Genomic DNA, 72,089 nt, shown 5'->3' on the forward strand with positions numbered 1-72,089 from the left:
TTGACGCCAACCCAACACCCCATACTTCAAGGGCCAGGTGGACGGGAGTTGGAAGAGCGTGATCATTTCCCCAAACATTGAGAGAAATCATACAGGGTTGTGGGGAAGGAGAGGAGAAAGAACAGTTTTTTCTCTCCTTGCTATCCATGGGTAGAAGATAAGGAAGGGTTTGATCAGAAGGGGTTTACAGAGTATAGATGTCAAACAGGGTAGAGAAAACAGTAGAATCTACTGCCTTACCAACCTAGCTTGTCCCGGAGGGTCCTTGTTTGATCTTGCTCAGAGAGAAGAGCCCTGAGACAATGAGCCATCCTTTCAGAGTTTGAGTAATTTTGCTCTCACATCTACCTTAATGTTTCCCCACATTGCACCAATATATACCTCCTGACGCAGACCTCACTGTTCGTGATGAAACATAGAAAGTGCTTTCGTTGCCTTTGCTGCTGTGATCAGCCTGTACCAGAAAACACACAAAGTCCACAATGACAAAGAAAAGAAATGGTTGGTTAGGTGTTTTTCAAAAGTGATGGCAAAGGACTCCCAGGTTGAAAATCACAAAGTCTTCGTCGTGTAAATCCTTTTTCCCTACCTATCCTCATCTCCCCAAGAGAGAGGGTAGCTCCCATTTTTCATATCTCTACTTAAAGATATTTTCAGGAACTTGCAACAAATTTAATTGAGTGCACAGCAGGATTTTTTTCCCCTCCAAATTAGCTTCAATTCTACTTAAAAATTCTATTCCAAGACACTGTTGTGGACAACTTTGCGGTCTCTCTTAACTATGCTCCAAACAGGGAAATGAGTTGAAAGCTCAGAAGTTCTTAGACTATATTTCCTGCCACATTCCCTACTAGGGGTCCCTCCTTTCACCACCATCAAAAAAGAAAGAAAGACCATTTCTCTGCATTATTTTCCTGTCACAAGCCTTTTCTTTCCCTGACTTTAAAAAAGCAGCCTGGCTGCCAAAGGAAGATGCTTAAAGACTTCTATGAATGTCAGCCCGTGAAATATGCCTTGTCACACAAATGGCAAAGGATCAACTAAAAGATGTAGTTGCTGAGGGGAAAGGAATGAAGAGTGGGTTGCCTTCCCCTAATGGACCCTCACCCTGTCCTTTCTTTCATCTGCCTGCAGGTAGGCACTGAATCACTTATGTGAACATAAAAAGGAAGCAAGGAGGGAAGAAGGGAGGGAGAGAGGGAGATCGGGAGACAGGGGGGAAGGCAGGCTCCATTAGTGCATCTTCCCATGGGCAGGCTTGGTCCAAAGCCAGAAGAGCTTTTAAAGAGATTTCTAGGGGCACCTGGGTGGCTTAGCTGGCGAGGCACCTGCCTTGATCTCAGGTCAAGATCTCGGGGTCCTAGGATGGAACCCTGCGTCGGGCACCCTACTCAGCAGTGAGTTTGCTTCTCCCTCTCCCTCCCCCACCCCGCTCATGCCCTCTCTCAAATAAATAAAATCTTTTAAAAAGGGAGAGATATTTCCAGGCACCCTGAATCTGTGGGTGAGGCCAGCCCCCTCTTGCCTTTCAAGTCAGATTCTCAGCCCACATTTGAAGGAGGAGGAAATTTTCAATGTGAAGCCCCTTTCCCATACTCTGAAAATCAACTCCTCATCCAAATACAGGCTTTTATGCACATAGATGGCTTCCTGCAATTCTTACTCATTTTACTTTTCTATGGATTAATTCTATACCGGATAAAGAATCTCCAGAGAGGTTTATAAAGTGTATCCCAGGAACCCAAATGCTCACATACTTCTCCCTTCCACCCCCACTTTCAAGTGAAAACATTTGAGAGAAAAAAAAAATAGGGGAAGTTACATGAGTAAATTTGTTAGTGCATGAGATCAAATGAAAACAAGGAATTCCCCTCCTGGACTTTAGTGGCCTAATTTAAGCTCACAAACACAAATGAGTAAAACTGCTCCCATTGATTCGTGAAATAAGAAGCAGAAAAAGTCAACTGTGTATTTCAATATTGAGAGGGCCAAGTCTGGAAGACGTTACACTTTGCAGAATAAAAATGAGAAGACCATTTCTGAGACTTTCAGGTTCAGTCAGCTTTTATTCTGCTTTTCTGCCAGAAGTACTTAACCATCTATACTGGCGAGAGCTTATTTGGATTCAGATTCTGGGTCCACAGCTTATCAGGGGAATGAATGGACCTAAACATGTCCCTTAGCCCTGTGCTTCAGTGTCCTCATCTGTGAAATGGGCATACTTATTGCAGCAGTGGGTTGTTCAGAGGATTAAACAGGACAATGCGGGTGGAGTGCAAGAGTGCCTACCTAGAATACGGCGCTGAAGTGGGCGCTAAATGGTGGCCACCATTGCCATCACGATTTTCCTTCACCTGATACGATAGAGAGACCTAGAACTTGGAACGGATCTGCGGGTTTTGAGACTAAACTGAAGTCTGTTTCCAAAAGGATGTGGGAAGGGAACTCAAGTGTGTTACACTTGTGTTACACGTGCCTTACATGTGTTCTCTCATTTCACGCAACAGCCCTATGAGCTAGTTCAGACGGACACTCCACTCTCTAGGGCTTAGGGAAATAAATGGAGTAGTTTACTCAACCAGCAAGAGGCAGAACGAGCTGGAAGCATGGGTCTACTTGTTTCCAAAGCCTGGGCCTCTCAGGGAGCAAACAGTTCAATGGGAGCTGTGAAGAGGGCACCTTCTTGGGCTCATGATAACCACGGTCACATCCACGATACTCACTAGAAAATGCCTAGAAGTTCGAAGATTTTTTTTTTTCCCCAGGTAATCAGGACTTTGAAACACCCCGGAAAGTTTCGCTGGGTTCATACAAATTCAACTCAGTTTCTCTCATTGTTAAGAACTTCAGTCTCACTTTACATAGATGTCACACAAATCCTAACTGAGAAAAATTGATGGGCTTTCATTTAAAAAGTATCTGTCCGCTTTCAGGAGAGGCAAGAAAACTAAGGCATTCCTCCAACGCCACCACCAGCAAGGGGCTTTTAGTGGAATGGGTGCTTAAGGAGAATGAAAGTCTTCCAAGGTAGGAAAGGAAGATCCTTTAAGATAAAATCTTACTTTGCTTTTCATAATCAACGGCCTTACCTACTACCTTCAAGTAAGGGGGTTAAGCCTGTTTTACTCTATTAGGTTGATCACGTGAAGGAAAGCAACAAGAAACTATTTTACTATTAAAATATAACAAAGAAGAGCAAAATGTCCCAATATTATACTGCCTTACAAAAGCATATTGTAGGGGGTATAGCTCAGTGGTAGAGCATTTGACTGCAAAAGCATATTGTATTCAATTTTTTATGCACCTAATCTGTTCCCTTAAGAATTAAAGAAAGAAAATCAACCATGTAAGCCCTCTCATGATCTAGTTACATGACCACATTAGTTAATAATATACAGGTATTTTTCATTTTACATTGTAGAGTACACTAAATACTTTGAACTGTATAAGCCAGAATCTATATAGGATTGAAAGGCAATAAGCTACAGTTGAGAACTTAGGAATAAGCTAGGAAATGCCCAAGATTAGATCACTTACATTCTTTAATGTAATATTTTAGAACTGTTTTATATTGATTTTTTTTCTTAACTTTTCTATCCCCCGAAAAACCAGTACCAGGTAGGTGGCTTTAGTATGTTAACCCATGGAAAGGATGGTTGCCATGTTTTGATGGCATCGGTATTTGGCACAGCTCCCCAGTTCCCCTATCAAATTTGAAGGCAGTTCTCAAAATATGAAGGTATTTTACTTTGTACCTCCTCCCTGAAATTTAAAATATTCTTGATTTTTAAAAATAATCCATGATTATATTCAAATTTGGCTAGTTTCCTCTCCTGAATGAAGACATCAGTTCTCTAAATACTGATTGCATAATCAAAACTGTTTAAGAAATTCTCATGGCTGTGAATAAAAAAATGATAACTAATAAGTAAGAAAAACCCAAAGGGCAGAGAACCTTTCATTTCTGATAACAGTCTGAAATTAATGGGAAAGAGTAAGTTTGAAGATGGAGATCAAAGAGAAATAAATCAAGGATCCTGAAGTGAGTTCAAAAAAATAACATGTCTGTTAGTACTTGACTGAAGTGCCAAGCGAATACATAAGGAATACATCAGACAGAGCTAAGTGCGAAAAAGAAAAATCAAGCAGAGTCGAGGGAGAGTGAATGTGGGAAGTAGAATGGGAAGGCTGCTGTCAGCTTGGCGGAAAGGAAATTTTTTTAGCTCTAGAGATACATAGGTATTAGACGCCTTGTATACTTTTTTGAAAACTACTTTTGTGCATTCAGAGTCGTGCAGTTCGAGTTCCACAGGCTCCTGAATTCCCAAGGGGCCCCTGCTTTGTCCCAGTGTGGCTCCCAAGCCAGGGAGCTACTCCCTCCAAGGAGACCCAGGCCCTCCGCAGAACGCAGACTTCCCACTGGGTTAGGGGCTCCAAAAATGATCTTAAAAAAAAAAAGACTTGCCCACCTGCCACTCAAGATCATTTCCTTGGAGCTAAGAGTTGTTTCTTGTGTCTTAATTTTTCAAGATAAATAAGTCAGGCTGACAGCAGATGGAAAGCAATACTAGGAAGCCTGAAATGCGTCTCAGACCCCTGGATCTCCCATATCCCCACCCAGGAGAGCCTGGTGTAAAAACTGCACTGCAGGCCCCTGACCATGCCCACAGCGGTTAGGTCACCAGCTTCTGAGGACACCAGGGCACAGGGTGACTGGGAATCAGGTAAACAGCTGACCCATCCCCATGACTCAATCAAGAGTCCCAGGGCCCCATCTCCGGGCGTCTCTCCTACCTGCCGTGGGCTCATCGAGAGCAGACTGCAATGAGCCCACTTGCTTCCAACCCTGGGTTCTACTACACTTCCGGGTTCTGTCACTTTGGGCAAGCCGCTTCACCGTTCTGTGCCTCAGTTTCCCCACTGCCAATACTTAGTTTTTTTGAGGATTAAAGAAGTTAATAATGTAAAGCATTTTATACCTCTATGTGCCAGGCACTGCTCTAGAGCTCAGGAATTCACTTACAGCAGTGCCTAGTACAGAACACAAACTCAAGGTGTATGGGTAATGAGAGGTCCACAAACCCTTATCTGACACCCTGGTGATTATGATGATGATTTGATGAAGATGACAGGGTAACTATTCTACCTATAAAAAAACTCCGGGGGGTGGGGAGGAGAGAGAAGGGGTCATCACTATTTCTACAGTAAAACATACAAACATTGGTACTAAGTGGGATAAATAAAGACTATAAGCAGCCTTCCATCAGTTCAGGTCAGGATTCACCACCAAGCCTTTTACATGACAGTGTTTTGGTTTGCAGAGCTTTCTGGATTTCAGAAGAGACAGTGGACCTATATATATTAAGCAAGGGGCCAAAACCCACTGAAGTCTTCTCTTCCTTTCTGACTTCCGGACGTGGTTAATGACCAAATAAATAGTCAAAACCACTTAGGAGTGGAAAATAGGAAGCCCTTCAGGCATGGAAAATTCATGACTGCATAATTAATCTATGCCAAATATGATCTAAACAACCCCTCCCCCCAATACAGTGCACCATAAGCTACTCAGTCAACCAAGTCATCTCTCCAAAGAGGCCACAAGTAATCTCAAAGGGTTTTTAAAAGTCATTTTTGAATATAGGAGAAAATACTTAAGTTTTACCACGATTTTCACAGTACGCCCTCATCTTTCCCACAGGAAACAGACAAGCTACGAAATGACAAATAATTGACTTAAAAACGTGTTACCTTCAAAACCAACCATATCCTCTGCAGCCAGCCTAGAAGAGATGAGCCAACGTTATGCCAAAATGGTAAAGTCTCCTGCTACCAAAGGAATGTTGCTCCACGTTGCATTTTAAGGAAAGATCTTCAGCTCTTGAAGAGCTGCTCAGTAACTGTTTCAAGATGTTCTCACTGCTGGTCAGCACTGGCTAAAGGATTTGCACAAACCCATGGAAGCCAACTTCTCCTGCCTCTTTATTACCCCCATATGTTGTTATTTATCTTCCGCAACTTTTCTGACCCCTTTCTGTTTATTTGATACTGAAGTATTGCTTTGTTCACAACCTGTGTTTAGCACTCCCATGGCGATCTGTACACAAAGGCAAGTCAGGAAGACATGAAATGAACGAAGATACTGATGTTGCTTCATGGTTTTTTCCCCTTCTCATTATCCTCCTACTCAATGAGACTGTAGTGGGAGGTCTGAATGACATTTCCAAACCGAGAACTTAAAGCTACATTTCAACACCCAACCCCTCAGTTGTCATAGGAACAACACTAGGAGGCTTATCTAGGTTCTAACAAACAGCCACTTGTTTAGCTCGCAATTAAGGCTTCCCCCCTCTCCAGTCGAATATATACACACAGCCATATACTACCTCCCAAAAATGTAATTGGACCAAACTGTACACCACACCAAAAACTTAAGAAACAAGCCCAAAGGGAATGTGTTTAGATCGTTGAATATGCAAATATCAAATACCAAATACCATTTGAGACATTATTTTGACCAGACTCCCTTCAGTATGGAGTTTCACAGGCCCACAAAGACATGTGCATACCATTAATACCTTTTCAGGATAGATAAAAATATTAATACTCTCAATAACCCCAATTCAGGGCAACGTCTTTTATTGTACACGTATTTCTAAAAATTAAGAAACTGGTAGCAAAAGAATAGACAGAATTAAAAAACAGAAAGATCTATAGGAATTCTTCCGGAATCTACTTTCTTGCATTTATTGTTTCATTTATAATAGAAGCAGGTTTCTATTATATTTTTTTCATTCAAAACAATGGCTTCTAAATGGAGGAGTAAAACTCAAAATTTACTTACAGAGGCTTTTTTTCCATTAAACAAAGCAGTATTTAGCCAGATTATTAAATCATCATGATTTTGCCCAAGTATTTACATGAAATTCAGAGCTGAAAGTAATTGTGAATCACTGAACACAAGCTAACAGTCAGATGTAAGTTACCTGTAAATATCTTAAAGCTTTGTCACCAGTTTTCTGTCTTTAAGATTCTAAACCCCACAAATTCAGGGGCTTCATGGAACTAAGAAGCATTTTTCCCATCCTTGGCCACACCTTAATTAAGTAAAATAACTTGTAATATTCACACATTTGGATCACCAATCTGATTTATTAGAGGATCTGCCCTTAACGGCTCTGTTCACCTTGCTTATTATTTATTTCTTTGAAAATAAATCCTTATGCAAAAGTCTTGAGAATTACTAGTCTGACAATAATTAATCCAGAGTTTTCAAAGTGTGTAAGAAAAAAATAATTAATAGATCCTCTTAGATTTATCTCCCTCCCCTCCAACCTCACCCCACCCCAGTGTCAACAGAGAGAAACTGCAACACTGCTATCCTGCTTTTTATTATATATTTCTCCTTTTCAGGTTAAGGATTTTCAGATTTCGAAATTAACAGAATAGGAAGCAAAAGTCAGACATTCAGAGTCAACTTTCCATTTGGCTTAAGGTCATTAAAAAAACAAATAAATAACATTGTATCCTATATAAATAACCCCAAACTTACCATTCTGTCAATAACAGTTTCAAGTATATAGAGTCACATTCATAAAGGAACATCACCAAAACTATCTATATAATCTCTAGAAGTTAAATAACATTTTTTTAATCTGATTCTATGAGTAGACATCACATGATTGCTTCTTTTGACCAATAAGAACCAGTAAGATCAGGTAAGCCACCCACCCATCTAAGTATATTTTCTTATTCTATTCCACTTTCCCGGCACAACCATTCTTAAAAAGCCAAATCAAGAAATCAGATTACCTAAAACAAAATCATGGGGTTTTTTTATAGTTTACAAATAAGAACCTTTTGTGTATAACACGAGTATTCAAAGCTTTATTGTATTTTTCTGGAAATTTTAAATGTCGGGGCAGCTCAGATTCAAAGATTACAAAAGTGAATTTGTTTCAGAGGAAGACAGACAGACACATGTCTACCAGGAAGAACTACTAATCACAGTCTCTCGAAACATGATGGACCATTTAGAAATACCCACCCTTTTGCTGTACTAATTGTAATCAAATAGAGCAACCTTAAAACTCATGACACAAATGTAAAAAAGGCTATTACCAGATTAATCTGCCCTTCACAATCAGTAGGAAATGTTTCCAATGCATTACTTAAACTTTCCTTTTGTAGAGTTCTAACTAAATGCTTGACATCCTTGGGTAGAGAGAGAGACAGGAGGGTGAGCTGAGTGATTCTGAAAGCATTCCTTCAATTCAGACTAAATGGAAATCCACACCCATGCAATGTCAATGCCCCAACTCTACCAAACAACCCATTTTATTTGTCTCTCCCAACTAAAAAAAGGGGGGGGGGAAGCCATCTAGTCATATATTACATATATTTGTCTAACCGGTAGAGCCCAGCTCATCTTTGTTAAATAACCTGGCTTCTTCTCAGCCTTTATGCTATATTCTTGGGCTACTTCTTTCTAGAATTCCTCACTGTTTGTGTGTTCTCTGGTTCAACCTAGTTGTTAGGGGTCTGTAAACAATTTTACAATTCCCACATACAACATATGATATCTATTAGGGGGCGATGCCTCTTTTCACTTACCAATTCTGGATAAAGCAGTATTTCCTGGTGACAGAATGCTGCTGCTTCCGTTCGCTAAAACTCCCTCTTCGCAGCTTGATAAATCTGATTATAAAATGTCTTTGTTCCAGATCACACGAGGCACTTTTCTCCTGCGAAAGTTTTCTAAAGAGTTAACTGCATTTCATTCCTGTTACAAAACGAATAAGAAGAGGGGGTGGGGGGGAACAGGGAGTAAGTCCACACAAGTTCCTGGCAAAAAAAAAACAACATTTAGCTGCATTTTTCTGAGTTTAATCGGTAAGCTATATTAAAGTGACAGTTACCAGTTCAGGGAGCCAGAGTTTGATCAAGTCAGCCACAACCAGTGTGGTGTCTTCCACTGATGTGCGGACCCCAAGGAAGCAGTTACTTGGTCATGTATCACATGTGGCTGAATCACTGGACACCCGCCGCCACCCCCCCCCACCTCTGCCCCTGCTGAGCCACACTTCAGACAGGAGGAGAGTGGCTGGACAGCCGAAGCGGGACCTCTTATAGGGACCCGCCAACTAGGAGCTGACCAATCACAGGCAGCACCTAGTACCTAAGTCACGTGACAGGGCAGTCCCTATGACTGCAGGATTTCTGAATTACTGGGGTTACACAAAGGACACTCATTCAGGAAAAGGAAAAAAAAAAAGCCATAAGCCGAAACAGAAAACGCCCAGGCTGTGACAACTCCGGCTTTAGACCAGAGAACACCCGAGCTTCACAGACCGGGAGACAGAGCCACAACCAAGCCAGGATGGAAATCAGAAGAATGCCTGGCACATATTAAAAATTAATCCCAAAGCAGACGCTGAGTTTACAAACGCGCTTCAGCTATAAATATATTCCTCCTTCCTCTACAGTCTCCCCGACAATTTTGCATTCTAAACAGCTTTCTTTTAAAAGGCTCCAGGGAACCTCTGCAAAACTCCTGCAGGAAAACGTGTGGGGCACATTTAAGTCCCCTCTCTTCCCATCCCCTCAAAATATCCCTGAAGGAGATTCAAACTCTGCCACGGAAAAAAAGTTTCTTAACCAAAAGGCATTTCTTTCAAAATGGTTGGGTAACTGGCAAAATTCAACATGGTCATAACAACTTTGCAAATCTGAAATGGTAACTATCAAATTATATATATGTCTCCCCCCGGTCCCCGTGCTCACTCTCTTGTAATCATTTTAGACTGCTCACATCAAGAACGTTCTTATGAATGTACATGAGCCCCCCCATGAAGTAGCTACCAATCTATTTTTATTTTACTACCTCCAATCTATTTCTTAAATATTTCTGTCCTAGGGAAAAAATTCAATTGTGAAAACCCCCTACCCTTCCCCCTACCCTTTCTTTGCTGCCATTCCCCTCCCAACCCAAATGGTACTTACAAATGTTCTTTGTTTGGGTCTCTCGGTTTCTCTCCTTCCCTCGCCATCTGAAGCCCAAACATGGGCTCAGCTTCATCCTTCAAACCTAAGGGCCCGTTTTCGATCACGCAAGGAAGGCTGCAACAGCTCTTTCTCTGAGGCAAGCCCAGAACCCTGTGCTGCTTGCCATTCCCAATTTATGGAAGGAAGCGTATGTCAAACAAACCAGGTGATGACTCACACTGCCTCCCCCGGCCACATTTTCCCTAGAATGGGAGGGTAGCGTAAGTGCAGCCCATTTAGAAGTGACTCAGTTTTATTAGCCTGGTGACTACAGATAATCTGACAAGCTCACATTTTTCCTTTGTAACTTGTATATTATAGGATCCGAATGCACGTTCTAAATGATTTCAAAGGACACGATCGCATAAATGAGGAAGCTGCAAGACTATTTTTAAGGTATGGCAAAGCTCTGGCTCTGCTCCCAGATATTTCAAACTTCATAGTTACCCCCTGAAACTTTTTTTTTAAAGATTTTATTTATTTATTTGACAGACAGAGATCACAAGTAGGCAGAGAAGCCGGCAGAGAGAGAGGAGGAAGCAGGTTTCCTGCTGAGCAGAGAGCCCGATGCGAGGTTCGATCCCAGGACCCTGAGATCATGACCTGAGCCGAAGGCAGAGGTTTTAACCCACTGAGCCACCCAGGCTCTCCCTGAAACTTTTTCTTAAAACTGAGGCAACCAAACGTCTGAGTTCATATAACAGAAGTCAACAGATTTTATGCATTTAGGTCCACCAGAGGCTTTTCCCGTGGGGGGACTTGGGCTCTTTCTGTCCTGAGGACTCAAGTTCAAGTCCAAGTCTGGGGCCCACGTGGCAGGTTCTTCAGGAAGTGGTCGGGAGCATGAGAGCCACATTGAGGCTTTCACTTTTGCATTTACAGCGATTCACATTCTAACCTGAGCTACTCACTCAAACACACACGTACGATACAACCACATCACGCACGCACATTCGCACCGAACTATACAGTCCTTCAATCCCAACCTGCTATGAGCAGCACAAGAAAAACTTGAAAATCATCAAGTGTCATCTGTGAAAATTCCAATTAAATAAATGGGCAGGCCTAAAACTCTTCCTCTTCAGGAAAAAGTTTACTACCAAGATGGGAGTGGCAAGACATGGAATAAATTGTTCCCAGGTATTACGCAGACAGGAAGAACGCAGTAATAAGAAGTGCAATTCCCCACACAAAAAATCTGGAAGGCTCGGCCTGAGCAGTTTCACTACAGTTATCTCTTTTCAGCATACTTCCTTTAACCTTGAGCAAAGTCAGCAACTGCCTGGACTAAGGCTTGGCATTTACTGTTGATTATGCCTTGAGGGGGAACTAATTTTGTTACTATATAGAAAATACATTCTATTTCTAGAATATATAGAACTGTGCAAATATCTGCTTTTCAAATTGGTAGATGAAGCCAGAGAGAAGAGCACACACACTGAAACAGTGAAAAAGAGTTAATTCAGGAGCTGACTATTCGCTTTATAAAAGAATTCCCCGTAGGGTTTTCCTGGAATAAACCCTACATTAAATTTACATATAGAATTGACTTTCAGAAATTAAACTCACACACTACAATTAAGAAGTGTGTTTCCCAATTACACTTTTGAAGTCTTGGTATTTTAACTGTGCATACACAGTTCTTGTTCAGTTATTAAAACATATTCATACTTCAAAAGGGATGTATTAATCTAGCCACTGACTTTTTTGAGTAAAATTTTATTGGCTTAAGGAAAGTTACCTTCGTACAATACAGAGAACATAAAATCTATAATTACATGGCTTTCACTGGAAATAAAAACGGACTATGAAAACAGAACGTTAATAAAAATCAAACACCTAAAACTTTGGCATCTAAAAAAATCTATAACATTTTAAAAGCTTGCAGTCAGACTTGCTGTGATTTGATTCCTGGCTCTGCCATGCCTAGCTGTGGTACCTGGGTTAAAAATATAATACATCTAAGTGCTGAGGACAGTGTCTGCCCGACAGATAATAATCACTACATAAAGGTTGTCTTTTTTTTCTTTTTCCTTCCTTCCCTCCATCCTTCCTTCCCTTTTTTAGGGCACGGAGCCCAACACCGGGCCTGAACTCACAATCCTGAGATCAAGACCTGAGCTGAGTTCAAGAATCAGACACTTGGGTGTCTAGGTGGCTCAGCTGGTTGGGCAACTGCCTTTGGCTCAGGTCATGATCCTGGAGTCCTGGGATGGAGCCCCACAGCAGGCTCCCAGCTCCATGGGGAGACTGCTTCTCTCTCTGCCCTTCTCCCCTCTCATGCTCTCTCTCTCTCTAAAGAAAAAATAAGATCTTAAAAAAAAAAAAAAGAACCAGACACTTAACTGAGTAAGGCAGGCACCCCTAAAGGTTGGCTTTTCTATTATCATTATCATGTAACCTCTACCCTTTGGCGGCTCTTTGAGCCATCATTTTAGAGTAATACACACGTTAGTCATTCCCCAAACCACATTTCTGCATGAGAAAAATAAAGTTCCGTAACTTTTTTTTTTAAAGGATCACTTCTAACCTATTTTATCAAAGATGACAAACACCTAGCCAAGGCATATTTTGCCCCCAAAGTTTCAGTAGTTTACAATACTCCCCTGATTTTACACTTGACATCTGTTTGGGTCTTTCTGCCCAAACTTCTCAGAATTTCCAAAATCCCATACAGAACCAAGTCAGGGCCATCCAGGGAAGACATTCAAAATGAACTTTCATTCCAGTCGGCCCAGATGGGTCAAGACATGGAAACTCAGCCAGAAAAGGTGAATGGGTCAAAGACCAAGGTGAGCACGAGGGCTCTGTCCCGGAGGAGGGGGGCATGGGGTCTGCAAACAGAGGTGTGAGGAATTGGGTCCAGGCTCTGGAAAAAGTACCTGAGATCAAAAACTAATATTACAAGTTGGCTAACAGAATTTAAACAGAATTTAAATTTTTAAAAAAAGTACCCAAGACCCACTGTTTATTCTCTTTACAGGGTCACAGGACATAAAACTTTACGATAGCTACCCTAAGGGAAAAGCATGGAATGGAGGGTGCGAAGGGGTTACAAAACAGCAACAGCAAAACAAAAACAACCTCAGCATGCATTTTCTCCTATGTGGTCGGTCTTTCATTAAGAAATTTCATGTCTTAAAAGGAGAAAACTACATGGATTTCCATACGAAAACTATATGAAGAAATTCAAGCATCCCACAAACCCTAACAAAAGCTAATCGTTTCCAGCCATCATCTAACATATTTGAAGAATGATAAAAAGGACAGCAACCAGATATTTCAGAGGTTCAGGTGAACTTTATAGATATGGAACTCTCCAAAGCCAGTGTGCTCAACACTGCTCTGGGGGATACAAGAAGTAATTCCACGTTTTGTCCGAGGGCGAGCAACTGCTCCAACTTGTCTTTACCCAGGCAATGTTTGAGACAGATGGTAACGTAAGGGGGGCAGGGGAGGAGCCAGCAAAACAGAGAGAAGGTGGTTAGGATTACAAATGAAGAGTCTGGGGGGCGTAAAGGTTTGATGTTGTTCCCCTGTGTGTCGGTTCCAAGATGCACAGAGACCTGATTCAACAGTTCAGTGAAAGACCGGTTTGGAGCTCCATCAGAGAACTCCCTGTCGGCTACCACTCCTGTCCCCAGGCAATCGCTAAAATACCAAATGATCCAACTGGGTCAGGTTCCCACAAACCAGAACTACAGGTCAGGATGCAAACAACCTGGGTCCCAGGACAGGCTCTGGGACTATCACCTGTGGGGACGTGGGAAAGTCACCTCATTTCACACCAAGGCTTCTGTTTCATCTGGAGAATGGGAATAAATGAGAAAACCCCTGGGGAAATGAACAGATACTGCTGCCCCAATAATATTTGTCACCACAAAGGGTGAACGGCCATCCCCAGTTACCAATCTCACAACTCGCACGGGCAGGAAACCCCACAATCTGAGGCCTCCAAGTCACACTGGTCTTTTGGAGGTAGAAGGCTGCAAAGCAATGTTATCACCTATGCGTTACAATGATCCAAAATCTTTGAGCAGCTGCTAGATTCATTCTCTGATTAGAACAAAGTATCCTTTGAGATCAGAAGACTACCTTTGCATACAGCCTATCTGAGAATCCCAGTATTACAGAATAGAAACCTGCCTGAGTAGGACTGCCTGGGTGGCTCACTCGGTAGAGCATCTGCCTTCTTCCCAGGTCATGATCGTGAGGTCCTAGGATCGAGTCGCAGGTCCCGCTCCCTGCTCAGTGGGGAGCCTGGTTCTCCCTCCCTCTCTCTCTTCCAAATAAATAAAAAAGAAAGAAAGAAAGAAAGAAAAACCTGTCCACCTGGCTATCTATGTACGTACACACCTCTACAACACACACACAGACTCAACCTACACTTATATAAGACAATCTGAGCATTTCTCCAGGAGAGTTTGCTTCTCTGTTCCATGCTTTTCATGTTATATAAGCAGCCACTGTGCCCATCTCCCTGCAGAGATGTTCAGATCTAAGCCGTGTATACTTTGCTCCGAAAAGTTTTTTTTTATTAGTTGTCTTCTTTCCCCACCCATTGTAAAGAACGAACTGACTCAGTTTTCTGATGGCAACGCCACTGGGTGGGAGTGAGTACGGGGGTGGCAGGGTGGGAGAAAGCGAGGGTGAGGAGGAGGTGGAGGAGGGGGGCAGGAGCCAAGAGCTGAATCACAGCCATGTGAGTAATCGGAGGCTTGCTTTTTTTCTTCCTAAGGGTATGAATCAAATTAAGCTTGTTTTGCTGTGGATGAAGGAAGAGGAATATAATAGCGTGAATCAGAGCAATTATCAAATATGCGGTGCTCACTAAAAATTAATTACAACCCCTGCCTTCTCTCGCACGCCTGCCAGAAGATGCCGGGAGAGCTTTTGTTAATCAATAGAACTCTTTACAAAAATTCTTAAGAGTTTGAACTTGCGTCTCACCCTCTTCCCTTTAAAAATTTCCTTTTACACATGAATTTCAGAAACAGGAATTATTTCGGAGTTGCTGTCAGATAATCTTTGGCCCTTGGAGACAAGTGGGAAAACAACGAGGCTAATGCTGGGTAGCGACCAGGTTCCACACTATCTTGCCGTGAGTACTGGAAGCAAAACACTGAGTTTATGAAAACAACGGCTCAGAAATGAGTTTCACCTCTCCAGAGCGTTCCAAGGGGAATGCTGCGTACAACAACAAAGCCTCGGGGGGAAAAACATGGGCATTCTTTTAGAGTAGTCGTCGGCGAGAAGAAAGTTGCTGGACAAAATGTTTGAGCTTCCTTATGCTGAAATACGTAGATCCCCATCGTTTTAAGAATTTACAGGGAGTCTTATTGAGAACGATGGATTCAAAACCTATGAAGTCAGTTTTTTTGGAATGTACATAAAGAACAAGAAAACGGCTCACTTACTCGCAGTCAGGGTACAGCTCCCACCAGATTTCTATAGAAAGGCACTTCCTTTTGTGCCGTATTTTTAAATCCGATCTATTTAGCAATTCGTGGAATCTAAAGATTACCATGGGGACAAAATGGCTATCTAAAGAGAAAGGCACAATATGTCTATTTAGCTATAGATAGTCTATAGATAGGCAAGCAGCCCCCAACGATTTTAGTACCCCTACAGAATATTCCACACCCAGGAGCTCGAGGACTATAGTCTTCATCACAATGTCCCGTACTTCAAATTCATTTCTATTTAGGAGACCATGTCTTCTGTGCCAGCACAATCTTTATGGGGAGGGGTCTCCAAATAAATTATTTCAAGAGCACTCTGAACAAGCAAGAGCTTTTAACTTTTCCACGCCTCTCTGCTCCTCAATTTGACAACTGTAATCCATAACGACAGCTCTTCAGGGATGCCAAGTTTGTAGGCCCAGGCTTACACACTTCCAAATCTGCCATATGACGTTAACATTTTAGAGATTTTAGTCAAGATCTATTTACATAATCTAGAAAGATTTATCAATAGTAGGTTCACGTAAAATGAGCCAGATGTGAGGGGCACCTGAGGAAACTGCTTGAAGGGCGCCTGGGTGGCTCAGTGGGTTAAGCATCTGCCTTTGGCTCAGGTCATGATCCCAGGGTCCTGGGATCGAGCCTCGCATCAGGCTCCCTGCTCAACAGGGAGTCTGCTTTTCCCTCTCCCTTTCCCTCTCCCTCTGCCTCTGCCTCTGTCCCTCCCCACTGCTCCTGCTCTCTCGCTTACTCGCTCTCTCTCAAATAAATAAAAATCTAAAAAACAATGAGCCAGATGTGTTTTCAGACTAGGTAACTTGGCGATCTCCACCCCAGCTCTCCAGATCCCTGCTCCCTGAACACACATTAATGATACTGCTGTATCTGACTTCCCACATTTCAAGCCAGTATCTCCCTACTTAGACCATCTAGTTCCTCATGCAGTAGAAATCTTCCCAAACGTTATTTTGTCACATCCTGACCTGTCTTTATGACCAGGGGCTAGAAGGGACCAGAAATTTTCTATTCATATTTTAGTTCTTTCTCTTTTTTTAACCATTCTAAACACTATTTGCAGGGAAGACTCTGAAAAATAGGTCTTTTTTATTCCCAGAATTTGAGTCCCCTACAGAGTCCTTGGGAGTACTCTGTGTGGGGTTTTGCTGCCCCCCCAACAACATACCAAATATTTGGAGGTGGCAGTGGGGAGTGGGGTGGATACCATTTTGATGTTTTGACAAATGGGAAGAACCAGAATTTTCCAAGGCATATCTGATGCTTCATGCAGAAGCACTGAAGACCTGACAAATCAGTCACAAACTATGCTCAGGCGACCTGGTTCCCACTGAGCAATAGTGTGGAAGAACTAAAAATAGCAATATTTTAGAGGCCAGGCATCCAGGAAGATGTGGTGGTGTTGGTGGGGCAGAGGTACTGTGGAGGGGACTTGGCTGGAAGACAGGAGTAATGTAGACAATGTAGACCACACCACAGAAGTCTGGCTTATCAAAGGGAATAAATAATAGGAATGGGAAAGAGAAATAAGAAAAGGAAGGAATGATTTCATTAAAAAAAAATAGGATCTAGGGGCGCCTGGGTGGCTCAGTCACTTAAGCGTCTGCCTTGGGCTCAGGTCATAATCTCAGGGTCCTAGGATTGAGCCCCACATCGGGCTCTCTGCTCAGTGGGGAAGTTTGAGTGGGGAGAACTCTGTGCTCTCTCCCCACCCAAATAAAAAAATATTTAACAAAAAAAAAAGTAAAAAAAAAAATATGATCTTAATGGTGAGCTTTTTGTCCCAAGTCCTCTTTATTGTTATTTTTCCTATACTGTATCTCTCCATTTGCTCTCTAATGAATATACCTGATCCATCATTATCCTCTCTCCAGGATGTGGCCAAGCTACCAGAATCAACCTGTGGAGAATCAGCCTCCAGGGTAGTGAGGCGGGCTCAGGTACCCCGGGATTAAAGGGTCTGGATGTATTTAAGCAGAGGGAAGGCAGGAAAGCACAGAGATGCAGGACTATTGTCTGACATGTGGGTCAGAAAAGTCCCATCATGTGGAGAGTGGACCAAGGCCCTTAGGAAGAGCCGGACTAGGAACCTGGCGGGGTGATAAAGGGGACGTCACCCTAGCAAAGGAGTGGGGCTGACCTTCAGACCCTTCTGACTCTGTGAACTCGAGTTTTATAGAGCATTTTCAATCATTCTAAAACAATTTCCCTGAAAGAAAACCTGTGCCGCAGCAAAAACAGATCGATGCAGAGTTTCTCTGTTGGAGGAATAGATTGCAAATTAATTTAACCGGATTATTTCCTCTGTGATGGGACAGTCAATATGTGAATCCCCTGCGGCGTGTCTGCCTCTGATCTCACCTCCTGTGACCGGGAACCCTGTACCGTAAACCGGCTGGTTGTACCATATGACAAAATGACCATTCCTCTCAATTCCTACCCTAATGGGTCATCGGAAGAAAACAAGATGACCCATTAACAGCCGCATCTTACATAAGACGTCATCATGGGAGAGAGCCAGGTGATGGCTCCGCAAGCCCTCTCCATACGATTTGTGTGACTTCTTAGGAGCCTGTAATTATTTATTTTAAAGACTTTGTTTTTTTATTTGACAGAGAGAGAGACAGCGAGAGAGGGAACACAAGCAGGGGGAGTGGGAGAGGGAGAAGCAGGTTTCCCACTGATCAGGGAGCCCGAAGCAGGACTTGATCCCAGGACCCTAGGATCAGGACCCGAGCCGAAGGCAGCCCCTTAAACGACTGAGCCACCCAAGTGCCCCAACCTGTAATTATTTCAAGAGAAAGAGTTCAATAACAAAACCTGCAGCTGTCTGAAAAACGTATCTTCAACCCATCGTAGCAAACCAAAGTCCAAACTCATTTTTGGATAATTACTACCAATGGTGTTAGTCGCGCTCAATACCAGAGAAACATTCCATAAGAAAGCCAACACCGTCACTCAACTACAGTAGCCTATGCATTAAGTATGCACTGATTTAAGACACACTGGAATCTCAAAGACAAAAATAAACTAACTAACTTTAGAAATAACTAAGATTTACAAACTTAAGTTTTAGAATTCTAAGATGTAGAAAAGAGACCCACTCTATTTCACCCAACCTGAAACGCCATGGATTTTAAGACACTGCCTTCTTTTATGTACTGTTAGGAAAAGAAACAAACTTGGCCAATTAACCAGGACATGATGGCTCAAAGGCAGTCCTAGTGATGGTCAGATGAGATTCTCATTTGAATGGCCTGAGAGATGGGCTATTTCTCCTGCCTTCAGCTGTGTTACTTGGCACGGGACCGTCAAGTCCTTCTCAGTGGCAAATAAAACAGTTTCGACTCCTTGTATTTTCCTAGTCACTGCTTTAGAAGAAAACACGGGCTTTCGGTCATTTCTCCAACAATAACCCCCTAGCTCTAAGACGTATTCTATAGAATACATCCTAGGTCATAGATTCTTTATGTCCTCTTCCGGCCTCAGCAAATCCTCATTTCCTGCAGCTTACTTCTAACTACCTTGTCCAGGTAATTCCTCATTCATTCCAACATTTCTTTTTACTGAGTACATCTAACTTCCAGGTACCAAGCTGTTCAGGGGATCCAGCAATTAACAAGAGACAAAATATTTTCCCTCATGGAGTTTCCAGCCCAGAAGGGAAAGACACATCATCAAATAAATGCAAAGTAAGCTATCTGGTGATGAGGTCTCTGGCAGGATGGAGCAACCAAGCAATCCTGGGAGGCAGATGGGGGAAAATCGGGGGTGGCTGTTCTTTTGCTTGGAGTGATCAGGGAAGTAAGGCCCCTCTGATCAAGGAGGCATTTAAGCCAAGTCCTGAAGGAAGGCACAAAGCAGGCTCTGGAAAGATCTGGGCAACAGGTGAGAGGTGATGAGGCAGAGGCGCAGGGGCAAGGTAGGTAGGAGCATGCCTGATCAGTTACGGGGACAGCAAAGAGGCCACTGTCGCTATAGCAAGCAGAATGGGAAAGGGAGAAAAAGAAAGGACATGGCAACGATTAGGTTGAGCAGGGATGGAGGGAGCAGATCTCACAGGGCATCATCTCTCAAGGACTGTGGTCGGTATTCCAAGAGAAGTTAACAAACGGCTTGGAGTGGAAGTTAACAAACGCTATGGGGCTCCTGATCTGGAGAATGGAACCATATAAAAGGATAACTCCTGAGGCGAGGGAGGGAAAAAGCGCCTAGCTGATGAATCCAAATGAGAGGACAGTGACCTGGCCCAGGTGGTATCAGCAGAAACAAAGGTGACCAGTCAGATCGGGGATATATTATCAAGGTAGAGCAGACAAAACTTGCTGAGGTGGGGTAAGCCAAAGAGAAGACTCAGTGGGGACCCCAGGGTTTCTGGCCTGGGCAATGGGAAACATGAAGCTGCTCTTTCCCAAGTTGGGACAGGCTGGGTATGGCAGGGGTGGGGAGGTATGCAGAGGGGAATGAAGAGCTGGGTTTTCGACATGTTAGCCTGGAGATGCCAAAGAGACATCCAAGCGGAGATGAAGCTGAAATTGAGCAGAGGGTTGTGAGATGAAATCATCAGCGTTTAAGTGGTATTTAAAGCCAAGGGATTAATTTGACTTTGGGAGTGAGGACAGATAGAGAAAGGGCAGGAGGGCCGAGGCAGTTGAATATGAAGAGGTTGGGGCAATGCCAGGAGGAATCAGCAAAGGAGACTGGCAAGGAACAACCTCGGATAGGCAGAGCACCAAGTGTCCTGTAGAGGAAGCCAAGGGAAGAAAATGATTTCAAGGAAAAGAGTAGGAGTAGCTGGGTCAAATCCTGTCTGAAGGCTCAATAAGATAAGGACTAAGAACTCAGCACTGGATTTGGAATGCGGAGCTCTGGGGCATTTTTGACAGGAGTCCTTTTGGAGGCTAGGGGTGGGGGGCGTGGGAGGTGAAAACAATGGAATCAAACAGTGCAGTGAAAACAATGGAGCACGGGAGGAAATGTGTTTGAAATGTATTTGATGCCAAGACAAGGCACAGTAGCTGGAAGGGAATGTGGATGGGAGAAATGGATGATGCTGGGGAAGATACAGGTAACTGCAGGAGCTTCAGCTAGAAGACAGATGATAGGAACCCAGCTGGCCATGGAGACGTTGGCCTCTGGTGAGGCAGTAGAGGAAAACCACTCCATGAGCATCCATGGAGGTAATGCGCTTAGGTCCAGAGGCAGGAATGTGTGGAAGGTCTAATTTCTATGTTTTACGTCCTTTAAGTCCTTCTTTTTTATCTCTCTTAGTTGTTGCTGTTGCCACACTGGATATAGTAAATCTGAAGTCCTGATCCAGACATTTTTTAAAGTAACTGAAGAAACACAGGGCTCCTGGCTGGCTCAGTCACTGGAGTGTGCAACTCTTGCTCTCGGGATTGTGGGTTTGAGCCCCACATTGGGTGCAGAGATCACCAAAAAGAATTTTTGGTGGGGAGCGCCTGGGTGGCTTAGTCAAGCGAGCATCCAACTACTGATTCCGGCTCCAGTCCCGATCTCAGGGTTTTAAGATCAAGCCCAGCATTGATTGGGCTATGTGCTCAACAAGGAGTCTGCTTAGAGTCTGATCTCTCTCTCTCTCTCTCTCTCCCTGTCCCTCCCACCCCCCTCACTCACTGGTGCTCCCTCTGCCTCTCAAAATAAATAAATAAATCTTTTAAAAAGGTTTTAATTAAAAGTTAATAAAAAATTAAGAAAAAAATAAAGAAAAGTAACTAAAGAAATAGATTTTTAAAAAGAAATAAAGAAAGGAAGGAACAGAAAAGATTTTATTTGCCACCCAGAGTGATGTGTGGCTATATATTGAATTATCTGGCAAACGTTAAACCACAAGCATTAAAAAGAGCTGTGGGTAATGAATCACTTTGGCTTCTTGTTTACATAGCTAAGAAACACAATGAATGAAAAGTAAAGAGCATCACTACCAAATAATACTGCAAAGACACGGCAGCCAAGTTCAGTATCAGTGTCTTTTGTATCTTAGTCACATTGTTTGAAAACACTACAACTACAGCATGGGATCACGACACAAGCCTCAGCTCGAATATCTCTCTAGTCGGACGCTGGACACTCCAATCAGAGAGGTCACTCACTCTCTGTGGGGCATCTCTCAGAAGTGAATGAGTTGGGGGTCATTGGGCAGAGTCTATCCATGGCCACAGTCGTGAGGCTGGCCAAGTTCTTGCTAACTGAAGATATAAAACCCAACAACTGAGCCTCTTGCATTCTAGAGAAATACGTTACCTGGAACTGACATAAAAATTAGTCACGCGGTGGCTGTGAAAAGCAGCACCAAAATCCGAACCGTTATTAATGACACAAAACAAATCAATTGCCCTGGCTTAGTTTACTCCACAGGCAGACAGCAGAGTAAGGTCAAGAGCACAGGTTCAGGGTCAAATCCCAGCCTCACCATTTAGGAACCAACTTTAAGCAACTTACTGAACATCCCTGTGCTGGTTTTCTGTCTGTAAAATGGAGGAAGGTAACAGAATCTATTTCATAGAGTTACCAAGAGGATAAAGAAAATTGCTCTACGCAATAATTATTATAAAGTCATATTCTCCACCCTGGAATTTGAAACTAACCACCAAAAAAAAAAAAAATTTACACAGACTAGAAAAGAGGAAAAAAAAAATTACACAGAAGTAGCAGGAGGACCCTCTTGGAAATTCACCAAACGAGGGACTCAGCATGTCATGTATCCCTGGCATGTCAATCGTACTCCAAAATTTGAGGATGGTAAATAATGGGATTCACAAAGATAATTTTCAGTTGTTTTAACCCAAATGCATAGACATCTAATGCAGACTACAATACAAAATTCACATTTTAGGGCCAGGTGGAGACTTAAGATAAATGGTATGTGTGCACTGGCATAAAGCACTGTTTGCTGAGTCAGGGACGAGAGATCTAGAACCTATGGGAAATCGTGCTGTGAGGACTCGCCCATATTTAATCCCTAAAACTAGAAGCAGTCCTAAAAGCGGCCGCTGACCACAGAAGGTTAAGTAAATAGGATGTGGTAGGGTTAGCAAGGAAACCGGGACTCCCGAGTTCCCGAGTGCCAGTCAGTCATCCCTTCACCTTGCACGGGGATGTGGGGTCTCCCCTCGTGGGTATCAGTTGCCCTGTTGGAGAGGCCATGTTGTAAGGATGGTGTTTCTCAGCAGGGAGAGTCCGGGTGTCTCCAGGGCATTTCTGAGAGGGCTGTGGTCTCCATCTTGAATGCTATCCAAGTGTCCAGCCCTCCCTGCCCCCCTCACCATCAGGTGGCTCGAGGCTCCCAGGCTTGTTCCAACCAGGTCTGTCACCACCTGTCCCTCACTTTCAGCCCCAGACTTAATGAGACAGAACCGGACGGAAAAGGGAAATGTCAAGAGAGGACGGTATGGATGGCTTCCATATTCAAAACTATACAAATTTTAAGAGGAGCAAGGAATGCATGTGCCCTCACAAGAGTCTTTTGGGCTATTAAAATTTAAATTGGTATCACCTGTAAACTCTGTGCGCTAACAGTCGGGAACGGGATACTGATTTGATTGTGCAACGAATATTTATTCTTTAACCTTACTTGGCACAGTCCCAGGCTGGGCTCTGGGCAGGGAGAAACACAACAGGACAGAGACCCCGCCCTCCAGAATTCAAGATGCCATTACAGAGACCAGATAGGAAGATCAGGAAAGACAATGAATTAATAAATTATTCTCAACTAATGAAAGAGACAATACCTTGAGCTTTGCAACACTTTCTACAAAGGAAATTTACAAGAAAGCCCAAAACGCAAAAACAGAACAAACCAAGTGATCAAGTAGAAGCTGGAGAGCCCTTGTAGGCAGCTCTATTTTCTGCGGCCCCTAGGCTTGAAGCCCAACAGTGCCCAGCCTTCAGAACACTCCAGAAGGAGAGGCAGGTGTGCTTTCAAAGGTGAACAGCACTGAAGAGCAGGTTAAAAGCGGGGGGGGGGGGGGGGGCTAGGCAGGAAGAGCCACAAAGACAGACAACTGTGTAGGACCAGATAACCTGGCACCACAATATCCCCCTTCTGATGCAAATTCTAATCCTGAACACTGGTGAGAGTGGTAGGGCAGCAACCTGGGCAGGGCAGGATGAAGGGCAGAGCTCAAGAGCATTGCCGACTGGCAGAGAGAACCCACTGGGAGCCACATGTCCCATTTCAACCTGGCCTCCTGTCCTGCCTCTCACCCAAGGCTCCCTATGTCACAGGGGGATCGCAGTGAAGGGAAGCACATAAAGATGGGGTTCGCAATCACAGAGGCCCCCCTCCCAAGAGCTAACATACCGAATACAATGAAAGAGTTGGTAAGCCTGTGCTTACCACGGTAGGTATTTCTCAATACCACCCCCTCACTTCTCTGACATTTATGCCATGTGGAAATATAGTCCCAAGGGGCCAAGTTTCCCAATGTTTCACGAGGGGGAAAAACACTGCAGCACTTACAGCGTTGTGTGGGCCAAAGAGAACATAACAACGGGCCGGTGGGCACTCCTACATTAGAAGAGGGGTCTGAGTCTGTCTTGCCTACTACACCAGCCCCAGCATCTTGCCCACAGTCTAATGTTAGTACATCATGTGTCCAATATGTATTGCTTAAATGAGTATGTGAGAGCCAAGTTTTGGTCTCGGTAGCAAACTGTAAGCCAACTTCTTTGCCTCTCCTCCTTTAGAGAAAGGCTGCAGTTTGGGGGAAGTAGATGGGGTAGCAGGTTCTAAGTAAAGGGAAATCTATGTAGAACTTACTCACAAAGTCACTATTAACACAAAATCGTTATCACTAAGTCAATGGGGAGTGCACTGCAATTCTCTATCAGGCTGGTAGGTGGCGCTTCATCTGTCTCCAGGCTCAGAAAGCGGGGAGGACCTGGGCTCTGAGTCTTTGCCCTTCAGAGTGCCCTGGTCCTTATCAGAAAAACTAAGAGATACACATGCATACTCATGGGGTTGCTAGGAACATCTCTTGAACAAATAGAACAAAATGGATTTCTAAGGTTTTTAAGATGGATCCCCAAGTCACTGTCCTCAGTAGCTCTGGCTGGACTTGACTATGATGTTTGAGTAATCAGTGAGTTTCAAGAAACACCAGGGAATAGTTCTACCTAAGGGGTATCCCATACATCAAAATGAAACAACTCTTACAACATAATGAGGAGTTGGCTCCAGAAATGTAAGCACCAAAGGAAGACACTTAATCAGAGCTTCAGGGCAAAGACCAAAGTGTCCCAGAAATTAGCAGGTCCTAGGAATGCCAGGACTAAAGAAATTCCTGATCATCTTGCTAAGAGCATTAAAGACTGTGGCGATGGTACCACATCTAGTCTAGGAACATAATACCATTGCTCAGAGCAACAGAAAGATCAGGCCAATTTTCAGGGGAAAGGAAAAAACCTGGGGCTGAAGAGGATAAGCTACAGATGGGTTTCCTTGGAAAAGTTGGTAGAGCATATGACTCTTGATCTCAGGGTTGGGAGTTCAAGTCCCACATTGGGTGTTGATATTAATTAAATAAATAAACTTTTTTTTTTAAGTCGCTTTTGAAAATGCCCCCCCCCAAAAGAAAGCAAGCCTGGCCTAGGTGGGTCAAGACTCACTAGTCACAGCTAAGGAACTTTGATCACCTTTCAAACACGCACACCTATTCCCTTCATCTTCCACTAACCAAAGACAGATCCTGAACTGATCCCATACCATGCCTGCCTTTGCACTTGGCCTCGAAGTAAATTCAGATCTTCCCCCTGACATTTTAAGAACACCAAAGGTAGTGCTGGAACAAGAAACACTTTTATCTATTTCTGCTGATCTTTAAAAAATATATACTTCTATTATGGAACTTCTTAAAAGCATGCACAAAAGTTGAGAGAACAGCATAATGAACTTCACATATCTTTAACTGGCTTCGAGGTTTATCTTTGCCAATCTTGCTGGCCACCATTTTTTCCCCTCCCTCATTCTAATAGTTAACAAACTTGGTATTAGAGGGCAAGGGCCTCCCTCAGAGCCACCCTGTTAGAAGCAGATAAAAGGTTAGAACTCATGCCAAGTTTCTAAAAAACTGGAAAAGGTTCTTTGAGAGATTAAAACTGAGGAGAAACAAAGAAGAAAACAGTCCCTGAGTAAAAATCACTTAGGCTTTTAAGTAGATTCTGTCTCACTCAGTAAGTTTAAAAAAAAATCAGTAGGAAAAATGAATAAAGAGCAATATAATATGTAAGTCTTTTCAGGTCCAAGGGTATATCTTTTAAATATTGTGGAGGTTTTTTTAAGGCTTGTTTATTTATTTGAGACAGATTGAGGGGGAGGAAGAGGAGGAAGAGGTAGACAGCGCAACTCAAGCAGACTCCTTGCTAAGCGAGGAGCTCCACCCAGGGCATAAGGAGGTAAGCAGAGGCTTGATTTCAGGACCCTGATCATGATCTGACCCGAAATCAAGAGTGAGATGCTCAAATGACTGAGCCACCCAGGCGCCCCTAAATATCGTTTTAAATAATGAGGCTGTTTTGTATTTTCCTGTGGAATCTGAATTGTTAGCAGGCAAAAGGTTAATATTCAGTCAACCACGACAACAAAGGCCTATGATTCCATGTTCAGTGATTTTTTAAAATGGTACTATAGGGGAGGTCTCTATTTTTTTCCAAATAGACTGTTAATGTCTATAACTGAGAAGACCATTTTACTTGTGTGTTATTTTATTCCCATATACACCTCTGTTTGGATAGAAAGTGGAGGAATCTTTTTACAATATTATCTGAAGAGGGTGGAGATACTTCCTTTTCAGGTAATTAAGCACACTTCCTGCGCTCTTCTCCCAGGACTATGATAAATGGTTTTATTTTATAAAAGCAACAGACTAGAATGTTCTATCTGCTGTTCCCTCTACCTTTCAATTCGGGCTAAATCCTATCCTTCTCTCTCTCTACTGCATCCCCAGTGCCTAAAGAACTCTCACCTTGCTAGGTGCTCAAATACATTTCCGACATGCAGAAAGCACCCCTGGGTGGGGTGTATTTGACACTTCCCATTCTTCACAAACCTTCCATTTCTTGTCCTCCAGCTTTCTTCTCTTGCCTTAGTCCCATTCTATCTCTTCATTGATTTTAGTGTTCTGGCATTTTAAACAGCAGTAAGTGTTCCAGAATGTCTAAGAATGATGGACTGCACCAGACACTATGGGTACATTAGCTTTTACAAATCTATGACCACTTGGAATGCTGAAGAAAGGATGGCAGATGGGAGCCCAAGACCCCTGAACAGCTGAGGTCTTGCAACTCCATCTCCAGATCTCCAGGCACAAGCTAAACATTGATATACAGAATTTATTTTTTTAAAGAATTTATTTATTTATATGACAGAGAGAGAGAGAGAGATCACAAGTAGGCAGAGAGGCAGGCAGAGAGAGAGGGGAAAGCAGGCTCCCCGCTGAGCAGAGAGCCCGATGCCGGACTCGATCCCAGGACCCTGAGATCATGACCTGAGCCGAAGGCAGAGGCTTTAACCCACTGAGCCACTCAGGCGCCCGATATATAGAATTGAGACGCACCCAGCTGGCTCAGTCGGAAGAGCATGCAACTCCAGATCTCAGGGCCGTGAGTTCGAGCCCCAAACTGGGTGTAGAGAGGACTAAAAATAAGTGAATAAACAAACTTCCAAAAAAAAATTCTTTTCAGTTGAACTTCATTGTTTTCTTAACAAGAACCACATACTCATGCCACCAGATTCTTATAGTGCATTATATTCTGACTTTGTGACCCTACTATTTCTTATGCTTGGTATTGACCTAAGCAATGCTCACACCCTCTAGCACTCCTGGCTGCTTGATGATATCTGAGTCTCAGGGGCAATATAATCGCAGGCTCCAAATACCCAGGACAAAAGAATACTTCACGCTGAATGGTCACCGGCTAATTATTACCTCTATGGTGAAGAGATCAAGTAGAAGTAGAAACCATAATTATAATGAAGGAAATTGGGACTGGAGAAAAAGAAGTGTATCCTGAAAATGAAAACCGAAAAAATATTTGGAGCCCAGAAATCACAAGCAAATCCTTTTGTTAGTAAGCTAGAGTTTCTACTTCGTGAGAGTAGAACTATCTAGAAATAATCTTTAGATAGAGTTATTTGCTAAGATGGAGGAATTCCAGCTAAAATGTCTTCCATACATCTCTGTGAAGAAGGGAGGACTTGGCTTTCACGGCTATTCTCTGTGTTAATTTTAAGTCAAGGTTGCTTAACATCAGCACTATTGACATTTGGAACCAGATCATTTGTTGTTGGGGGGATGGGGAGGGCTGTCCTGTGCACTGCAGGATATTTAGCAGCATTCCTGGTCTCCGCCACCCATTAGATGCCAACAGCATTTCCACACGCCGCCCCCAACACAGCTGCAAATACTACCAAATGTCCGCTGGGGACAAAGTCATCCTCAGTTGAGAACTCTATTCCCCAAACACACCTATCTGCGCAGCTTCTCCCTCCCTCCCTCCCTCTCTCTCTCTCATCATTCCTGACCCAGCCAAAGCCACACCAATCAACCTGTTCATGAACTTTCTTTCCACTCTGCAAACTGACTTCAAGAAACCAGAAGCAGAATGGGTGACCTGCTGCTTCCCGGAGGGCACAAAAGAGGCACTCAAGAAATGTGGGTGGGTTCCCACTTTTTCTTGCTGCTGAAGAAGTCACAGCTTCTCAAGCAGACACCTGTCTCTTCCAGGAATCGTATTTTGAAGGTAAGTGCACATATTTTGAATATGCCAATTACATTCAAAATACTAGAACTAAAGATTGTGATTTCGTCTATCTTTTCTCTCCGTAGGAGGAATGCAAGTCTTTAATTTTTAGGAAGAACACCGGAACTAAATAAATACTTAGCACTTTAAAGGAAATGCTTTATACACTTCGATGAATTCTTGCCAGAGATGTCTGACAGTAACAGCCTACAGTACTCACAGCCTCCCACCCATGTTTCTATGGTGACACTTGAAGTCAAATGGTTAGAATTCAAACTACCTAGTCATGTAAAGAAAAGCCCTTTTCCTCATGCCATAAAGCATATTTTATCATTTGTTGGGGGGTGGGAGGAAAGGAGGAAAGATTCATACTTCATACTTTTTAGTAGTATGTTTTTTGTTCTAAGAAATTAAAAATGTGCATGTGAGACCTTCTCATATCTTCGCAAATGGAGGGTAAAAATCCCGGACCGATTTTCTGGGGCTCAGTTTATCATTTTACAATCAACAACTAGGGGCACCTGGGTGGCTCAGTGGGTTAAAGCCTCTGCCTTCGGCTCAGGTCATGATCCCAGGGTTCTGGAATTGGGCCCGCATCGGGCTCTCTGCTCAGCGGGGAACCTGCTCCCCGCCCCCCGCCTGCCTCTCTGCCTACTTGTGATCTCTCTCTCTCTCTAATAAATAAATTTTTAAAATCTTGGAAATAAAAGAACTAGTAGGCAGTGTTCAAGTAGAGGCAGAGTTTGAGCATGGCACAGAGTTGAAAACTCATCAGCGAAATATTAATCACAGCTGAAACCCTGAGTTCCTTAGGTACAATGTACTCCCGTGACTAGAAGTACATTCCATTTCCTCTAAGTGCACATTCAGTCTGTCAAAACTGGATGACAACAGCCTAAAGCTGTTACAATTCTGAAACTTAACCTGCTGCACATCCTGAACAGCCCTTCTCCAAAGAAAAGTTACGAGAAATGTATGTAAGACTTTTCAGATACGGAAGCGTCTCAAAATCCTGAGACACATGTCAAAATAACCCCTCATAAACTGCTTCACGGGAACAGCATTTTGAACTCTCCATCTAATTTTCCATTTCCAGGTTTGTTGCAAATAGTACTCCAATGAAATTCTTCCTTGGGCTCCTAAGGATCCGAAGAGGTTTAAGAGCCCTCTGGCAGACACCAGGCATAAACCCTTGAAAACCGTGGGTTGTATCTTTAAAAGGTGTCAAAGGAAAAGAAGATGAAATGCTGTAATCTCCGCCCACTGTCACTTAACACAGAACAGCCCACGCACGCCGCACGCCCAGCCAGCATCCTGCATCCCCCCTTTCTTTTCAAACCCACTGCGTTAGACCATGGAAACTCAGGATGTGTGGCCACAGCGGCCCCTGCTCTGGCTCCAGCTGGCCCACCACGTGGCGTGGCCGTGACCTTAGTCACACTTCCCCCTGACATCCTGTGAGTGGGCTCCAGCTGGAGCCAGACCTTCCCACCGTGCTGCCCGCCCTGCTCCTGGAAATGACAAACCCCCGCTCCCTAAAACATTCCATTCTCCTCTAACACCAGCAGAGCTTCCTGCTCCCCACCCCTCCTGAATAACAGGTCTTCATCATTCCCCACCCTAGTGACGCCTTTCGCCATTGAGCTAAAGGGGACGAATTTTCATGGAAGCGAGCTCTCCCATTCTAGTGCAACTATTTTAACTCTTACCCGCTAATCCCTTCTCCAGGAATTATAAGCACATACAGCTTCTGGCATCTCACACAGGGTACAGAAGCATGACAAAGTGATCTTCGTTGAAGAAATACTTCTTTCCTGGGGCGCCTGGGTGGCTCAGTGGGTTAAGCCTCTGCCTTCAGCTCAGGTCATGATCCCAGGGTCTTGGGATCGGCCCGCATCGGGCTCTCTGCTCAGCAGGGAGCCTGCTTCCTCCTCTCTCCTCTCTCTCTGCCTGCCTCTCTGCCTACTTGTGATCTCTGTCTGTCAAACAATTAAAAAAAAAAAAGAAATACTTCCTTCCTTCTCAGAGAGGGTGCCTGTTGGGATTTGGATCTCCACAAGCCTTCTCTTCGTGGTCCTTATCTAGTTGGATGGACCAAAAGGCTTTCAGAAATCCTCTGAGTTGGATGCATTAACTTATGTCTTTGAAAAAGAGTTTTCATTTAAATAAATAGCGTAATGAGAAAAACACTCCCATTCACTTTCAGTCGTAGAGTTAAAAAAAAAAAGAAGCGATTTTTTTATTTCATCAGATGACTGGCAGTATTAATCCTGCCTTCCTCCTAAAAGATGCATGGGGGCAACCTAAGGTCAGTTTCTCAAGCAAAGATGTCAAGCTGGGGGGAGTGACATTAAGAAGCAGTTACTGGGGATGCCTGGAGGGCTCAGTGGGCTCAGCGGCTGCCTTCCACTCAGGTCATGATCCCAGGGTTTTGGGATCGAGCCCTGTGTTGGACTACCTGCTCAGCAGGGAGCCCACTTCTTCCTCTCCCTCTGCCACTACCCCTCTTTGTGCTTGTTCCTAAGTAAATAAAATCTTTCTTAAAATAAGGCAGTTTAATGCATCCATTGTTTATACTCCTCCTATTCTACACATTCAAAAATGGACACAGAGGTTCCGGTTCTACAGAAAATAGAGTGAGCACCTTCCACCCTGTTTTTCCCAGCGAACCAGACTATAAAAACCTGGACAGACTGCACAGAGCAGCTACTTGAGGACTCTGAAAAGTATATAGTAGCAGCCAGATTAGGAAAGAGAGGAATTCGAAATACCACCTCACCTGCCAGTGAGTTTACCATGACTTTCTCCTCCCATATGCCCCAAGCCTGAACCCCACACACTGTCGGCGGGCACAGAGAACTGACAGAGAGCAAGCCTGGAGATGCCCAGTAGCTCTGACTCACAGAGCAGTTAAGAACTCCTGATGCTCAGAGAGTGGGGGCAATCTCCCACCTTTTTTCCTTTGCCCTGTTCTCTTGGGTCACAACCCCTGCAATGGCAGCCTGCAGAACCGTTCAGACCCAAGGGATGAAAGCCTTCCTCTGTGTTCGGCAGTGCTGTGGCTCTGAGGAGATGGGTAAAACCATGCCAATTTTTATTCTCTGTACTCCTGTCACTTGGTGCAGGGATGTGGGCAAAGCTGTGGAAGTTCATGGCAGGGCAGTAATGAAATCCCAAGACTTCTAGCTAAATGACCAAGGGAAGCCCTATGGAATTGGAAAGTATTGAAGAACTTATGTAGAGGGAGAAGTTCAGGAAAGGCACCATATAAATGGTTTATAAACTCCCAAGCTCACCCACAAGCTTGGCATGCATGGATCTCATCCTCAACAGCCCACCTGAGACTACGAGAATATTCTAGAAAGGCCAATGTCCCAGATGGCTCACCAAAGGGCATACCCATCCAACATGTCCATACAGCACTGCCAAGTCCTTGCCAACGGAACTGACATTGGGACCACAGCTCACAGAAAGTTGGGTTAGAACTCGTTCTGTGAACATAACCAAATCGACTGCCTGCGACAACAAAAATATCAGCGTTCTCCATGGGATTTAAACAAGATCCAGAGCCTCATAACATAACATTCAAAATGTCCTGGATAAAATCCAGAATTACTCAGCATGGGAAAAGACAATCAACAGATGCCAATGCTGAGATGACACAGATGTTTGAACTATCTGACAAAGACTTGAAAAGAGCAATTATAGCATATACCAGCAACCAATCATAAACCATCTTGAAAGCAACATTAGAACAGAAGTCTGAGCAGAGATACAGAAGCTATAAAGAACTGTTGGAAATTCTAGAACTGAAAAATTAAATAACTGAAATAAAATCTTCCTGGATGGGCTCAGTGCAGCATGGAGAGAAGAATCCACAAACTTGAAGACAGAGCCACAGAAATTGGCCAATGTGAACAACAAAAAGAAAAAAAAAGATCTAAAACAAAACAACAGAGCCCCAGGGATTCAAGGGACAATAACAGAAGGTCTGCCATTTGTGTCATGAAGTCCAAAAAAGAGAGCAATGGTGCACTGCAGAAACAAAATATAACAAACTAGTGGTGGAAGGCCTGCTAAATTTCCCAAGAGACATAAATCTACAAATTCAAAAAGCAGAGTAAACCGCCCCTAGGATAATTCCAAAGAAAAATGTGCTGAAAACGAGACACAAAACAATCTTGAAAGCAGGGAGAGGAAAAAGTGACATATTACCTCTAAGCACAAAAACTCAAATGGCCATGGATTCCTTACTAGAAACCATGCATGAGAGAGAGAAGTGGCCCGATATATTTTAAGCTCTCCTCAGGAAAGAACTGCCAACACAGAATTCTATATCCAGCAAATAGATCTTTCAGGAATGAAGGTAAAATATAGACACTCGCAGATGAAGGAAAACTAAGATCACTTACTGGCAGCTGACTTCCTCTAAGATGATAGCTAAAGAAAGCTCTTTAGACAAAAGGGAAATGATACCACAAGGAAACACAGAACATCAGGAATTAAGAAAGAGCAGCAGAAATGGTAAACATCTGGGTAAATATAAAACACTGTACTTCTCCTCTTAAGTTCTTTGTTGAAAGCAAAAATTAGAACATGGTCTATGGGGTTTTCAGTGTATGCCACTGTAACCCTAAGAAAAATGTAACAAAACAAGAGTGGTAAGGTGCCCACAGTCCACTTAAAGTGGTAAAATGCTGAATCCCAATCTCCCGTAAAGTATGGACATTGTAATCCTTACAGCAGGCACACGTACACACAAAAAAAGATAGGAGGAGACACACAAGACACATAAGAGATCAATTAAAAATAAAACGCTAGCAAATAGGTAGGCATAAATCCAAGCATATCAATAATTATGCTCAATTAAAATGGTCTACACAGGTAAATTAAAGGACAGAGACTGTGAGAATGAATTTAAAAATAGGAACCAACTGTATCTTCACAAAAACTCACTTGACGGGTGCCTGGGTGGCTCAGACGATTAAGCATCACGATCCCAGGGTCTGGCAATGGGCTCTTTACTCAGCGGGGAGTCTGCTGCTCCTTCTCCCTCTCTCCCCTCCCTCTCCCCCTGCTCATGCTCTTGTGCTCTCTCCTTGAAATACACAAGATCTTAAAAAAAAAAAAAACCTCACTTGAAATACAGTGTTAGTAGATAGGTTAATAAGTAAAAGGAAGAGAAAGGTATTAACATGCACAACCATTCCAAAGAAAGCTAGAGTCAGGTGGCGGGGGGGTGCACCTGGCTGGTCCAGTCATTGGGGCATGCAACTCTTGATCTTGGGGTTATAGGTTTGAGCCCCAGGCTGGTATAGAGATTAGTTAAAAAAAAATAAAAATCTTATTTTATACACACACACACACACACACACAAAATAAATTGACTTCAAAGCAAAGACAATGGCATTGCCAGGGACAAAGAAAGGTATTACATAATGTTAAAAGGGTCAACTTGACAAGACATGACAATCCTAAATACAGTTGTACCCAACAGCAAACCTTCAAAATAAAGGTAGCCAAAACTGACAATTCGAAGGAGAAAGAGATCAATCTAAAGTCATAGTTGAAAGCTTTGACATTCCACTCTCAATAATATATAGAAATAATAAACAGAAAATACCACCAACCAACTGAATTGAGAATTTACAAAACAGTAACAAAAACAGAATATGTATTCTTTTAAAGTACTCATAAAACATTCACCAAGACTAACCAGACCCTGAAGTATAAAACTTAAACAAATTGAAAAGAATTGAAACAATACGAAGTATGTCTTCTGATCATAATGAAATTAAACTAGAAATAAAAAGAGAAACAAAAAAGAGAAAAGGGAAATTTCTAAATTCTTGGAAATTATACAACATACTTCGAAATAACATATGGGTCAAAAAGTTTCAAGTGAGAAAAAAATTTTTGTACTGAACAAAATAAAAATGCAACACAACAAAATGTGTGTCATGTGGTTAAAAATGGTGCTTCCAGGGAAATTTATATTAAATGTTTATATTAGAAAAAAAGAAGGGTCTCTAATCACTAATGTAAGTTTCCATCTGCACAAACTAGAAAATAAGGAGCAAAATACATCCAACGCAAGAAGATGTGGAAATATTAAGGATAAGGGCAGAAATAACTGAAATTGAAAGCTAAGAAATAGGGGGAAAGAAATCAATGGAAACAAAAGCCAGTTCTCTGACAATATCAACATTGTTAAGCCTCTAGTAAGACTGATAAGGAAAAAACTCATTTCTTACTAATGTAAGATGGGGTGGAGTATGACTGCGGATCCCACTGACATTAAAAGGACAGAGGAACAGAACAACTACATACACATAAATTTGACAATATTGCTGACATCCTTTCTAGAATCTCCTTTGGTCCGTGTTCATGAAGATATTGGTCTGTGGGTTTGTCACTGTTGTTTTTGCTTTTTACCATCTTTTGGTATCAATAATGCTGGCCTTGTGAAATAAACTGGCAAGTTTACTCTCTTGTTCTCAAAGACATGGTCTAAAATCTGGTGTTAGGTCTTCCTGAAATGTGTGTTAGAATTTATCGGTGAAACCATCTGGGACTGGAAATGTCTTTTTCAGAAGGTTTCAAACCATGAATCTGGTTTTACTAAGGACTATAGGACTGCAGAGGTTATGGATTTCAACTCCAGTGTGTTTGGATAGGTTGTGGGTTTTTTAGGAATGGGTGTAAAAAAACCTTATTGGATTGTTTGACTTGTCCCGGATCAGAGAAGAGACAATCTGATCCAGGACCTTTCAGACTGTCGCAGAGAGGTTTCCAGCCTTCTTGGCAGTAATCAGGTAACAGCAGGGGCAGTTTCAGGGAGGCTCAGGGAAGGGTGCTGAGGGGGTAAATCGCAGATTTCTTGTTTCTGAGACTGGCCCGTCCCACACCACTAGGCCCGTACAGTGACTGCGGTCACCCAAATGCCTATCACCTGGCCAGGCCAGAATGCTGTTCTATGATGAGAGCTGGGAACCATGGGGGTAGAGGGGATACTGGGGGGTGGCAGGTAGGTATGGGAGGTGGGGTCAAGTCTAAGTGTAGAGATGGTCAGGGAAGGCCACAGGGTCTCTACACCCTCTCCCACCAGAGCGAGTACGCTCTGAACCGCCTTCTCAGATTCTTCCCTCTTATACACAGCATATACCCAGGGACAGGCTAAGCACCAACATGGCTTCTCCCCCACATATAATGTTCAATCTTTTTTAAATCTTTTATTATTGTGAAGAGAAGGCAGCTGCTACAGGAAAAAGTTTGGAAAACACTGCCCTCAGATGTCCCAAAGGAGGTGACTCGGGTTCTGGCATAGACTTCTCGAGAAGGCAGTGGGCCAGCCATTCCCAGCCCAAGGCAGGACACTTCCATGCTCTCAGCCTGGGTATGGAAACAAAGTCGTGGCATTCAACTGACTGGCTGGCTGCAATTCTTCCTCCATTTAGTCAGACACAAACCGAGACTCATAATGCCGAAAGCGACCTCATGAATCTCCCTGCCCATGGCCTTATTTCACAAGATGAGGAGACTGTTCTAGACATGGGAAGTGAGTGGCTCAAGGTCGTAGACTTGTTGAGGTAAAAATGGGACCGGAGCCCAAGTTCCAGGGTCCCAGTTCAAGTGCACTTTATTTTCTGCAGAACAGCAAGTGTTGACTAGACAGCTACTGTGTATGTGAGGCAATACGATGACAGCTCCTGGTATCACAGAATTTGACCTTCAGTAGAGAATACGGACATGAAACAATGACACAGAGAAATAGAAATGAGTGTCAAGTTACTAAGGAGAAATGCAGGGAGTGTAAATACATGGTCTTCTAAACGCTTCTCAAGATACAACCCACCACCGCCAGCACTAGAGTGAGTCATAGTGGTGCCAATGGAAAAATTTCACCTGAGGAATGGTTGTATGTGATCTTTTGGTGGTTAAATAAAATTTCCTGTTGTTGAAGTGTACCACCTAGAAAGTGCTTTAGTCCTGTATCTGAAGCACAATCTCAGATAGGCACATGGAGAATGTCACATGAGTAGCAGACCAAGGAGCTAAGACAAAAAGACGGACATTGCAAAAAAATAATGATTCCAGCCCTAGGCACTTTGTTGAACCAAGATGAAGGAGCCATTGTTCAAGCCAAGCATGACCCAGATACTGCTGGGGAAATAGCCCCAGAACCACAAAGGCCCTGAAACAGGCTTCAGCAACCAGCACGACATACTCGAGAGAGCAAAAGTTCCCTGCTGAGTAAACTGGGTAGTTCTGCAGAGCAGGGACTGAACCTAGGATTCCGTGTTTCAATACCTCCACAGTGAAGAAAGGACAGAAAGAAACGTGCACAGATAAAGCTTCTAACTTATCTCAGAAATTGAAACTTTACCATAAACATCTGATCAAGTTTTTCTTTGGGGAGAGGTTTCCCCTACAACTGGCCCTCTCCTGACAGGAATATTTAAAGGGTCTCCAATTTCCCCCCTCTACTTTCAAGGCATAAACGCAAACATACAGTCAGAGACCTGAGGTGAACATAGCTTTACAGGTGGTAAATTCCCATACGGGAGAGCTTGATAAAACAGATTCCAGTCTGATAATTCTATTTTAACAGGAGGTCAGGCTCTTTTCTCCAGAGCAATCAACAGAACAAAAACAAACAAACAAACAAACAAACAAACAAAAGTAGGCATGTAATTCTGTATGAAGCACAGAATGTTCTGGAAGAAAAAAAAAGTTAAGACACCTATGAGGAACCCGAGAGAACTACGAGAAGAGATGTTCCTAGGAGCTTCTAAACCACATTGCACAGTTGCACTAACTGACCGAAGTCTGGGACAGAGAAACGGGAGTAATGTCAAAGATTGGTCACCACAGTGAGTAGGAGGATTCCACCACAACAGTACCAAACAGGTGTCCCACCACCTGCCGGGGCTCTCTGCTTGTCAATTCAAAACCTCTGAAGGATGGTTATTTTGGTCAAAGGTAGAGAAATTAAGATTTCCATATGTATTCAGCTTAAAACACACGTTTATACCAGCCAGCTCTAATGGGACAGAAATCATTTCTCATCATCACAGCTGTGCGAGTCTAAATCAACAGCTACCTTAAAAGCTTAATGGCACCTCCCTCCTTAAAAATTGTTAATAAGAGAATGATTTAGCTTGAATTTCCCCCAGACCCTCAGGAGCTGACTAAGTAACCTCAAGAAGTACCCAGTTAGTTTAGTAATTCTATTGAGTCAGTGGGAAAATGACAATCTTGGGCTCTTTGTTTCAACACCTTGATAGTCAATAAAGAACATGATGACATATGCACAGATAAACCTTCTAGTTTTATCTCCAGACTTGGTAAGAATGATACTTAGTTTTATATACATTTTCTGCGGTATCCGGAGGCCCTAGCAGAGTCTATGACATATAGTGCAACTTCAAAAAAACATTTTTTAAAAAACACACAGTTTGATTATCAGACAGAAATTGTGCAAAACCAAAAATATATGCCTTGAAAGATGACTATGTTATTATTCACACTGATATACAAGTAAGAAAGGGAATAGCAAATCAAACATCTACTTCGCAATTTTTTTTCTTAGAATAGGTTGGTGAAAACAGACAAGCAGAACTAACCAATAACCTCTACTGTTTACTAACTGTGTGATCTTAGGCATGTGACAGTTCTGAACACCTCTCCTAAGTATCTATGACCTCATACCTAACATAAGGCCATAATCTTCTCCTCACAGTGTCACACTATGAACTTAAATATGGTCAGACTTTTGGGGTGCCTGAGTGGCTCAGCTGTTAGGTGTCTGCCTTCAGCTCAGGTCATGACCCAGCATCCTGGGATCAAGCCCCGCATCGGGCACCCTGTTCAACCGGGAGGGGAGCCTCCTTCTCCCTCTCCAGCTCCCTGCTGCTTGCGTTCCCTCTCTCCCTGTGTCTCTCTCTGTCAAAATAAGTAAAATCTTTAAAAAAAAAATATGGTCAGACTTTTTACAGCCTGGCACACAATGGGTGTTCAACAAAGGAAGACCCATGAGAGTGTAGGAGAAAAAACTCCCATATTCTCCTCTGACCTTAAACATGGATTGCAACTAGAAGTTTATATTACCCATGTCACTTTCTGAGCTTCTTCCCAAAGAAAGGAGTCCTTCATTTGTTATAAGAATTCTCTACCCCAGTGACAGATCAGAACCCCAGGAGAGCCTTGCTGGCAGGTGATGTGCTCACTGTGACTCTCCAGTAGTATGTGGGAGGAGGACGGAGCTGCCTGGTGGGGTTCTTCCCCTGGCCCTAGGCCCCTGGGCCCACCAGGAGCCCAGGTACATTCGAACAGAGGGACAGCAAAAAGGAAGCAGTCAGGACACAGGGAACCTCAGAGAAGGCTGGCCCGCCCCGATTAAGAGCACATCTCTTCCTCAAAGAAGCCTCTCTCTCTCTCTCTCTCTCTCTCAATCTCTTTTTTTTTTCTTTTTTTTTTTTTTTAGTTTTTTTCAAGTAATCTCTACACCCAGCGTGGGGCCCGAACTCACAACCCTGAGATCAAGAGTCGCACGCTCCTCTCACTGAGCCAGCCAGGTGCCCCGAGGAGCGGTCTTAATTTAACCAGTAAATGAAAGGCCGTTTGGAAATAGCTTCTACAAGCTGTGATTTGACAGAAACTTCGAGTGATTATACATCTAAGCTTTCCAAAAAAACACATCTGAAATTGGCTGGTTAATCTGGCCTAAACCGTAACATATGGATAGATCTAAACGCTACCGAAAGCCTCCATTTTAAAAGCAACACATGGATTTTTTCAATTAAGTTTAACATATTTTTTAAAAATTGTAAGTGATATAATCAGAAGGGTAATACTCACCAAGCTGAGCAAAAGTATATCTCTTCAAGAAAGTGCCCATCAAGCAGAAGCTCTTCTCATCTTTACCTTCTAGATGAGCCATATGCTACTTCAGTTCTTTGTAGAACTTCAAGGCTGTCACAACCTTTCAGGACTCAGTTTCTCTATCTGTTTAAAAAAAAAAAAAAAGGAGGGACGGATCTAGCAAACTCTGAAACACCTAGCTTCTCTTCTGAAAACAGCAATTGCTGTTACTTCTCTCTAGGCCAAGTATTTAATTACCAAATACGCTTATCGTTTAATATGTGGTTCCTGAGAAGGGTCAGAGGGAGCAGGGTTTTAAAACAATGACACAAGTGAGTAAAAGCAGGCTTAAAGGAAAACTTCCTAGACACCTGGTTCACCCCAAAACGGGACAGGACCACATCCCTCCCTCCCCTTTCTTTGAATCAAATCTCCGGAACTCCACTCCCCAGAGGCCCACAAACCTCTCTCCTATTAGCCAAGGCCTGTCTTAAGATAGAATCCATCTTCTTATAAGCTGGAAACTCTTTTGCAAAGTATGAAGCTGTTCCAGACGCCGTATCAAGTAAATAGCTTAACCAGCACCCACGGCTCATCTCAACACCCTCACTTAGTCCACAGCTGAGTGCAAGGTGTTGACTAAAGAAAATCCAAGGTGTAAAGTATGCTCTGACTTAGTATTGATGAAGAACAGCATGTCCTTTTGTGACACATACAAATTACAATCAAGTTAACATAGCAGCAAAGGCCTCGTTTTGTAACACTGTCAAATAATAACAAAGGAAAAGTCATGAAAACAAATTGAGTCCCAACCAGGCCTCTGTTAAAAGCATGCAGGATTTAGCGTCCATGAAGAAAAATGTCTTTTTCATAAATTCCAATCCAGAGAAAGCATTTATTAAACGCTCTACAGACTCTTTCATAAGCCTTTGACTCCATATTACCTCTGGGAACCCAATGTAGCCACAGTGTAGCCACAGCCCATTGTAGCCACAATGTCCAACATTGACTAAGCACTAAGAACTGTACAGAAACAGAGTGACCGCTCACCCACAGAACATAAGGACTCAAGCATAGAGCAGTGACCGACCTAGGGGACAATGGAACAGCCTGTTGGTTACAAGAGCCTTATCCTGTAACTGCTTCAAGGATTCTTGATTTGCAGTGGTGAAAGTCCATTTTTAAAAACCAAGTACTGTTACTGTAGTCCAAAGTTAACAAAGCAGCTATGTTGAGAGAGTCAAAGAAAATTCATTTGTACAAAGGGCCTGCCAAGTGATATTTGATGTCTCCGTATTTCTAAGCGGAGCATGAACACCTCCTTTGTCACTCCAACTGGCTTCCTCACACTTCAACGCTATGCTTAAAATGTCTGACTTCCACCATTTTAGGAAGTTCTCCTTAAAAAGCACAAAAAGGGGCGCCTGGCTGACCTAGTCGGTTAAGCGTTGGGTTTGACTCTTGGTTTCAGTCCAGACCTGATCTCAGGGTCATGAGTTCAAGCCCCACACTGGGCTCCAGCATGGAGCCTACTTGGAAAAAAAGAAAGAACAAAGAAATGTTTACTTATTAACAACTGCAAGAAGAACCAATACAATTTTTCACCTGACTCTAAGAGAAAAAATATAGAAAAGGGAACCAAAATGCTATTAAAAATGCTTAAGGACAGGGTGCCTGGCTGGCTCAGCCAGTAGAGCACATGATCCTTATCTTGGGGTCGTGAGTTCAAGCCCCACACTGGGCACAGAGCTTACTTAAAAAAATAAAAATGCAAAAATATGTGCACTTGGAGGAAAATGCTTCATGCTAAACTCAAGCTATGAAAATAAAATATGGAGGTACATGAAAAATATGACAATCTTGCTAAACATTAACACAAAAAATTTCTTTTTAATGTCAAAATCATTTATGGCCCCAGTCCAGAATGGACACACAGATCTACAAATTTCTAGAAGCATAGAGTCAAACGGGCAAGTTCTTGATCTCTCCCATAGCCTTCAGAATGTGGACACGTGGCTCTTAAGTTCCGTTCACAAGACAGCATACAATCTATCTAGGACGGCTTCATTTGGAAATGCCTTCTTTCAGTCACAGGCCTGATAAATGCTTGCTTCCTGTCTTCCAGAGGAAACCATATTTATAATAAGTAGTTTTTCTAAGATTTACTTTGCATGCTTCTCATGTGATTAGACACTGGCAGGGCTGGCCCCAGTGTGGGTAGCAAACAAGCAGCAGCAAATTGCTCACTTGTTCAAATGTTCACAAACCTAAAATGGTTAAGTTCGTGGCCTTCCGTTACGACCTCCTCAAAGCTTTGGTTAAGTTTCAACTACTTTACCCGTAAGGAGTAATAGCTAACAGCTACATATATGAATAAATACTACATGCTAATTTATTTCTGTCAGCCAAGAAGTCACGAGGTGAGAAGAAACTTAAAATGCCTACCGATACCCGCTTTGGGTTGCCTGGGATCAAGGAAATGAGAGAAGGGTTCCTAACAGTAGATAAGAAACCTGAAACACTGATTTCTCTACGTCTCTTAGGTAGCCTTGACAGCAGGCAATTTTGCTTTGTGTTTAACTCTCAAATAACTTGGATCGAGCAAAAAATGTAGAAGGTCCAGTCACACAGTTCATGGAAAGGCAGCACCATGTTACTTCCCAGTCAAGTGAAGCATTTTGAGAAAGCAGACACTCTGGCTTCCCAAAGTCCCACAACCTCCGCAAGCTTGGCGGCTTTATGGGCAGACCACAGCTCAAAAGACCGTTGGCATCTTCAAATCACCCATCCTTCCCTCATGCCAACATCAACCTGATGATGAGTTTTCTGAATAAGCTGGTCTTCCGTTGGCCAAGGAAGGACTTCCTGTGTCAGTCCTCTTTCTTTAGAAGGCAGTTTCATTTTAAATGGCACCTCCACACTGGAATTGATCTGAGAAAGGTGGGTGTGGGGGCAGCGCTAAAGGAAAATGTTATATCCTCTGTGGAAATTCTAGACCTTTCCACTGCTTTCAGGTACACCAGAATTCACTGTGGTCATAAGAGTCAAGAGATACTCACGCAGTGCAAAAGGCAGTATTCTGGATAATGAAGCCATAAACCAATAAAATAAGCTGCACACTGTGTCCCTCAGCTTGTCATGTTCATCTTTCCTACTCAGCATCTAACCTTAACCATGATTCCTCAAACCATTACATTAATTGGAGAGCAAAATAACATGTTTAAGGACAAAAAGAAATCACTTGTATTTTTAAAGTATCTTGTAATACAAGTATTTGTTTCTATAAACAAAACACTTTATGCAAAGTGACTTTGAAACTCTTGAAATTGATAGTTATTGCTTACAAAAACTACGTAAATAATATGGGACACATTTTGAGAGCATTTGAAAGCACTGAAGATACGAACTTTTGAGGAATAAAACATTTGATTTATTCAACAGTATAAAATTTTAGAGGATTTGTCTTTCATTTTAAATTTCAGTTACTGTCCTAATAAAAAAATGTTGGTAAAATGAGGTATACTTTTCAATTGCTATGTAATCTGTCGTCCTTTTTTCCACCTTCCAGTGTGCATGAAACTGATATTCAAGTGAAGGCAAAACAGAAAACTCCCCTATGACTCCATTTTCTGTTAAGTAAAATGAGAAAATTGTCAAAGATTCATTCCTGCCTCTCACTACTTTTCAAAACAAGTAGAACTTTCTAAAAGCACTTGGCAAATACAAAAAGTGATTTTAATAGATTGAGGGTTTTTTTTTTTTTTTAAAAAAAAGAGATGCCTGGCTGGCTCAGCTAGTAGAGCTGGATCTCACAGTCATGAGTTCAAGCCCCAGGTTGGATGCAGAGATTACTTAAAAAGAAAATCTTAAAAAAAAAAAAAAAAAAAAAAAAAAGATTGGGGGAGGGAGTAAAATGCTCCTCCCCCCACTCATACTTTCTCTCAAATAAATAAATAAAATCTTAAAAATAACACTCTTGGGCACCTGGGTGGTTCAGTGGGTTAAGCCTCTTCCTTCAGCTCAGGTCATGATCTCAGGGTCGTGGGATCGAGTCCCACATCGGGCTCTCTGCTCTGCAGGGAGACTGCTTCTTCCTCTCTCTCTCTCTGCCTGCTTCTCTGCCTACTTGTGATCTCTGTCTGCCAAATAAATAAAATCTTTTAAAAAATAACACTCTCTGAGAAAGAAAATCAGTTATAGATTTTATGAAGAACCTAAATCTTCTAAAAGTATTTAACACAAAACAACACACCACTAGTGAAATGGTTCCACTAGATGGCGCCGTATTTTTTTCAGTTACCAGAGACACCTCTCACCTCCCTTCCATCAACACCTGACAGCAATTTTTTTTGAGGCTATTTCATAGCATCAATGGGCACCATCTTTGTACAATGGCTTCTATGGTTTGACTCTCACTACATAAAACAATGTTTGCCTTATTTTCTTGAAATGTCTTCTTTCAAGATTCATGCTTCATTAGCATTCCAAAATTTTAAGGTAAGGTTTAATGAATTCCATCATTCAACACATTTCTTAAGCTCTTACTTTGTGCCACACCCTCTTCTACAGTCTGAAGCAACCCATGCCCTTCAGTGGTGACCGACATTAAAAACTTCCCATCCTTGGGACGCCTGGGTGGCTCAGTCGGTTAAGCAGGTGCCTTCAGCTCGGGGTCCTGGGATCAAGCTCCGCATCAGGTTTCCTGCTCAGCGAGAAGCCTGCTTCTCTCTGCCTCTGCCTGCCAGTGCTCACCTGCGCACGCGCTCCCGCGCTCGCTCGCTCTCTCTCTCTCTCTCTCTCTCTCTCTCTGATAAATAAATAAATAAATAAATAAATACAATATTTTAAAGAAAGAAAGAAATTTCCCAACCTTGGGGAGCCTGCACAGGGCTCATGTGCTGGGTGTGGAGCCTGCTTGGGATTCACTCTCTTTCTCTCCCTCTGCCCTTCCCCACTTTTTCTCTAAGAAAACTGACAACAAGAACAACAATAACAAAATCACTCACACACACACACACACACTTCCCATCCTCCTGCAAATACCTAAGGAGTCCACCAGCTCCAGTACGGTATGGCTTTTGCACTTCAATCGTATTTATCTGCAGCATTTCCTGGTGCATTCAGTAACCTCCTTGCAAAACATCTGTCACCCGCACTCCTTGCCACTGCTCTCTGCTGAGAAGCTAGAATAAACCCAAAACGCTGAGTTCCATTCCATTCTGAAGTTTGATTTTAGGAAAGATATTTCAAGCATCACTAATGTGAATTTTTTTTAAAGGATTAAACCCCTTTGCGGGTGCTTATATATCAAAATGAAAATAGAGTCATGCTGTTCACTAACCTATTTCTGAAGTTCTGAACTTAGATAAGACTGGAAAGCATTCGATCTCTGAATGTTACAGGATGAACATTTATAGTACTTCAGAATGAACTGGAAATAGTGATTCTACAGAACAGAGACAATGGTTTTAACACCTGGCCGCAGCCCAAACCAACAGATATAAAAACACGAAATGCCCATAATTTAGATTTAAGGTGGCATACAAAAGCCCAAGGCACCTCTTCAACCAAATGTCCATATAAATCCCTCTATTTGTTTCTCATTCTCGGATAAGCAACAAAATCTATAAAGGATAGAACACAATAACCAAATTGGATCTTACAAACTATTTATTTATAGAAACAATTTGCTCTAATTGTGAAAGCAAAATTTCTAGATGAGATTTTTCTTAAAGACAGCACCAAGCTCTACAGTATGCTTCTTCTGCTGCTCCAAAACTTCATCTAAATTAACCACCACTTTGGAGGGAATGGTATTTCGTGACTCTGCTCTCTGCACCTCTAGCTGAAAAATAAGCCTGCTAAATTTAAGACAAAATTACTTAAACTATCTCCAGCTTTACGTGCAAGGATATGCTTTCTCATGTTGAAGAAATTAAAGTGAGAGAAACTCATATGCTTTAACAAGAATTTCAATTCATTATTTCTAAACCATTAGATTACGTCAAAAAGCAAAATTGCTCATGAACTTGCCTATGGACTTGAATTTATTTAAATAAATATCCCATTCAATTAATTGTTCAAAGACCTTCAGATAATATCTTCTCTGGGGAAACCTGAGGTTTTGTCATCTCTATTCATGCTGTTCAAATTCATGCCTTTTGAGATTTTCTTACTTATACTAAAAGGGGGAAATACCCATATATAATTATAATATATGTTTATGTTATATAGATTATAAATCATATATTATTTGTATATATACTTCTAAAATGCATGAGTAACCTAAATGCCTGGCAGTCCCAAATACTGAGAGAAAAAAAAGATAACAAAAAAACAATGGGAGGAGCACCTGACTGGCTCAGTTGGTAGAACATGGGACTTGACCTCTGGGTCATGAGTTCGAGCCCCACACTTGATGCAGAGATTCCTAAAGATAAATAATTAAACTTTCAAAAAAAAAAGCAATGAGAAAATAGACTCATTAAAGATTTTAGCTTAAAACTGAATAGGCAGTCATGTTCTAGATTTAAGGGAGTTTGAGATCCTTTTCAAGAAAAAATCCTATAAGATATCATAATCCCCAAGACACTACCTAGATAAATCCATTTTTAATATAGGATTCATGATTTTATTTCTTTGATCCACGAGTAAGTGCCTACTACTATGTGCTAGGCATGTGGTTAGGTGGGTGCTGGTAATGTAATGACCCACATGATGGCCTTGGCCTCAGGGATTTTAAGTCTAATTAGTACAAGAGACCAGTCAATAATTAGTATCAATAAAAATAAAATGGGGGGGTGGCACCTGGGTGGCTCAGTTGGTTAAGTGTCTGCCTTTGGTTTAGGTCACCATCTTAGAGATAGAGCCCTCAGAGATAGAGCCCTCAAAGGTAGAGCCTGCATCAGGTTCCCTGCTCAGTGGGGAGCCAGCTTCTCCCTCTCCCTCTGCCCCACCTCCTGCTCATGCTCTCTCTTTCTCACTCTCACTGTCTCTCAAATAAATAAAATCTTCAAAAAATAAATAAATAAAAACACAACCTATTACATCCCTACATGACAGGAAATGACAGCCAGTCCCTTTACATCTCAGCATCAAGCGGAATTAGGAAAAAGGAGTTTCAAGGAAAATGAACACGTAAAAACATTTTCAACAACAATTTAAAGAAAAAAAAAATAGAAACATTTCCTGGTTGACACTCAGATAACTGGAAATCCCACAATAGACTTTCCCATCTTTGCACCTTTTGGTCAGTTGTATTGCTGCTTTATTTATCTGCTATCATTTTCAGCTTTAAAAATTGCGATTGAAAAGGACAGGTTGGTCAGGTCTTGTATTTTTATGCCAGGATTAGAAACAAAAACTGAGAAAATAAATTCCAGCAAACCCTTATTTCTAGTTCACAGGCACCACTACCAACATTTTTTTTAAAATCAATTGGTCGTTCTCCTTCTCAGTGGACACCCCTGGCGTTTCTTCAATGCAAAACCACAAAAGCAAGCTCATGTGCCCAGAATTCTCCCCCCAAGACGCCAAGTGGGAAAGGAGCCATACTTGCAAGAACCGGTATCTAACTTCCTCAAGATGACTCCTGGAGATAAAGGAGAGACAGAACTTTGGAGGGGCGAACTGGATGAACTATTTCCAAATTTCCCAAAGGGAATCTTACTTACTTACTTGTGGGACCAATTCAGCGGTCTTTGGTATTAAAGCAACCTTTAAATAGCTCTCCTTCTACTTATATCCCTTCTAAATTCACTATTGTTACTCATTATGAGTCCACTGGTATTAGTCAGCACAAGCAGTTAGTCACTGGATTTCCGAAATCACCAACTTCCACCCTCCCCTTTTCTGGTTTTCCTATCCCTTCGGGTTTTTGCAACATTTAAGGAGATGAGTAACTATACACAAGAAATGCTGCCGGGCCTTTTTGGTTGGTTTGTGGTTTCAAGAGAGACCAGAGTCCCATTAATAAAAGGAGCACAAGTCTTCCATCTTCTCATGAAACGGGGACACTTGCCTTGAAACCTTCAGATCAAAAATTTATGCCACGCATATTTCTTGATCATCATGTCTCATCGACCTGTTTGGAAACAGCTCACACAAATTCTTTATCCAAACAATCAATTGGGAAATGAATACCATTTTTGGGCCCCTCCCCCAAAAAAAAGCCCTAGTACAGTATGATTTCTGTTAACCACAGGTGAGAAATGGAAACAAATCCAGGGAACTATAGACTGTCCCTGTCCAAGCCTTTTAAAAATTATCCATCGGTTAAAGCCCAACATAATCGTGAAGACTGACCTTTCCAGCATTATCTGTCAAGACCTCCTCAAATTTGCCATCAGTTCTCCGGGATGGACGGAAAAACCATGCCTGCTGTGAGCGATCCACAGGGACCTTAAAAGCCTTCTCCCCTTCTCTCCATCCACACAGAACCATGTCAAAGCAGGTACTCGTCCAGGACCCTTCCCTAACTACCCACTGCCAGTGAACTCTCACTACATAGACTATCCTGATCTTTCATGACCCATCACATACCCAAATCTTCTCTCCCCAAGTAAACGCTCAACAGTCTACTGGGACTTCACAGAATGGCCACACCAAATGGAGGAACAGTTTCTGTTGGTTGTGAACTATGTGGACTAGATAGTGTCTCCTTGAATATCTTAAGAAAAGGAACAGTGGAAGAGAATGGTTGCCAACAGGCAGAGGGCAAAAGCCAGGAGTCACTTCTTAGCCAGCCCTTCACTTGTGGATCCTAAAAAACACAAAATCTTCACCAATCCATTGTTTTATTCTCTTCTCTGCCCAGTGTGTGGTAGGAGAAGAGGGGGGTGAGAGGGGAAATGAACTAAGAGAAGGGCCAGAGGCAATAAAGGAACAAACTTCATGTTACAGTGAACATAATCTTTACAATCTTTTCCTCCTATGCTCTCGTTCCCAACTACTCTCAACACTACTTCCTGGGGCATCTAGGTGGCACAGTCGGTTAAGCATCCGTCTCTTGGTTTGACTGCTGGTTTCAGCTCAGATCATCTGAGGATTGAGGGACTGAGCCCTACATCAGGCTCTGCACTGGGTGGGGAGTCTGCTTAAAATTCTCTCCCTCCCACTCATGTGTGTGCGTATGTGTATGTGCGTGCATGTTCTCTTCTTCTCTCTAGAAAGAACAGATCTTAAAAAAAAAAAAAAAAACTGCACAGGGGCACCTGGGTGGCCCAGTCAGTTAAATGTCTGTCTTTGGCTCAAGTCATGGTCACGGGGAGTCCTGGGATCAAGCCCCACATCGGGCTCCCTGCTCAGTAGGGAGTCTGCTTCTCCCTCTCCCTCTGCCTGCCGCTCCCCCAGCCTGAGCTCTCTCTGTCAATAAATAAATAAAATCTACATTTTTTTTAAAAACTGCACTTCTTAAATAATTTATAGAAATTCTATGAGTAGAATCAGAAGCTTAGTTATATAAAATATGACAGAAAGAAAATACTGCACTCTACACGTTTGATTTGTGCATTCACTGTATATAAATTTTACCTAAAAAAGTTAAAAAACAAATACTGAACTTATAATGCAGAAGCATATAGGGGTAACCCTTTTTTCAGCACATCAGAAAATAAGATGGGCTGATGCATGGCTATATGAACAACTAGATGGTTAGATATTTGATAAAGCAGGTATGTTAAAATGCTATTACTAATCCAGGTGGTAGGCATATGTGTGATCATGATAAAAGTCTTTCAACTTTGTGGTAGACTTGGGAGATTTTCATTAAAAAATGTGAGGAAACGGGGGTGCCTGGGTGGCTCAGTGGGTTAAAGCCTCTGCCTTCGGCTCAGGTCATGATCCCAGGGTCCTGGGATGGACCCCGCATCAGACTCTCTGCTCAGCGGGGAGCCTGCTTCCCACCCGCCTTGCCTGCCTCTGCCTACTTGTGATCTCTGTCAAATAAATAAATAAAATCTTTTTAAAAATGTGAGGAGACAGAATCAACAGTATAAAGTTATTTTCACAGGCCATACACACACATTCACTAAAAATGTTTTAAAAATATTTCTTCACGTGTCCAAGTTGTCACCCACAAAACAGAAAGTCCTTGACTTCCATCCCAAAGTGATCCCTCACCCTGGAGAAGGGATCCATCAGGGCCCTCACCTGACTCACATCTGAAAATCAGTCAGCCGACAACCTTCCTGACCAATTACCTGAGTGTGTACCTCCTCCCCAGCATCCATCTTAGGAAGCAGACCAGAGCCAGGGGTCATTGCTACAGAGCTACACACCTGGCCCTTAAGTCTTCCCTGTCCACCCCCCCCAATATCTGGCCACCATGGCTGACGTGCCATGGGTTGGGGGTCTCCAGGGAGCCATATTTTAAGCAGACAAGCATTTCCCCCCTGACACCTTAGGTCTCTCCTTAAAGCTGCCAGGGATTTCCAGAAGCTTTTCTCTTGCCCTCACCCACCCAACAGCACCCTGCTGGGCTTTCCTAGGAGGAGGGCCAAGAAGTTCCAGAGACAGGCAAGGTGCTACCCCAGTCCCCTTAGTGTAGGCCGGTGCGGGGAAGGCATTTTCAGTGACAGAATGGAGAATACTCGCTCTGCGTGTGGGGCTGGCAACAGGGAAAGGGTAAAGCGGGGGGGGGGGGGCACACTGGGTGGTTCAGTGGGTTAAAGCCTCTGCCTTTGGCTCAGGTCATGATCCCAGGGTCCTGGGATCGAGCCCCACATCGGGCTCTCTGCTCAGCGGGGAGCCTGCCTCCTCCTCTCTCTGCCTACTTGTGATCTCCATCTGTCAAATAAATAAAATCTTTAAAAAAAAAATAGAAAAGTTAAACGGGGACTCCCACCCTCTGTTGCTCCTCACCCTTATCCAAGAATAATAAAGGGACAGGGAGGGGGAAAGGCTCAGCCTCACAACTCGTACCTGCAGAAGACAGGAAATTGTTGCCGCCATAGCATCTGTGAGGACAAGGGAGCCCAGCCACAACCCAAATCAGGCCTCCCCATCTGCCTCCTCCTTTTGCTTAGAGGAAGAACCAAAGTCAAGAAAAAACGAAAGTAACACGGCACAATTCAGTCTCCCGAACCATGCTGCTTGTTCTTTCAAGTCAAACCTTTGTCTTCTGGTGCTCTGGTAACATTTAGACTAAACCCAGACCACAGAGCAGATTGCTGGTGTGGTTTTGCTCTAGCCAGAGCTGCTTCAACTTTGAGTTGGGGCTGGACTCCAGAGAAGCTGATGTGTGAGAAAAATCGAGAGACCAGAGAGAGAACCCATTACTAACCCTAATGAGCTCATAGGTCAGCCATCCTTTCACTGCTGCTACAGCTGCCTTCCCACCACACCCCTTTCCCCTTATCTCTTTCCTCTAGAGGGTCAGTGAAGCTCCACTTGAGGAGAAAATGCCACCATTTATCACCCTCTCCCTAAGGCCAGTCTGACGGACTTTTAATTCTAAGAGGAGTGTGTGTGGGGACAGGAGGGAGGGGTATTGGGGGCAAGGTGCACCTAAACCACTTTTGCTAGAATTCCGCTTAAGGAAATTCCAAGTTTGGCCAGTATGAAGGTCTGATAGGAGGTATCACAGAAGTGCTATAGCTCAGCATGACGGACTCAAATTGGATTTTTCTATGTTCCCTGGGGTTCTTTTGCTTTAACTCCCAAGAAAAGCTTTCAAAAGAACCCCTTACGAAAGGACACACTACCTTCACAGATGAATGGATAAATAAAATGTGGTCTATGCAGGCAATGGAGTATTATTTAGCCTTAAAAAGGAAGGAAATCCTGTCACATGCTACAATCAGGCAAAGTAAGATAAGCCAGGCACAAAGACACTCCTCATAACAGAAAGCTGAAAGGTGGCTGCCAGGGGCTGGGGGTGGGTAGGAGGAGAGGGGAGATGTTGAATGGGTACAGACTTACAGTTTCACAAGATGGAAAAGTTCTGGGGACGCCTGGGTGGCTCAGTGGGTTAAGCCGCTGCCTTCGGCTCAGGTCATGATCTCAGGGTCCTGGAATCGAGTCCCGCATCGGGCTCTCTGCTCAGCAGGGAGCCTGCTTCCCTCTCTCTCTCTGCCTGCCTCTCCATCTACTTGTGATTTCTCTCTGTCAAATAAATAAATAAAATCTTTAAAAAAAAAAAAAGATGGAAAAGTTCTACAGGTCTGTTGCCCAATCATGTGTATAGATATCACTACTGTACCATAGACCTTTAAAAATGGCTGAAATGGTAAATTTTCCATGTTAGCGGTATCTTTTTTTTCCCACAATTTAAAAAAATACACATACTGCCTTCACTCTATGTTTTGGATATTCCGCATTCCCAATTTACCAATTTCGATATTAAAAAACAAACCAAGTAATTCGGCGAGTTTTCTTACTGAAAATGAAAACCCTTCCAATGGAACTTGCTTTGAAGATTCCAGAACAAGAATTAAAACGTACTGGCAGTCATGGCTTGCAACAAACTTTTGCCATTTTAAGCATGCATGACATTTTCATAGCAGGCCAGATCCCCCCTTCTTCTCAAATGGTATGCACGGCATGCTGAATTGGCTTCTGAATCCAATGAGACTGCTGATATGTAGCCTTTTAGCAAAAGGATATATCACAAGACAGTCTGAGATCCTGAACACTGTGGCTATTATCAACGAAGGCAGCAAAATGAATAATTCATGTGGGGCGGGAGTGTCCAAGTGTGCTAACAAGTGTGACTTCATGAATGGCCCCTGCACCAGCTCCCTCTCTTCCAATACTCTTTGTTTTTTAAAATTTTATTTATTTATTTGACAGACAAAGATCACAAGTAGGCAGAGTCAGGCGGGGGGGGTAGGGGGTGGTAAGCGGGAAGCAGGCTCCCTGCTGAGCAGAGAACCCAATGTGGGGATGTGGGGCTGGGGGCTTGATCCCAAGACCCTGAGATCATGACCTGAGCCAAAGGCAGAGGCTTAACCCACTGAGCCACCCAGACGCCCCTCTTCCAAAACTCTTATTCTAAACTCTGATCCAGCCTGCGTTCTCCCGAAACCTCAAAGTTACTCTATAGAGACAACATTTGTGAGAAGACCAAGAATGACTCTGAAGTTGACAGAGCAAAAAGGCGGGGTGAACTCTTACTGGCCCAGCCTTCCTTCCAGAAACGAAGGAAGAAAAGAAACTGCACATTTTCTGAAAGATTTCCACGTTCCACTGTTAAGAATGCAGGCCAAAGGAAATGAACTCGAACGTCCAGGGCTATTTCTACTGTCAAGGAAGGTAATGAATGAACCTTTCTGTATCTTGGCCTTAGACCTTGAGAAACAAGTACTAAGGAACCCTATTTCTTAGGAACTCCAGACCCAATCTGTGAGGCTTTCTTTCCCCTGGGTGAGTTCTCAGCATACGGGTCAGCAAAAAGGCCAGAAGGAGGCACATACATCCTGGCAAGGGTCTGAAGAATAAAGCAGAGATGTGAGTGCAGAGAAAGTCACAGGGCAAGCAATCACCTATGGCCCCGAGCTGAAATCGGCAAACCCTACAAAGTCCCCCAACTCACAGGCTTTTGGGGCAGACAAGGTGGGGTGTGCTTCAAGGATGATGGAGGCAAGGCTTGATCCTGCCCATCTCATCCTTCATCAGCCATCATCCCCAAATCTAGCCACAGGAACTGCTAAGAAAAGACTCTTTGTACCCGGTATGCATCCACGGGAGTTTGTTAAGTCCTCTTCCTCTCAAAGACCTTCCTGTTTTAATAGGAAGCACTCAAGATATGGGAGATAGCAGAAAGCAAGTCTTAAGGAGACCACCTGGGGACTCCCGGAAGCCAGAGAATGTCTCCCAAGGGCCACAGCCGGTCTCTTCCTTCCGTGTGGGCAGCAATGATAAGGAAATAGAAGGCAAGCTGAGGACAGAGCAGAAGCTGAAGCAGAAGCACAACACCTCCCCATGGGATATAGCTGACATTCCTCGGGCACTCCTGACAGCCTAAAGCTAAGGAAAGGAAAAACATAGTTAAACTTATAGAGATCACATAAATAAATAATTTTTTATTATTAATCAAATAAATAATTTTTAAAAAAAATTTAAAAGGGGCACCTGGGTGGCTCAGTGGCTTAAGCGTCTGCTTTCAGCTCCAGTCATGATCCCAGGGTCTCAGGATCGAGCCCCACCATCAGGCTTCCTGCTAGGCAAGGAGCCTGCTTCTGCCTGCTTCTCCCTCTCCCTCTGCTGCTCCCCCTGCTTGTGCCTGCTCTCTCTGTCTCTCTGTCAAATAAATAATTTTTAAAAAACTTTTTAGATTAAAAAAAAAAGTGTAGCGATCACAATCCTGCAAGACATGTGTCTGCCTCAGTTGACAAATGTCTTAGGGATCTACAAAAACAAAGCATTTCTATGAATAACCTAGCGCCCAAAAGGAAATGTAGACACAGTTAAATGTCCTTATAACCTGCAGCCCATAGACAGATACTTGAAGTGGGCAGATTGTAATGTTCCTCCAGGAAGTTCCCAACTATCTTCATGTTAACGCCTTGCTAGATGGAAAAACAACCTTAACTTGACAATGGCAAGGCCTCAGTATCCTGTGAGTCTTCTGCATATGAAAGTTCTTTTTTCCATACCTCCCATAATATGTCATCAGCGACCCCTCACAATCCAGGGCAGCAGCTCTTTCTGCCCACAGGTCCTCTCCCACTTTAATAAACCACCATTTTGCACCAAAGACATCTCAAGAATTCTTTCCTGGTCTTCGGCTCTGGACTCCACCCCACTGAACGTCACCTCTGTTCCAAAACCCCATCAGCACCAGGCTCCCAACATCAACCCTGACGCACCTCGTAGGAATTGCTTCTCTCTGATGTAGCACAGAGGCCCCACATGGGCATCACTGCTACCTCAAATCAGGCAGGGTGGCCTGCATAAGAATGGGCATCTGAGATCCTCAGCCCAGGGTTCAAGCTCAGCACAAAAGCAGACAGCAGGGCCTGCTCAAACCAGCCCTTCCCTGTCCCTATCTAAAGAAAGAAATACAAGAGACACATTTAACAACTCTTAGAACTAGCTGGCCCCTCTCCCTTTCTGGTGACCCAACACCAACACGGGGCATCCCTATAAACAGTTCCAGAATTAGAACCAGCATCTGTACCTCGAAGCTGCAAAGAGAGAACAGAAGCTTTGACTGAGTGCCCTTTGGGATATTATTTAGATCTACATGGTCTGAAAGAGGCACACTGTGCACATAAAACCAACTGGGAGAATTAGGGACAATTCCTACCATTAATAGCCCATATTCCCTATGTGGGGAGGTAAAAAGTCGTGAGTCAAAAAGGGGTGGTGGTGTTTAAAGGTAACAAGAACTGTCCCATTATTGCATAAATAACACAAGTAACCTCACGCTTTCGTTTTCTCACTTATAATTTGGAGAATTCACAGGTGATCCAGAGGGATGAAGTGCTTGGGTGACTTGGGGCTTATAGATCCAATCACCATGCCTAATTCTGAGTTGCAGTAACCCACCATACCTATCTTCTCTTCCCTCTCCACCTGCCCAAGAGCCAAATCCCACAACGAAACAAGGGAAAAGAAGAGACAAAAGGCCAAGGAGGATCATAGTCAAGCTTAAACCACACATGGGGAGTACAGATATTTTAAACAGAAACACACAGGGGTAAAGAGAAGAAGGTCCACTATGGCAGAGACTTCACAAAGCACAGAGGATAGGCATGGGTGTATAAGGGGCCTTCTCGTCAACCCAAAAGAAAAGAGCTGCACTGTCCTATGGCCCAATGGTACCATCTGCCCTTTCTCATCTTCTGCCATGTGCAAAAGTGCTTTGTAAATTATAAACCGAGGCCTATTCTACATGACCTGACTTTAACTTTTACTATGCTTCTCAGTCCTTGGTGTCAACTACCCCAAGAATATGTCTGAGGCTGATTAAAAGTCCTAAGAGGGGGCACCTGGGTTGTTCAGTGGGTTAAGCCTCTGCCTTCGGCTCAGATTATGGTCCCAGGGTCCTGGGATTGAGCGGGCTCTCTGCTCAGCAGGGAGCCTGTTTTCCCCTCTCTCTCTGCCTGCCTCTCTGCCTACTTGTGATCTTTCTCTGTCAAATAGATAAATAAAATCTTCAAGAAAAAAAAAGTCCTAAGAGAATAGGCACATAATCACTCTCTTATATGTTATATCCAACTCCCTTTCCACTCTCTATCATATTTGCCTGGCAAAATCCAATTCCTCTTTCAATCCAGTTCTTTGCCTACACCATGCCTGTGCCCACTCAGTCAACAGCAGTGAAAGAAAAACACCCCGATACTAACTATTCGCTTTCATCATGGCCGCCAACCTCAAGTGGGTTCTGAGTGCTGCCCGACTGATAATCATGATACATTTTGCTGGTCCAATTACTCAAAGATTCTCCCTAATGACTATTTCATCCCCTTCGCTCTCTCCTCAAAATCTCCAGCATCTCTTCCCCCATCCTCACTCAGCTAGATGGCTTAGTGTCCTACTTCACTGCAACACCGGATATGACCATCACAGTCTTTCCACAAGCCCCCACCATCAAGCCAGTCCTCCTATCTACCTCTGTGCCTACATCACCCAGGATAGGCTAAAGCTTATGCTCTAAGAACAACTTAGAACAACAGAGGACACTGATGGCCATCATGGTCAGCTAGGGGCCCTGCTCTACCTTGTCCCTACTCAGGGATGTAGGCTGAGGAGAAACCAGTTTTTGGAACACTGCTGATGGCCACAGCACAGGGGAAAATAACTCTTCGAGGATGTTCACACTGACAATTAAATGATGAAGTAAAGGAATGACGTCCACCACTTAAAACAACTCACCAGTCACAAGCAGTTACGTGACCCCACCATGCCGTAAGGGACAGGCCAAAACAATCCTATATGTGTCTAGAAGGTAGAGAGAGAGTGGACCATATGTAACATTGGTGCTAATGACTTCCGACAGGTCTACATATCCTACCTTCTCTTTTCTGAATACACTAAACTCCTAAGTAAGGCCAATCCCTTTGAGTACTAGATCCTTCTTGCCTCATCCAAGACAACAGCTCTTGTTTCTCTCGTTTCAGTAATGTTTTTCCCTCTACGAGATCATTCTTATCAGCATAAGAACATTATAATTACTTGGTTTCTCCTACCTCAAAAACAAAAATGAAAACCTTGACCTAATGTCCCGTCCATTTCAGCAACACCCCCACTGCTCTGTTCCCATACTTGCTAATTCTTACCCCTCCACTCTCTTAAAGCATGTCCCCCACTCCAGGCCATCCCTTCACCAAGTGCTTATCGAGATCCACCATGACCTCCTATGGTAAACTTTCTGTCCTTACCTTACCTAAACTAGCCATTGCATCTAACACAACCCTCTTGAAACACATTTCACATCTGACTCACAAGACACTCCATTTTCTTGGTTCTCCTCCTGCTTTCCTGGCCACAGCTGTTCAGTCTTTATTGGTTCCTTCTGTGTGCCTTTACCATCAACAGGAGGGTGTCCCAGGGCTCAGTGCTCAGCTGGTTTTTCTTCTCTTCTACAGCTCCCTCCCTTGGTGGCCTCACGAGAGCTCACAATTTTGAATGCCATCTATATACACCATTGGCTCCCAAATGTCTAGCTTCCGCCTGGATGCTTTTAAACTCAGAGATTCTCAAGCTATCCAAGTGAATACACAGTATTACTACTTGGATGCTGTCTTAGTCCATTCAGGCTGCTAGAACACAAACACCATAAATTGGATGGCTCGTAAACACAAACATTTATTCTCACAGATTCTGGAAGCTAAGAGGTCCAAGATCCAAGGTTATGGTGATAGCAGAGTCAGTGTCTGGTGTGGACCGGCTTCCTGACAGCCATCTTCTTGAAGCAACCTCACATGGCGGAAGGTGGGCAAAGATCTTTCTGGAGTCTCTCTTTTAAGGGCACTGATCCCATTCGTGAGGGCAATGCCTTCATAATGTAATCACCTCCCAAAGGTTCTACCTCCTAACAACACCACTTCAGGGGTTAGGATTTTAACATATGGGGGCACCTCCGGGCTCAGTCAGTATAGCACATGACTATTGATCTCAAGGTTTTGAGTTTGAGTCCCACACTCTGTATGGAAAGGACTTAAAAATAAAATCTTTTTAAAAAAGGATTTTAACATATGAATTTGGGGGGGTGACAAAAGTATTCAGTCTATAGCAGATGTCCAATTTTTAAAGAATTTTGTTAAGAAGGTGCCTGGGTGGCTCAGTCCGTTAAGCCTCTGCCTTCGGCTCAGGACATGATCCCAGGGTTCTCTGCTCAGCGGGAAGCCTGCTTCCCCACCCCCGCCCCCCGCCTTCCTCTCTGCCTACTTGTGATCTCTGTCAAATAAATAAAATCTTTTTTAAAAAAGAATTTTCTTAAGAAACGGACAGCTCAAGTATAAACATCATCTAATCTGTCATTTTGGATGTGAAGAACCCAAGGCTTCCAGAAATAAGCTAAGTCCCCGAAGGTCAGAAAGAGGAAAGACTTCCGGTCACCTGACGCTTTTCTTGCCACCTTTCCCCCTCCACTAAAGGAATACGACTGGCTGGGCATCCTGAGGGTACGGAGGAAGAGGAGGGAAGGGCAACAAGAGTAAATCAAAACAGCAAGCAAAAAGAAGAAAACAGTAACAAGCTTAAGCAAGTTCCTAGGAACAACAAAAATGGAAAACAACTAGAGTAACAAAGGAGCAATCCTTGAAATCCTAACAGACTCTTTTTTGTTTGTTTTTTGTTCTTTTTTTTTTTAAGATTTTATTTATTCATTTGACAGATGGAGATCACAGAGAAGCAGGCAGAGAGTGAGTGGAGGAAGTAGGCTTCCTGCTGAGCAGAGAGCCCGATGGTTTTTTGTTCTTTTTTAAGATTTTATTTATTTGAGGGGCGCCTGGGTGGCTCAGTGGGTTAATGCCTCTGCCTTCGGCTCGGGTCATGATTTCAGGATCCTGTAATCGAGTCCCACATCGGGCTCTCTGCTCAGCGAAAAGCCTGCTTCTCCCTCTCCCTCTGCCTGCCTCTCTGCCTACTTGTGATCTGTCTGTCAAATAAATAAATAAAATCTTTAAATTTAAGAAAAAGGTATATTTCTCTTTTTTTTTAAGGTTTTATTTATTTGTCAGAGAGAGAGGGAGAGAGAGCGAGCACAGGCAGACAGAATGGCAGGCAGAAGCAGAGGGAGAAGCAGGCTCCCTGCCGAGCAAGGAGCCCGATGTGGGACTCAATCCCAGGACGCTGGGATCATGACCTGAGCCAAAGGCAGCTGTTTAACCAACTAAACCACCCAGGCGTCCCGAAAAAGGTATATTTCTAAAGGAAAAAAGATTTTATTTATTTGAAAGAGAGAGAGAGAGAGAGTAAAAATGAAAGAGACAAAGCATGAGGAGAGAGGTCAGCAGGAGAAGCAGACTCCCTGCCGAGCAGGGAGCCCGATATGGGACCTGATCCCAGGACTCCAGGATCACGACCTGAGCAGAAGGCAGTCGCTTTACCAACTGAGCCACCCAGGCGTCTGAAACCTTAACAGACTCTTAACTTGACCCACCAGCTGGAGATCTCAGGTAACTCTAACACGATGTCAACTTCACCCTCAAGTCATTCCATCCACAGCCTGAATACCAGAAAGGGATGTTGGCAGGACAGGTGCTTTGTCTCAGGAGCTAGCAGATTGGTAAGAAGGCTTGAGAGAGAATGGTTGCAGCCTTCCTAGAAGGAGGGCTGCCAAAGGTCACCTCCCTCCTGAGATGGATGGTTTCACTCTAGCTTCACCTTTTCTACTTCCCAACAACATGACAAGGTTAGTTTCATGGCAAGAAGCCCACCTCTTTCGACAGACCTCTACATACACATTCCATCATGCCAAATGTAACCATATCTGAATAAATTAAGTCGTAACTTTAAATTCAACGCACTTAACTGTTTTTGTCATGTTTCCTTATATGAAAACTGCAGTCATCAGACCAGATCATGTTTAATAATCTCCCCCGATAATTCTAATGCAAGAGGAGCATGAGACACATATTGAAAAGGAATGACTCAGGGGTGCCTGGGTGGCTCAGTGGGTTAATGCCTCTGCCTTTGGCTCAGGTCATGATCTCGGGGTCCTTAGATAGAGCCCCGAATCGGGCTCTCTGCTTGGCGGGGAGTCTGCTTCCTTCTCTCTCTGCTTGCTTGTGCTCTCTCTCTCTCTCTCAAATAAATGAATAAATAAAATCTTTAAAAAAAAAAGAAAAGGAATGACTCAGATGGTGCCTACAATGATCTTCTAATGGTCTAAGATTGTAAAGGAGTTTAAGGAGGAGGCAAAACATAGGAAGCCAACACTGACCAGAACAAATATTAAACTGGGGGTATGACAAGTTATCGGTCCTCCAAGATCACCATTAATATGTATTACCTCGATGTATAAAGAATGTACTTAAAATCTAAAGGAATAACGGACTAAAAAGCTAATCAATCCTAAAAATTCTATCACCTTTTACTTTCAGTAATGATGGACCAGGCCGTCAAGGGCCAATGCACTCACAGAAAATAACAGCTGAGAAAAGTAGAAGAAAATATCTTAACAGATATCAAACTACTGTTAAAACTGTGAGAAGCAACTGGGGCCCCTGGGTGGCTCAGTCGGTTAAGTGTCTGCCTTCAGCTCAGGTCACAATCTCAGGGTCCTGGGGTCAAGCCTCACATTGACAGAGAGAGAGAGAGAATGCAAGCACACAAGCAGGGAAAGTCTCAGGCAGAGGACGAAGCAGGCTTCCCACTGAGCAAGAAGCCCGATGTGGGGCTCGATCCCAGGACCCTGGGATCATGACCTGAGCTGAAGGCAGACGCTTAACTGACTGAGTCACCCAGATGCCCCTTAAATAGAATCTCTGGGGGGGCGGGGAACAGAAATAAAACTGTAGGAAATCACTGAGTACCAAGTCTCAAGGTAGGTGGGAGGATATAGATGGGGCAGTTTCGCTCAGATACAGTTAAATTTGGCATGATGAAATGTATAAAAGCCTATGTAGACATCCATCTACAGTTAACTGTAACTGGGGTGGATGTGGGGACTTGCCCCTTAAGAAAATGATCTAACTGGGGCACCTGGGTGGCGTAGTGGGTTAAGCTTCTGCCTTCGGTTCAAATCATAGTCTCAGGGTCCTGGGATTGAGCCCCACATCAGGCTCCCAGTTCAGCAGGGGGCCTGCTTCCTCCTCTCTCTCTCTCTGCCTGCCTCTCTGCCTGCCTCTCTGCCTACTTGTCATCTCTCTCTCTGTCAAATAAAATCTTTTTTTTTAAAAAAAGAAAAGAATGATCTGAGTTACGTGTGATAGCAAGCCAGGTGACCTCTGCTGAGGCCTGTTAACTGAGCTTTTATTTTTTGTCATCATGGGCTTTCAAATTCTTCACTTGATCTTAGCCAAAAGGCCGAGAAGCAATGGGCTTTCAAATTCTTAATAAGTTGTTCATTTGGATTTGAAAGAGATGCACTTCTTGCTATAAAACTAACCTTGTCATGTTGCTGGCAAGTAAAAAAGACAAAAGCGAAAACATGGCTGTATTTGCTGATACCCTTGGAAAATAGGAGGACGAAGGTGATTTCTGGTGGCCTCAAGAGGAGAAAAAAAACAGAGGTTAGGGCCCAATGAGAGTAGACCACCTCATGTGGGGATTTAAAAAAAAAAAAAAACACAGTGAACAGCAAGTAACCACCCCTCATGTGGGCTTACAGCCAGGCTTCATGTCATCTGGGTGGCTCAGATGACTTGGATTAATAAGAGGATTCCAGAAAGCTAGTACCTTTAGGCACCTGACAGCAGAAAACAAAAACATTCTTAGAGGCGTAAGGCATCTTAGCTTTTCAAGCACAATAACCAAACATAATCAAACATAACCATTTACACAGAAAGAAAAGCAATCATGGGCAAGAAAAAGCAGAAATAAGACACAACAGAAAAAAAAAGTCAAGACTCCAAATACTAGAACTGTCCTAACTGGACTGTAAAATAATTACTCTTAACATATTCAAGGGGCTAAAAGCCAAACTTAAAAATGTCAGTACCGGGCGCCTGGGTGGCTCAGTGGGTTAAGCCGCTGCCTTCGGCTCAGGTCATGATCTCAGGGTCCTGGGATCGAGTCCCGCATCGGGCTCTCTGCCCAGCAGGGAGCCTGTTTCCTCCTCTCTCTCTCTGCCTGCCTCTCTGCCTACTTGTGATCTCTCTCTGTCAAATAAATAAATAAAATCTTAAAAAAAAATGTCAGTAGCATTGGGTACGCCTGGCTGACTCAGTTGGAAGAGCATGTGACTCCTGACTTAGGGTTGTAAGTTCGAGCCCCACACTGGATATAGAGAGTACTTAAAAATAAGATCTTCAACAACAAAAAAAACTCAGTAGGGGACTGGAAACCAATTTTTTTTAATGACATGGGTTTGGACAAGAAGGAAGTATCTATTCTCCATGTGAAAATCAATCTTTTTATATTAGAAACTCAACAGATGAAGAAAGGATTAGCGAGCTGAAAAATAAGTTGGGGAGATTCAGAATAAACGAGAGAGAGGCATAGGGATGGACAAACGAGCAGGGATAAGAGGTATGGTAGCTAGTTTCTAAAGATAGGGCACAGTGCACCAGGCTTCCTAGTATTCATGAACTTGTGTCCTGCCCTCCCACATTAAATCTGAGTTGGCTCTCTCAAGTCCTGGTTAGCTTTTTATTCTTTTTTTTTTAAGATTTTATTTATTTATTTGACAGGCAGAGATCACAAGTAGGCAGAGAGGCAGTCAGAAAGAGATGGGGAAGCAGGCTCCCTGCTAAGCAGAGAGCCTGATGTGGGGCTCGATCCCAGGACCCTGGGATCATGACCTGAGCTGAAGGCAGAGGCTTTAACCCACTGAGCCACCCAGGTGCCCCCAAGTATTGGTTGCTTTAACTGAAGGAATGACGTCAAAGTGATCCAGTACCAGTTCTGGGTTTATGTCTTAAGAAAGCCTGACCACTTCCATTTTTCTGAAATCCCTTTTAGGGGCCCAGAATCATCATGTAAGAAGAGAAGAAGGAAGGAAGACATTACAGCAGGAAGAATCTCTTCAAGCAGGAAGAGATTACATGGCGAGGCCATAAGGAGTGGACACTAGAAGACATACTCCTGACACGAAGATTTCCTGTCACTCCTGTCAAGATCAGCCTTCCAGATATCTCCATCAAGGGCACCAGACATATCCATGAAAGCATTTGCAAGGTTTAAGCCCCGGATGCCTTCTGTCTGCAGTCTCTTGACAGATCGCAAGCAGGAGCAGAAGAATCATCAAGCTGAGCCCTAGTCTACCCACAGAATCTTTTTTTTTTTAAGATTTTATTTATTTATCTGACAGAGAGAAACACAGTGAGAGAGGGAACACAAACAGGGAGATTGGGAGAGGAAGAAGCAGGTTTCCTGCTGAGCAGGGAGCCCGATGCGGGGCTTGATCCCAGGACCCTGGGATCATGACCTGAGCTGAAAGCAGACGCTTAACTGAGCCATGCAGGTGCCACAGAATCTTAATGAAATGGCTGTTGTTCCAAGCTACTACTTATTAGTGACTTGTGTGCAAGAACAGGTAACTGAAACAGAAGGACATATGGAGAACACATGAAAATGAGTAACACATATTTCGTTAGAGATGGAGGAATGAAAAAATCGGCTAGGAATATAGAAAGAACACAGTTGAGAATTTTCCAAAATTCACTCAAGATTCCACTCTCAGATTCAAGAAACCCTAATAAACCCAAAAGGAGTAAGTAAAATCTATGCTTTCAGCACAACGCAGTAAAAATGCAGAAAATTAAAGATGCAGATAAAATTTTAGATGGAGGGGCACCTGGGTGGCTCAGTGGGTTGAAGCCTCTGCCTTCAGCTTAGGTCATGATCCTAGGGTCCTGGGATCAAGCCCCCTGTCAGGCTCTTTGTGCAGCGGGGAGCCTGCTTCCCTTCCTCTCTCCCTGCCTGCCTCTCTGCCTACTTGTGGTCTCTGTCAAATAAATAAAAAATCTTAAAAAAAATTTTAGATGGAGCCAGAGAAAAGAGGCAAATTACATTCAAAGCAGCAATTATTAGGGATGGGTGTCTGGCTGGCTCAGTCTGTGGAGCATGCAACTTTTGATCTTGGGGTTGTGACTTTGAGCCCCACACTAGGCATAGAGCTTACTTAAAAGTAAAAATCTTTAGGGGCGCTTGGGTGGCTCAGTTGGTTAAGCATCTGCTTTGGCTCAGGTCATAACCTTGGGGGCCCTGGGACTGAGCACCATGTGGGTCTCCCCGCTCAGTGGGGAGTCTGCCTGTCTCCCTTCCCTCTGCCCCTCCCTCTGCTGTCAAATAAATAAAATATTAAGAATGAAGGTGAGAAAAATATTTTCAGAATAGCAAAAACTGAAAAGAAATCATCACTAGCAGAACTACACTAAAGGAAATAGAAATGGTGTTGTCAAGGAGAACTAAATCAACCCCAATTTATTTGAAAATTAAATAACATCTAAGTAACTCATAGGTCAAAGAAAAAGAAAACAGTAATAACCAGAAAATATTTTAAACTGTATAACATATTTACTACATTTTAAAAACTTGTGGGATGAAGCCATAACTACTTAAAACAAGAAATATATATGTTAGATGGGTACCTGGCTGGCTTAGTTGGTAAAGCATGTAACACTCTTGATCTCGGGGACATGAGTTCAAGCCCCACACTGGGTGTACAGCTTACTTTAAAAAAAAAAAAAAGAAGGAAAGAAAGGAAAAGAAATATGTATGTTAGAAAATAAGAGCAGCTAAACATTACAAAGATAAGTATGTATCTCCAAACATTAAGAACAAAACAAAGCCAAAGAAAACACAAAGAAGAAAATACTAATAAAAGCAGAAATTCAATAGAAAACAAGCATAAAACAGTGACAGTCAGCAAAGGTGTGAGCTGGCCATTTGAGAATATTAATAAACATGCCAAACCTTTGAATGAAGACTGGGGAATAAAACGGAGAAAAAAGACTTAACTGCCGATCGTGATGACAATTAAAGAGCATATGTAAATCAACTTTATCCCAAAGTTTAAAATTTTGGACAACTTGGGAAAATTGTGAAAAAAATCCAACTTACTAAAATAGTCCCAAGAAATGTAAAACCTGAACAGTCCTTTAAGCTGAATCAGTAATTAAAAACCTTCCCACAGTAAATAAATAAGTAAACAAATAAATAAACTGCAGACCTAGATGGCTTCACCATCACGTTCTAACAAAAAATTTAAGGAAGCAACAACACTTAACACAAGACTTAAGGCTAAATTACACAAATCCTTCTGGAGAACAGGAGCAAAGGGCACTTTACACAGCTTGGAGTTTAGATTGAGCCAAGTACAAAAACACAATTAGAGCTGTGCAAGAGTTGAAAACTATGGGCCAGTATCATTCCTGATCCCAGATTCAAAAATCTTACAGAAAATATTAGGCACATCAAATCCCCATTATTGCAAAAGTCTCATAACATCCTGAGCAAACTGAATTTAAATCGGGACTCCACCCTTAATTTTTTAAAAATTTGGCCAATATATAAAAATGAATGATGTATGATATGGTGGTTAATTGAATTTATAATCAAATAAAAGTCTACCAATTTAACTGACCATATTAACAGATTAAAAGAAATCATGTTCTCATCTCGATACAGAAAAAGCCACATCTATTGATTAAAAAAAATAACTTGAGCAACAGAAGGGAAATTCCTACTCTTAAAGAAGATACATGCCAAAAATCTGTAATAAACATGATACTAACTGGTAAAATATCAAAAGCACTCCCTTTAAAAAAATGGAATGAGACAGGATATCAACACTGTACTAAGTCTTGGCCATGATAATAAGGCAAGAAAAAGATAGGAGTTAAAAAAGAAAAAAAAAGGGTATTATTTACAGATAAGAATACTATGTTCATAGAAAAAATAAAATCAAAGGCCTCACTATTATTACAACTTTAAAGGATTTTTATTACCAACCTTGCTGACCATAACATCAAACCTCAAAAGAAATAATTTTATATAGAAGCAACTGTTAGTCATAAAACTGACAAATACAAATAAAAATAGAACCAGTATACCAAAATCGATTTAACAAAATATGTGCACAATCCCTATGCAGAAAATGGTATTAAGGAATCTATTGAGCAAAGAAGGCCAGATACATAAGTATATCCTATATTAATCTACACCCATAAAGCTCAGGAACAGGCAAAATTACATGATTTAGAGATATTTAGGTAATAAAATTTTTTTAAAAAGTTAAAATAAAATTAAAAAGTAAAATTAAAAATTAAAAATTTTTTAAAAAGGGAGTTTCATAAAGTCAGGGTATCTCTGGGAGAAAGGGATAATGACTGGAGGAGGAGGAAGAGGGCTTCCAGGTTCCATTTCTTAGCCTTGGTAGCAGTTAGATGGGTGCTTGTTTACAGCATCTCCGTTTCCGCCACATTTCTGCATGTATATTGTATTTCATATACACGCATACATACATAAGAGGTTGTGAAAAATCCCCAAAGAACCAGCTACCAAATGGGGGAAAAGGGAGATCCATATGGTAAATGGCTCTTTGAGACATAAGGATAAGCTAATTTGGAACAATCACTTTGAAGACACACTTCAAGTGAAATGTCTTTATTTAGAAAAACAAAAACAAAAAAACAGAAAACAGAGGACTAACAGGAAGGAAGAGTCTCCTTACCAGGACAGCTTTTAAGCATGGTTTTAGAGTCAGAAAAATTAAGTTTCAATCTTAGCTCTACAGCATACTAGCATTGCAGTCCTGGGAAGGTTTTTTTGTTTGTTTGTTTTTAGTGAAGTCTAGTTTTCTGCACTGCAAAATAAGAATTCCACTTAATTCATGAGGATTAGATCAGTGTCTTTTCACATAACAGAAGGCTGGTAAATGAAAATTGCTTTTGTAATTATCTCTGCTCTAACTAGAAGGTGGGTACTTCCCTATTATTATTAGGAAGTTTATAGTCTTGACCTGACACGTCAAGTTCTGAGCAAAGGCATTACCAGTCATTCAGTTAATAAAAGTCGATCATCAGGAACTACCTCAATTGAAATCATTATGAGATGACAAGTTTTACAGAACTCTCAATAAATTACATTTAATGCATTCAATAAATATGGTTTTAGTAGGCTACTCCAACAGTTCTTCTCTGGAAAGAATTTTAAGAACCCTTTTACATATATATGTTAGACAACCACAGTAGAACTCATACATAAAATTAACAGAGTCTTCACAGTCTGAAAGCTTAAGGACATACCTGTCACCTATCCATTTATTCACATTAGCCAAAACACGTTCAAATACACTGGTATTCGCTATGGCAACACGAGCTGCCCACAAGCACGGAGTCCATCTTAGTCCTACGCGTGCCATAGCACAAGCAACCAAGGCCGTGGAAGACCCACTCAACCCGTGAGAAACAGTGTGGTAACAGGGAAAAAGCGTGTGTCTAAGAGACAAACTGATCTGCCCGCAAATCCTAGCCCCACCCCCTCCTCATGAGGTACTCTCTTTAAGCCTTAGTGTCCTGAGTTGTCCCAATGAAATAAAACCAATCTCACAGGATTGTTATTACAGAAATTTCTCAGTGTAGAACTGGGGGACCGGCATTCTGCTGAGTGAAGCCATCTCTTAACAACTGTGATATCCCACCCCACCAGGTTGGCCCCTTTTCACAAACGGGTTTCCTGGCTAAGTGTTTCAACTAAGTTGGCAAATATAACCATTAATTAGACATCATCCGCAGTACATGGGGCTAAAATCCCAGAAGTTCAGAGGAGCAGACAACTCTAAGACTACCAGACGCTCTGGACATAACTTGGTGCCATCTACCTGAGCGTACATTTTTTACGTCATTTTACAAACTATCAGTATGATGTGGTTAACTGTTAAAGATTTGTTAAGGGTCTAGAACAGTAATTCTCAACCCTATCTCAACATTCCAGCCACATGGGTACTTTAAACACATACGCACATGCACACACACGCGCGAGCCCATGTTCCACTCTGAATCAGAACCAAACCAGAAATTTGAAGTAGAACACAGGTATCTGTATTTTGTAAAACTTTCAACTGGTGATTCTAATAAGCAGCAAGGGTTAAGACCACCACAGCAGAAGACAAGACAGCGAAGAAACCTAATTGTCAATACTTCATAGTCAAAAAATTTGCTTTAATAACGGTGTGGCCCCATTTCTTATCCTACTGAAAATGAAAGAGTCAGATAAAGGGCAACCCAAGAGATCCAGCCTGTACTTAATGAATTTCAACATCAGGGCACCTGGGTAGCGCAGCCAGTTAAAAGTCTGACTCTTGATTTCGGCTCAGGTCACGATATCAGTGTTGTGAGATCGAGTCCCATGTCAGACTACATGCTCTGCACAGAGTCTACTTGGGATTCTCTCTCCCTCTGCCACTCCTGCTTGTGTTATCACAACCTCTCTCTCAAGTAAGTAAATCTTAAAAAGAAAATAATTTCATAATCAAGACTTCTTTGATATAATAGAATTAAAGGAGCCATACAATTAGCTTCTCTAGAACACTATATTTCATATGACGAGCATATTTTGGTACTGTCATGCTAAGAAAAAAAATGGAACGCTGAGACTTTCTTTCAGGTCTCTGCGCTTTCTCTTGTGATCTTATCCATGCTCAACAGGACATGAAAAAGTCACTCAAAACATAACATTTTCAATTAGACCATATCAAAAAGAAAAGTAACTCTTAAGTAATATCAGAAGCCTGATTTTCATTTTTCTGTACTATCCATTTTGTGCAACACGCATTTCTAGCCATATTCCAAGGATTCTAGGTTTGTTTTTCAAATTTCTCCTATAGAAATAAGTCATTACTGTAGTAATATTTACCTGCCCTGATATCATTTCCCATTTGCTTATTCTAGGGCTTTTGCACATAGCAACGGCACAGATCTCTCCTGCAAGCTGCTCAAAGAACTAGGATCCTTGGCAACACTCAGCAACGAATATAGCTTCAAACTATGGGAACACTTAGCTGAATACCATAGTTTCAAATGTCTCTAAAGTGCTATTTGTGCTGAATCCACCCCAGATCTGTCAATTCTTACAAATAACGCATCTCTATCTCCATACAGGTGGACAAGTGAAAAAGCTATAGCAAAATATGCTGGCTCATAAGTTTGCTCATTATTAATGTAGTTTGGAATTGACATTAACTCCCAGCGTGTATAGCTAAACAATTATTTAGGACATGTGTATTTTTCTCCCATGACAATAACTGCAAATAAACAGTATCTATATGCGGATTTTGAGAATGTAGTGGACTGCTATGCTTTGTCAACATATTTGCCCTAGAAATAACTTAGGTGGAAAAAAAATGGATGGGGTTTTTTGCATGAAGGTTCTTCTGCTTGTGGACTCATAAATAAGCGATGGATTAACACCCACCTGAGTAAAATTTTCACAGGACGGAATCCAGATACAGAGTGGGCCCATAAAAGGTATAGTGACAGCCTCTTAACTTTCTGTAACAAGGTTACCAGAAATGAGGATTAGCTACACACATACATGTACACGCTCAAAATACATGGAGATATAGATATAAATGCATGTGTATATATTTTTATTTTTATATGATTTTAAAATACATATATTTAGTTTTAAAATACATACACACACAAAACCGTACAGAACAAAGTGTGAATACTGAGTTAGCTAAAACCAAGACTGAATCCCCAAAAAACCCAAATGAGTAATGTCTTTCTTCTTTATTCTTAATGTTTACTCTAAGCCCATTTATAGTAGGAGGGGAAAGCATTGAAAAATCTCAATAGGGATGTTTTTCCAAATTGTATCCACCAGCAGGTTGTCTCAGTCTAATGATTCATGATCTCTGAGGTGTATGCTGGGGTTTGTTACTCTGAGTTGAATTTGCGATGAATCACACGGGCTGACTCACTTTCCTCCATGACTAACCAGCGCGGGAGCTTGTCAGTGAGGGACCCACAGCCTACCACAAGGCGGCACCCCAGGGAAGGAAGAGCCTAACGTTAGTGGGTTCCAAAAGATAAAGATTCTTTGGGCTGCATGAGGGAAGTAGCATATAGCCACGAAACACAGAATACACAGCTCACTGATGAACTACTGCATCTGTGTGAAGTCAGCAGCTGAGGACAGCATTGTCTTCAGTACCTTGCAAAGGACTGTTTGAATGACTTAAAAAATAAGATAACTCCAAAAAGTGGCAAAGTGAATTTAACCTGTGCTCAGAGCCCTAATACAACATGTTGTGTGGAAGAAGCAAAAGAGAAACCTATTAAATGTTAGGCTGACTCCTTTTTTCTAAGGATGAAGTAAATTAATGGGTATGGATGTGTTCCAATAAAACTTTATTTACAGGAATGCCTGGGTGGCTCAGTTGGTTAAGCATCTGCCTTTAGCTCAGGTCATGATCCCGGGATCCTGGGATGGAGTACGCTTCTCCCTGTCTGCTCTGCCTGCCGCCCCCCACTCCCCGCTTGTGGTCATATTCTCTGACAAATAAATAAAAATCTTTAAAAAAAAAACTTTATAAACACGGATACAAATATGGCCCCACAGGCTGTGGTTTGCCCTAAAACTAGGTGAACACCTTACACTGGTTGGGCATCTGAGAGCTTGTGAAGGATTTTTAAACAAACACCACTTCATTCAGCATCTGTCTGTACCCTCCAGTGAGTTAGGTCCTTAGACATGCAATCTACACATAAAAAAAAAAATTCAAGAACAAGATTACTCTCAAATAACAGGGCCAGATAACAAGAGATTCTTTAGTTGAAGAATTATTGTTTTGTTCCAAAGACTCTAAAACATTACATGTTAGAGTATTTCTAATACTGTTGGGAGTTTGAGCCCTTCAAATCTAAGATTTCTAAAATTCAAATAAGCCCAACAAAAGGTCATGGGCCAGAAGCTCAATCAAAATTAAACCTTCTAGGTAATAATACATGTTTTCCTTAGAGGTTATAAAAGAGGGTGCCGTGGGTGGCTCAGACGGTTAAGCTTCTGCCTTTAGTTCAGGTCAGATTCCGGGGCCAGGGATCAAGTCCTGCATCAGATTCCCTGCTCAGCGGGGAGCCTGCTTCTCCCTCTGCCTCTCTATCTCTCTTGAATAAATAAATAAAATCTTAAAAAAAAAAGAAGTTGGAAAAGAGAAAAACAATTCTAAATTCTTATCTAACTATGCCCATTTTAAATACTACATACCCTAAAAGGCGGCTTTTAAAAAGTCTTACCTAAATATTATTGATTGTATTCATTAAGGTGAAACTGAAAGGCCAATAATAATTCCAAAAACTTGCTTTTCTTTTTTTTTTTTTAAGAGGTAGGGGAGGAGGGGAAGAGGAAGATAGAGAACCTTAAGCAGGCTCCGTGCCCAGCACAGAGCCCAACACGGGCTCACACAAACCTGAGATCATGACTTGAGCCAAAATCCAGAGTTTGATGCTTAACCACCTGAGCCACCCAGGCATCCCAAGAAAACTTTTCTTTTAAAACAGCATTTCTGGGGCACAGAGCCTGCTTAAGTTTCTCTTTCTCTCTCCCTCTGCCCCTCCCCCATCCCCCTCTAAAAAGAAAATTAAAAATAGAACAGCATTTGTTTTAAAATTTTATTTATTTGTTTAACAGAGAGGGACACGGTTTGGGAGGGAACACAAGCAGGGGCAAGTGGGAGAGAGAGGGAGGCTTCACCACAGAGCAGGGAGCCCGATGCGGGGCTCCATCCCAGCAACCTGGGATCATGACCTGAGTCAAAGGCAGACACTAAAAGACCCGGTGCCCCTAGAAGAGCATTTTTCTTAAAGATTTTATTTATTTATTTGATAGACAGAGATTACAAATAGGCAGAGAAGTAGGCAGGGAGAGAGGAGGAAGCAGGCTCCCCACTCAGCAGAGAGCCTGAGGGAGGGCTCGATCCCAGGACCCTGAGATCATGACCTGAGCTATAGGCAGAGGCTTTAACACACTGAGCCACCCAGGCGCCCCTGGAAGAGATCAGTGCTCTTCAGATTTTAATGTAGATACAAATGCCCTGGGGATGTTTCTGAAATAGAGAATCCAATTCAGTCAGGTCACAGGTTGGGCCCCAAATGGGGCCCTTCCAACAAGCTCCCACCTTGGAAATGTTGATTTCGGGTGGCTTGGGAAATGGGGTCAGGAATTTGACATTAGCTCCCCAGTGGTTGTATACTTTTTAAAGAAACTGAGGGAGAATTATCCAGAAATTAGGCCCATCTGTTCTTCAATGACTAGAAAATCCACAGCACTGTTTTTGAGTTAAAACCCAATAAAGCCAAGTTCCATCCAGACAGACACAAAAATAGCCTATCAAGTACCATGACAAAATTACACCATCAAAGGGAACTCATATTTGCAGGCAGCCTTTCACATGGAGGGGGGTGGAGCACAGCAGGCTTCCAAGACGTCATTTCTTTTCATTCTTACATGTCACCAAAGAGGAGACACCTGAAGACAGAGCCTCTGCTCAATCACAAGCCACCTGTCTGTCTCTACCTGCTACTTTTATTTATCTCTATTTTTAGGTTCTAGCTCTAATCATCTTATTCCCCTCCCGGTGGCAGATGGGATCGTTATTCCCAACTATTTCTTCCTCTGTGTAATAGGATTACTCATCCTTTCAATCGTCAGGGGAGAGAAGTACATGTCCCCCACTTGGGTTTGGCCCTAGGACACCCACCGACTAATGGAAATGAAGCAGGTACAGCGCCGAGCACCTCCAAGCCAAGGTTTTAACTGGATTGTGTGGTCTGGATTGGGCTCCTGCTCTCCACCAAGAGAACAGCCTGTCCCAGCTAGAAACCGTTCCTTCAGCATTACTTGTAACAATAAAAAAAAAAATGGACACCACCTATTGCCTATTAAAGA

At 42.7% G+C, this 72,089-nt stretch overlaps 1 long non-coding RNA gene across 2 annotated transcripts; it reads right to left on the minus strand.

The window, feature by feature from the left end:
• Window positions 1-7,828: 7,828 nt before the first annotated feature.
• Window positions 7,829-50,845, minus strand: LOC116582780. 2 transcript variants are annotated; one of them, XR_004282516.1, is made up of 3 exons: window positions 50,064-50,845; window positions 39,141-39,287; window positions 7,829-8,779 (listed from the first exon to the last, which is right to left on the minus strand). It is a non-coding gene; the product is annotated as an uncharacterized LOC116582780 (long non-coding RNA). The 2 variants fall into 2 exon arrangements; XR_004282515.1 differs by lacking the exons at window positions 39,141-39,287; window positions 50,064-50,845 and adding an exon at window positions 8,916-9,763.
• Window positions 50,846-72,089: the final 21,244 nt, after the last annotated feature.

Source organism: Mustela erminea, chromosome X (assembly GCF_009829155.1).
Source record: "Mustela erminea isolate mMusErm1 chromosome X, mMusErm1.Pri, whole genome shotgun sequence".
Classification (NCBI taxonomy): domain Eukaryota; kingdom Metazoa; phylum Chordata; class Mammalia; order Carnivora; family Mustelidae; genus Mustela; species Mustela erminea.